The 60,948-nt window shown below is 45.9% G+C and overlaps 5 protein-coding genes across 15 annotated transcripts; 2 read left to right on the top strand and 3 right to left on the bottom strand.

Annotated features, from left to right (window-relative positions):
* Positions 1 to 402: 402 nt before the first annotated feature.
* Positions 403 to 1,626, bottom strand: LOC149768692 (uncharacterized). The gene has a single exon (XM_089925228.1). It carries the CDS (start codon positions 1,624 to 1,626, stop codon positions 403 to 405), a length of 1,224 nt encoding a protein of 407 aa, XP_089781354.1.
* Positions 1,627 to 9,321: 7,695 nt separating this feature from the next.
* On the top strand, positions 9,322 to 23,381 carry LOC103708154 (farnesyl pyrophosphate synthase-like). Of its 7 annotated transcripts, XR_016395948.1 has the most exons (15): positions 9,359 to 9,635; positions 10,558 to 10,587; positions 10,750 to 10,774; positions 10,859 to 10,971; positions 11,101 to 11,187; positions 11,902 to 12,018; positions 12,106 to 12,194; positions 12,428 to 12,479; positions 14,787 to 14,882; positions 14,979 to 15,023; positions 15,213 to 15,302; positions 15,386 to 15,457; positions 15,604 to 15,671; positions 21,375 to 21,542; positions 22,321 to 22,458. XR_016395948.1 is itself a non-coding variant. In XM_089924319.1 (14 exons), exons 1-14 carry the CDS (start codon positions 9,498 to 9,500, stop codon positions 22,346 to 22,348), a joined length of 1,050 nt encoding a protein of 349 aa, XP_089780445.1. In that variant the 5' UTR covers positions 9,359 to 9,497; the 3' UTR covers positions 22,349 to 22,601. The 7 variants fall into 7 exon arrangements, 4 of the variants coding, with proteins under 4 accessions (XP_017698565.4, XP_089780445.1, XP_089780450.1 ...); XM_089924319.1 differs by lacking the exon at positions 21,375 to 21,542 and having other exon boundaries at positions 22,321 to 22,601; XR_016395949.1 differs by lacking the exon at positions 15,604 to 15,671 and having other exon boundaries at positions 9,360 to 9,635.
* Positions 23,382 to 25,688: 2,307 nt separating this feature from the next.
* LOC103708153 (histone deacetylase 6) lies at positions 25,689 to 33,594 on the top strand. Of its 4 annotated transcripts, none has more exons than XM_008792941.6 (6): positions 25,689 to 26,454; positions 28,471 to 28,911; positions 28,991 to 29,133; positions 29,744 to 29,834; positions 29,930 to 30,070; positions 33,219 to 33,594. In XM_008792941.6, exons 1-6 carry the CDS (start codon positions 25,864 to 25,866, stop codon positions 33,228 to 33,230), a joined length of 1,419 nt encoding a protein of 472 aa, XP_008791163.3. In that variant the 5' UTR covers positions 25,689 to 25,863; the 3' UTR covers positions 33,231 to 33,594. The 4 variants fall into 4 exon arrangements, with proteins under 4 accessions (XP_008791163.3, XP_008791162.3, XP_008791160.3 ...); XM_008792940.6 differs by having other exon boundaries at positions 33,194 to 33,594; XM_008792938.6 differs by having other exon boundaries at positions 25,693 to 26,454; positions 33,188 to 33,594.
* A 551-nt stretch (positions 33,595 to 34,145) lies between these two features.
* On the bottom strand, positions 34,146 to 39,081 carry LOC103708152 (E3 ubiquitin-protein ligase At1g63170-like). Its single transcript, XM_008792937.6, has 3 exons — positions 35,025 to 39,081; positions 34,582 to 34,933; positions 34,146 to 34,468 (listed from the first exon to the last, which is right to left on the bottom strand). Exons 1-3 carry the CDS (start codon positions 35,483 to 35,485, stop codon positions 34,319 to 34,321), a joined length of 963 nt encoding a protein of 320 aa, XP_008791159.3. The 5' UTR covers positions 35,486 to 39,081; the 3' UTR covers positions 34,146 to 34,318.
* Positions 39,082 to 43,606: 4,525 nt separating this feature from the next.
* LOC103708151 (signal peptidase complex subunit 1-like) lies at positions 43,607 to 44,655 on the bottom strand. 2 transcript variants are annotated; one of them, XM_008792936.6, is made up of 2 exons: positions 44,516 to 44,655; positions 43,607 to 44,137 (listed from the first exon to the last, which is right to left on the bottom strand). In XM_008792936.6, exon 2 carries the CDS (start codon positions 44,108 to 44,110, stop codon positions 43,829 to 43,831), a length of 282 nt encoding a protein of 93 aa, XP_008791158.4. In that variant the 5' UTR covers positions 44,111 to 44,137; positions 44,516 to 44,655; the 3' UTR covers positions 43,607 to 43,828. The 2 variants fall into 2 exon arrangements, with proteins under 2 accessions (XP_008791158.4, XP_089780465.1); XM_089924339.1 differs by having other exon boundaries at positions 43,607 to 44,110.
* Between the last annotated feature and the right edge of the window lie 16,293 nt (positions 44,656 to 60,948).

Below are 60,948 nucleotides of genomic sequence, written 5' to 3'. Positions count from 1 at the left end.
ACCAGAGAGGAGGGGCTTCATACGATCCATCAGTATTCTTGCCACAACTGTGTATAAAGTAGTGCACAAACTGATCGGCCTAAAGTGGCTCGGCTCAGCCGCATCCTGACGCTTTGGTATAAGCGTGACAAATGTGGCCTTCCAGTCGTCAGGCATCCCTGACCGACTGAAAAAACACAAGACCGCTTCCACCACTGTAGTCCGGATAATACCCCAGTATCTCCGGAAGAAGAACGGTGGGAAGCCATCTGGACCAGGGGCCCTATCCTCCCCCAGTGCCCAGATAGCCTCACGCACCTCCCCCTCCATCACTGGTCGAACCAACATAGCATTCTCAGTCATATCGATTTGGGAATCAGCCCTCGGGAGCTGGCCAGTAGCATCAGACCCACTCTCCTCCGTCTAACGAGAGCGAAAGAAATCAAGCAGGATATGGCTGATGGCCGAATCACCCTCCACCCGGTGGCCCTGCTCATCCCGCAAGGATCGGATCATATTCCTCTGCCTTCTGATAACCGTAGAGAGGTGAAAGAAACTAGTGTTCCGATCACCCTCTCTAACCCACTGAATTCTGGATTGTTGTCTCCAGAAGATCTCATGTTGACGCAGGATCGAGTGGTGTGTGGCGAGGAGTCCCCGGAGGCTCACCATATCGGCCTCGGGGAGCACGCCCACCTGATCTTCTCTTCTTTGATAGTCGGCAATCGCGGCCTCCACATCCTCCAACTTCCTAAAGATATCGCCCACTACCTCACGGTTCCAACGCCGAAGCCGTCGCTTACTCAGTTCCAATTTACGTGAAACCCTCTGCATGGCATCACCGCGAACTGGCAGACTCCAAGCTCCTCGGACAATGTCCCAGGATTGAGGGAGAGACAGCCAAACCTTCTCAAAGCGGAAGGGGCTTTGGTGACTAGAACCTGATACCGTCGAAATCAACAAAGGACAGTGGTCCGAAGCGATCCGGGGTAGGTGACTAATCCTGTAGGAAGGAAATCTGGTGAGCCAGTCAGTGGAAGCAATAGCCCTATCAAGTCGCTCCCACACCCTGGCTCGACCAGCCTGGTTATTACACCAAGTGAATTGTGGGCCAGAGAAACCTAGATTTACTAGGCCGTTACGCGAGAGGAAATCCCGGAACTCTCTCCTATCCATACTGTTGGTGAAAGCCCTACCTCCGCGTTTCTCACTCCCCTCCAAAATGCAATTAAAATCACCCACTATCGCTGTCGGAAAACCCTGAGCGATTAAGTGGGTGAGCTCATCCCACAAAATCCTCCTGGTCCAATAGGCAGTGCTAGCATACACACCGCACAAGACCCATGGTGCAACATTAGGTTCCGAGATAATCATCAGGACCTGTTGGGAGCAGTTATGGAATACATCAACTGTAGCCACACCCCGCTTCCACAGAGCCACAATACCTCCAGACAACCCCTGGGATTCAACTACATATGTCTCCCAGTCAACCTCAAACCGCCGTAATACACGACCTAGCCCTCTACCGGATAGTCGTGTTTCATAGAGAAAGCAAATCTCTGGACTATGGATCTGAACCAACCTCCTAAAGGATGACATGAAGGCCGGCTTAGCCGCCCCTCTGCAATTCCACGCGAGAATCCTCATGGGAAAAAATTCGAGAGGTCGGCCACAGGTGCATCCACCCTCTGGGCCGCAGGGTCCATCACCTCCTCGTGATAAGGATCGTCTCGCTGACCCTCATCCATACTAGCTCCGGACACGACTCGCAACACTGCCGCCTTCACCCGTTGAACGACCGTTGAGTGATCAGCGGATCTGCTCACTGCCCCCTCAACACCACTCGGGTCATCTACCCCAGGCTCCATGAGTGCAGGCGCATCCCGCCCCACCAGAGGATCACCCATAGGGCAGTCTACACAGGCAGGGAGTCCACTAGCCATAGTCGCGTCGCCCAAATCGGGCCTGCTCACGGCACCCTCCCCCTGTCCCACATCCACCTCTAGAGGGCCTAGAGTAGTAGGGATCTCAGATGGCGAAACCACCCCCAGGGCCTGGGCCCTAAACTGGAAACCAGACCCACTGGGCCCCACCTGCTCGGCCAGCAGCTCAGGCCCACTAGCAGACCCAATGGCAGGCCCCGTAGAGCCCAAGTGGGCCGTGAACAGCGGAAGGCCCCCGCCCACTGTGGCCTTCTCAGAGGCCTCCGCGCGTGGCCCAGCCAAATTGGGCCACGCGCTGACCACCGCGCGACTGGCCTGGGAACCAGTCGCGCGGTTCACCGTAAGCTTCACGCGCGCCCCGCGATCGCCCTTGGGGCCCGCCCGTCTCCGGCCAGAGAGGCGGTCCACATCCAGTAGCGGCCCAGCATTTCTGGGCCGCTTCTTGGACCGGTTCTTGTGCTGACCCGCCAAACCGGTGCCCGGCCCGGCCCGATCCTCCGATACCGAGTCAACTCGCCGCGCGGTCGTGTTGCCGAACGAGGCAACACGAGAGCCCCCTTCCTGCCCACCAGAAACCAGGGCCCCTACCACCACCGGCGGGGAGTGGCGGCGGGCCACTTTGGTTGGTTTCTGCCAACCCTCTAGGTCCAGCGGGGACACCAGAGGCCTGGGCGAAGCAACCGGCGAGGACGGCCGAGAAGGGGTAACCCCCGGAGGCCTGGGCGAAGCGACCGGCGAGGACGGCCGAGAAGGGGGCACCCCACTGGAAGCCCCCGTCGCCTGCCCCGATTGCGGCGGCGCTTTCTCCTGCGGCGGAGCTTTCTCCCGCGGCGGCCTGGCACGAGATGTCACCAACCACGGGCCGTAGATCGGCCCGGGAACCACCTCCTCCGATTGGCTCCCTCCCGGCGGCGCCGGAACCCCAAACCGGCACCCAAGCTCGAGGTGACCGATTCTCCCGCACCGCACGCAGAGATCCGAGATGCCCTCGAAGACGAACGGCTGCCAGAGGGCCTTCGTCCTCCCGAGTATCCGGATTCCGGGGAGGAGGGGATCAGAGGCATCAATCGCCACCTTGACGCGCGCAAAACCCATGGCTCGGCGCCCCTCTGTGACCCCGTCCACTGCCAACGGCCGCCCGGCCTTTGCAGCGATGTCCAGAATGGTCGAGGTCGACCAATACTCTGAAGGGAGCCCGGGAAGCCGGAGCCAGACCACCACCGTGTTTACCGAATTTTCCCTAGGTAGAAAATCCGGCGTCCACGGCTCCATAGCTAAGAGTTGCCCCGCCACCACCCAGGGCCCCTCCGACAGGGCGCGGTCCCGAACCTCCGGCGATCGGAACCGCAGCGCAAAGTGGTCTTCGGCTAGGGAAACCGCCACCACCTCTCCTGTTTTTTCAGTCGGGCGGCCACATCCTTGGCCACCCACTCGACCGGCACCCGCCGGCCGAGGCTCCGGCCAACCAACGCAAGTCCTTCCCACTCCCGGCGAGCCGCCTCGATGGGCTCCTCCGGGAGCTCGAAGACCGAGGAGAAGTGGTTCTTCGAGGAGAAGTGGTGGCTCAGACGAGCCACCTCCGTCTCCGTCAGCCGGTGAGACACCCACGGTCCAGGCCGCACCCGACCAACGGGTCGCGCCCCTTTCCACCCCGAATCCGTACCTTTTTCTTGAGCTGCAACCTCCGCCCACGTCCTCGGCGCCGCGGGCAACTCCGTCGGAACCTTGCCTTCCATCGTCGCCGACCCCGACGCTTGCTCCCCTACCGTGCCAGTCGACGCAACCATCGGCTGCTTCCCCTTCTTCCCGGCCATAAGAGTACCTGAAACAACCACAGCAAACAAGGGCAAACAAAACACCAAGCACACCTCAATCTCCGCCGAACAGCAGGCCGCAACGGAGCTCGCCGGCCGCCGGCGAAAAGAGCCATTAGATTGGTAGGCCTTTCTCTCTCCTCAGAGCTTCTCACTCTAAAGAGCTGTTGCCTTTTATCACATGCCATGTTTACGTGATGTATTTACGTGATGTATTTTGTGAAACACCGTCGGCTTAGCGTAGAACTCCTTGGACTTGCTCGACTTCATTTTTTTTTATCGCAACTTTCTGTTTCAGTTGAGGGTAATCATGTACCATGGGAACTATAATTTGCTAAAACTTTTTGTTTTTTAAAGGGACTAATTTGTGAAACTTGATCCAAGATGGAATTGGACTTCAATTAGCTATTTTCCTGTCATTCCAAAGTAAACACTCCCATATTTCCTCTCTCTCCAATTGTTTCTAGTTTTATGGAAGCAAGCGTGGGCTCCCTCGACCTCTCCCAAGCCAAAGATTACGGGCCTTTCAAATTCAAATAGCTGAACATCGGTCTATAATGCTGTCGTTCCTCCGACCCGAGATCGTGAGCTAGGAGTCGCGGCAACTGCTGTATAGGAATCCTCCCCACAAACATATGAGGTATCTTAACATGATATCAAAAGCAAACAGCAAAATAAATTTAAATAATCATTGCTCAAATTTTAATTTAAGTAATTAGAATCATATTTTAATGTCTCACAGAACCAACATTATTCAAAAGATTTTATATAAAACTCTTGTCAAATTTTGATCTAAATTAAAGATTTGGCCTCTAGTCACTCTCTTGATCATAATTTCGTGCTATCTTAGTTCTCAAAATTTGAAAAAAAAAAAGATAATGAGCTCGACAAATCAATAAGTAATGAATATTCTAATTAGATAATTCATGTAATAATATAAGATACGGTAGTAAAATCAAGGTTGAAGGAATCGGTACTGGGCGTCGTACCAGTTCTCTAGCGGGATGACTCGGTACGGGTCGTGCTGGGCCTGTATCGAGAGAGGGTACATAGTTGAAACCGGAAAAGGAGAAGAGAAAGAGAGAGCGAGCGGGGGAGGAAGAGAGAAGGAGAGGCGGCGAACGCCGGTGGACTACTGACTTCACTTAAAAATTTTAAAATTTTTTAGCTGCGGTCGGACTGCTTTTTTTGTTCGAAATAGGAGAACCGGCCGCGGCCTCGGCTGCTGCGGCCTCCGCTGGCCCTCCGCCGACATTCGCCGTCTCTCCTTCTCCCTCTCTCATCGCTCGCTCTCGATCTCACTTTCTCTTCTCCTTCTCCGGTTCCGACAGTGTGCCATTTTTGCAATCCAAACCATACGGTGAGCCACCGATATGGTTCGAAACGGATGGAACCGGGTGGTTCCGCCAACCATGAGTAAAATAGTGTAAAGATATAATTATATAACCAATTCTGTTTCAATTCTATTTCAAAATACAATTTCATTAAAATCCATATCTTTCAAATATTCATATATGTAATCATAAATCCGATTCAAAATAAATTGCATTCAACTCAACAACCTTTAAGCGTCGACATACTCAAAATAAATTGTATTCAACTCAACAACCTTTAAGCGTCGGCACACTTATATCCAGTGGCTAAGCTGAAAATATGATCAACTTATACCCTACAGAGTGGATCAGAATATCACACTTATACCTTGCAAAGTGGGTTAGAATACTACATTTATATCTTATGGCGAGGCCATAAGTAGAATTAATGAGCTTAATAAAATTTAGAATGCCAATACATATCTCCAATTGGCAGGTCCAATATATAATCAGGCTGAGAGTTCAAATTTGATATATGTTAAAATTCTTTTTACAAAATCATATATATCGTAATCCAATCAAAATATGTATATACAATATAAGATCAGTTAATAATATAATAATTATCCAAAAAATATAACTCTAAATTATATATCTATTTTTTATTCAAAATACGATCTCATAAAATTCATAATCACAAATAAATCAACTAACAATTTATTTGATGTAAAAATAAAATTATATGAATAAAAAATCTAGAAAAGACCAATCATTACTTATAACTATAGGTTCAAATAATTTCGATAATATTTCTTAAAACCTAAGACTTGAGCGAGCACTCAACTAAAATCTAAGTCTAGAGAAGAAGGGGAAGGAACAAGTAGTGGTTTAGTTATAGTGATCGGCAAAATCTCAGTGGTGAGACGAAAGAAGTGTGGGGTCTTTAAATAGCCCATAAAGGCTAGGTTTTCTAGTTTCCATAGGAAATTGAGATAGAGAAGGAATCCGTCTCCAACTCAAAGTCAAAGAAGGCTTTATCTTTTTTTTTTAATTTTCTATTTTAAGTCGAACAAGGTTCTATCTTTTTTTTTCATGTCTTACTCTAACTCTTATATCTACGCCGATCATGTGGACTAGATCCAATTTTTTATTAGTTAAGTTGGATATCACAAATACTCTTTCGTATCTTATTAGAATTCAGAAAAAGCAAATTTTTCTTAACGTGTTGAGATATTGTTCTCGATCGCAAGTTACTAGTGATAAAGCGCTGGAATCATCCTAATTCTCTTGATGCTTGCAAATTTCTTTTGGAAATTTATTTTTCCCACTGATATCACTAGGTATACATTGTAAGTACATAGATAAGTATGCTTTATTTAGTCCACTTTCATTCATGTGTTGTTTTCACTTTATAGTTAAGTAGATGCTCCCTTTGCTGCCTTACTCTCTACTCATCTAGTTTGCAATCAAAAGATAGAATTTTACTATTTGAGGAGGTCGCTATCCATGTAATTCCTCAAAAATTTCATGCATACAGCCTGCTCAATGTTCATTCTTTTAATTTTTTTTATGTCTCATCTGATGATTTTTCTTTCTTCCTTTCCTTCTTTCTATTTTCAGCCTTTTATTATTAATGGACTCTGTAGGTTATCAATGATTTGTGGACAGAACAGGATTGTAGATTTTTATGAATTTCTATATTATAATACTGGCTGAATGCACTAATCTTAGCCTGATAGATCCCTGATGATGAGATTGCTAGTTGGTGAACAATTATGTTTCTTTCTATGTTCATTATTTATCTAAAGATGCTTTACTATTTAACTTAATTTGCTTCCAACTACTCCATGCTTATTAGGTTAGCTTGTTCCTCCAAAGCTTGATGAATATTTTCTATGATATTCATTTGTTCAGAAATGGAATGAACTCTGATAATCTTGTTTACTCGACCAGGCCTCTCATTGATGGCTGACCAATTAATATTGCATTGATTGTCGCGGATAAATAAATAGTTATTTTAAATACCAATTTAGATCTATCTGTCCGTCTGACGGCAATTAATGTTAATCCGTCCATATAATGGCAAAACTAACTCACACATTAATTAGTCCCCTTTTTTTTTGGTGAACATTAATTAGTACCTATCATTTTCGCACGCAAAATACCACTCATACACTCAACCCATTCCTGGCTCTGAAAATTTCAGATAGGTCATGTTAGGAAAAAAAACTAAGTAATCTCAGGACAACTTACAGACGTCCGACCAGAAGACGCCCGATCAGAAGGCATCCGACCAGAAGGTGCCCGGACCGAAGGTGCCCAACTTGAAGGCAACTAGCTCAGCTCGGCGCCTGACCAGATGCCGGACTCCGGGATGCCCCGTCATAGCACTTGACCTCAGAAACCTAACCTCACTATTCACCCCTCCGTAGTTCAGCCAGAGACCATACCCTGCTTCGCCGTCAGCAATTAATGCGCATGGCCTGTTCTGATCTCCAGCTCACTCAACCATTAAAGCATATGATCTCTGTTGATCTCCGGCTCACTCAACCATTAAAGCATATGATCTCTGTTGATCTCCGGCTCACTCAACCATTAAAGTGTATGGCCCCTGCTGATCTTCAGTTCGCTCAGCCATCAATGCGCTTGTTATCTACGGATCTCAAGCCCTCCAAGGCAGACAGTTGAACCACTCCACCACGTCTGATCAGCCACGATGGCTTACTGACTCTGGTCTGATCTCCCACGATACTATTAATGCACATGATTGTGTTCAATTATGACAAAAGGGACAATCTGCCCTGTCACTTCACAGGTAATACAATACCTCTCTATAAAAGGGGAATCCCTCCACCTTGGAGGGGGGTTGGACTCTGAAACCCAGAAAAACATCTCCCATCTTCTCTCACATATTAGCCCCCTCTGACTTAAGCATCGGAGGGCCGGCACCGGAAACTCCGGCCATCGGCTTCTTGCAGGACTCCTGGAGGACGCCGCCCGCCACCCCCCATTCGAGCACCGGAGCTCCTCCTCCTCAGCCGACAGCCGCCCCCCGGGTCCAATTTCCAGCAACGTCCCAATTTAGGTACCAAGCCATTTATACTTCGGGGGGTACATTTGTTTTATAGTTGAAATCAAAATTAGAATGTATTGGATCAAAAATCAGAATAGATATATTTAATTTTTGATGCTTCTAATTTATGATTAATATTTGAATAGTATGAAACACAGAGATAAAATTTTAAAAAATTATGATATATTTTTTTAAAAAAATAGAATAAGAATATTTTTTTTTTTTGAACTAATGAGACTCCATCCCTATTCTAAAATTCAATTTTTCTGGACCAAACAAGCTCCTATTAATTGAGCCTAGCTTAATTAGCATCAATTCAAGCTTCAGATCGGGCCCAAGTTTAGGCTGGATTTTGTTTCCTGCCTCAAAAATATCTTATTCCAGACACCGAAAAAAAAAGGAGTGGTCGCCGCTCCGACGGCCTTCCGTAAATTGCTCTGATTTCCACCTACCTACCCTCCGGCCACCGGTGGGCCCCGCCATTTTGGCACGTGGTGCGATTCGCTGCATCTGCTCGGTGCCCAGCTTCCTTCAGACCGTGCCATCGCCCATCACATCTCACATGGTGGCACGTGCCAGCACATGGTTTCACGTGCTTCCTGGCACGTGCCACCGTTAACTCCACATGAGGTCGGTCTCCGATGGCCATCTACGGTCACAAGTGCATCCCTACGGTACCTTTCCATCCGCATCAAAACACGGAACAGGAAACCCTCAATGGTCCATCCGGTGGGGCCCGCTGGAATCCACCACCTGTCATTGCTGCAGCGAACAAGCAAGACTCAGTTCGTCTTCGCCTCAGCACAGCGAATCCGGCCATCATGTGCCCCTTGCAGGTCGATTAAATAACGGCAAAGCGGAAACGACAAAAGAGGGCGTCAATAATTAACAGGAAAAAAATTCCGGACCGCGATCCTTTCACGTGTCGAGTTCACGTGCTACGTGTCCTTCCCAAAATAATGGCGTCTCCGATACTCGTGCAGCCTTATACGTAACCAATCACCCTCCGAGCCTTCCCTATTCACAGTTTTGCCACCACTTGCACCCACCAAACAGCCATATCCGGTTGTCGTGTCTGTCTTCTATTGGCCAGCAGGATACCCCTTTTGCTGTCTTAAGCTGTACAGCTGATCTCAGCCCCATAGAGTAGGCGAGGGCAGTTTTGATCTCTCTCTCTCCATTTTTGAACCCTCTGTATCCCTCACCTGACAGTATATATATACATACATCGCCGCTCCATCGCTCCGTTCTCCGTTCCCTTCGCCTCTTGGAGAGATTCCAAACTCCCCTCCTCCTCCTCCTCCTCCTCCTCCTCCGCCTTCTTCGTTGCTTTTGTTTCTCCTATTTTTTCTTCATTTCTTGGGCTGCTGCTCTCATGGCGGACGGTGCGAACGGGAGGGCCGGAGGTGATGTGAAGGCGATCTTCCGGCAGATCTACCTTACCCTCAAAGCGGAGCTGCTCGAGGATCCCGCCTTCGATTTCACCGACGACGCCCGGCAATGGATCGATAAGGTACGAGGGTGTAACCGTCTTCGTTATCTCCGCCCCGCATTCTCTTATCTCCGTGCTATCGAGCGCTTTCTGGGAGATCTTTCGAGTGGAATCGACGGAACGGTTGCTGGGATTTGAAATCACGCTCGCCCGGGTTGATTGGTTCTATGGAATTTAACTTCGCGCTGTCCTTCTTTTGATAAAATTGAAGTGTTCTAAGTCATTAGGTTTCTTCTATCGTTGATGATTCTCCCCTGCTATATCAGTGTTATAGATCTAATGCGCATATATGCACCAAAGATTTCTGATTCCTGATCTGGTAGTTTTAGTATTTTTTTTTTTTTGGCTCATTAGTGTTTCGGAATTCTATTCATGCTTATATTTTATGCGATTTTAAGTTTTATTGAAAGATGAGGTTTCGATAAATCTTTGATGATTGTTGTTGGAATTGGCAGCACATATATTTTTGCTAATTCCTTGCGAATGAAATGCAAAATCACAAGTCATCTTTTTTTTTTCTTTCTCCCTCCATCCTGTGAAATCATTTGTTGATGCTGGGCTGGAAGCTGATCAGGATAAAAAGTAGATGTTTGATACCTAGTTGCGTGTGATCAGAACAAGTAAAAGCTGGGTTTGGAAAATAATATCTTACAACAGGCCCTTCTTTTGACTTGTGCATATAGTGAAATAAGGTCACAACGGAAGAAAATCAATAACTTTTTCAATATTTTTACTCGTGGTTGTTTTTTGGTCCCTAAGATATTTTCCAACATATACGGGGACATGATAACTTCATTAATTCAGAGCTTGTGTTGTTGCCAATGTTTTCCTTGTTCCGTTTTCACTTCACATCATTAGTCAGGTTTCAAAAGGTTTTGCGATTCTGGAAGCTAATGTTTACATTTCCTATGTTACATGTCATATGTATACCGCACGACAAAAGAAAAAAAGGGAAATACTCCACATGTTACAGGTTTCGCAATTACCAACCAATCTTTTCTTTTACAACATCATAGTGATTTGGCTATTTATAGCCGGAATATATTTTTTTCTGCCTGGACATGTCAGAAATACAATACCTCCTGTTTAATATCTGTCAATGACCTTTTTTTTTGTCATGTGCATGCTGTAACAGATGCTGGACTACAATGTACCTGGAGGTGAGAGAGTACGCTGCCTATGAGGAGATGATGTTAAAACATATTTTAAACAGTTCTTGGCTTAATTGATGTCATTGCTGCTAGGTAAGCTGAATCGCGGGATCTCTGTGATTGATAGCTATAAGCTGCTAAAAGGAACTGAACTGAGTGACAATGAAGTGTTCCTAGCATGTGTCCTTGGTTGGTGCATTGAATGGGTAAGCAGTTTAGTTTTGTTTTCCATTGTAGCCTTGCCACTTTGTTTATTTGACCATTCATGTTAAAAATTGATTTAATGTTTTCTTATGGATGGGAGGCTGAGCCCTTTACCATTAAAATGTCTGCAGCTTCAGGCATACTTTCTAGTCCTTGATGATATTATGGACAACTCCCACACAAGGCGAGGTCAGCTCTGTTGGTTCAGAGTGGAGAAGGTTTGTTATTTAGTTTTCCTTTTAGATTTCATTTATTCGTTGCTTTCAAGACTTTCATATTCCATATACATCCTTAATTTTAGATAAATTACGTTTTGGCTGTCAGTTTATCATCAACTCAGATTAAAAATGTGTCAGATATGCCAACTTTTAATATGGTTGTCTACTCATGATGCTACTTTTATTAAATTATTGGCTCTTCAGCCTTCTGTTGTAAAATCGGTTAAAAGTTTATTAAAATTTTGTGGAGATACGAGATTTTGCTGAGAAACTTGGGGTGACTTGTGGACTAAATTTTTGAGATGTGATTTTTTTTTTTAAATCAGGGCCAATTTACTAGTTTATAAAGGTGAGCTACTTTTGCGGCCTATCTGAATTTTGCTTGTATTTGACTCCTGTTGTCACAAAAATCCTGATCTTTGATTTACCCTCATCTTTTTTTTCTTCCCTTATTCTTTTATAGAAGGCATGAGGTTATTGGCAGTCATTGTGACTTATTTGTAATTAGTTATGATCATGGCCCTCTTTGCTAAATGTATACCTGGATTATACCATGTTGGTTATAACTTTTCAATTGCTAAGGGCATATCCACTTGCCAATAACATGCTTGATTTCTAAGAACATGGACAGGCTTTTTTCAGCTATACTCTTTTGTTTTACTCTGCACATAGCTCTAAATCTAGCTATTAATTCATCTTAATTTCTTATAATAGGTGGGTCTTATTGCTGCAAATGATGGGATTATACTTCGCAATCACATTTCTCGGATTCTTAAAAGGCATTTCAGGGAAAAGCCTTACTATGTTGATCTCCTTGATTTGTTTAATGAGGTAACCATCTATACATTGGTTCTTAGGATTTGCATCAGTTTGCAAATTGTGGATTTTCTGTCTAATTCTTGTAATGTATCCTTGTAGGTTGAATTTCAGACAGCTTCAGGACAGATGCTGGATCTGATTACTACTCATGAAGGAGAACAGGATCTGTCAAAATACACAATGCCAGTGTATGTGAGGGATTTACTAATTGTTTTGTAGGACATACCATCATGTGCTGTCATGCTTATATATGATCTAGTGTATCCATAGAATTCTCATGGAAGTGATATTTATCGTCAAGTTGTTTCCTGTACTACTGGGTGATTTTAATGTTCCTAAATTAGATAAACATTTTATCGTTCTGCTCTAAGTTCTCTTTCTCTTATGTTGCTAATATATAAATAATTGAACTGGGATGCAGTTATCGCCGCATTGTTCAGTACAAAACTGCCTACTATTCATTCTACCTTCCGGTAAGTTCAGATGAACAATCACATGATATGATGCGTCTGCTTGCACATTTTTCTTTGATACCTCATAAACATCTTGAGGATAAATTGTTCTCGCCATGACATTTTTGGATTTTTCTTTTTTGTCGAACTTCTTGGTCGTTCATAGTTATTAATGCATGTGCAGTACGGTTTTGAAGTCAGTTGGATCATAAGATGCCTATGTTAATGAACTCTTCAGATATTTTAACTTTGCATGAGTGTTGAAAGTAAATTGATTCATGGTATATGCATACTACGTAATCTACATGCTTGAGATTGAAGTCAAATCCACCACATGAAATTTTTGCATTTGTTTTTATAATGTAAATTTATTGCCATGTCTGTATATTCTTTTTATCATGTGTCGAAGGAATTGTACCTAATAGTGAAATTTCATTGCTTCATTTTTTTTTCTGGCTGTGATGGGGAGGGAGGGAGGGCGGAAGGGAGGGAGAGAGGGAGATTGTAACCAATAGATCTTTCATCCAAACCAGGGCGTAAATTGAATTCCAATTGTTGCTGGTTGATAAAGTCCGATTATTTAATTGATAGTCATAATTCATAACAGTTCTTGCAATTATTTGTTGCTATCTGGTCTAAAGTTCCAGCCAGTTTGAGCTTTCCATTCAGGGATGCATGGATTGGGCCTGCTCAAAAAAATATTTTGAGTTGTATCATGCTTTTAGGCCCATCGGATTAGGCCATGTTAGGAATATAGACCTAAAATCGCTATTCGGTAGGGTTTGAGTCAACCTTAACTTGACACAGCCATGGCCTCGTCTGTATATGTGTAGTATGTTATTAATAAAGTTCGTTGTACCGTACCGAACTGGATTGTATGGGATGTACCGTTCTATATCGGTTTGGTATTGAGTACACTATATGAGGGGCATATCGACACTTGGTATGCCGAGCCGGCCCCGTACTGTACTATACCAACACAATGATAGTATGGCACCAGTATGGGTATGGTATTGAGACGGCGTACTTTGGTTATTAATATATAGTGGTATATTGTAATATATTTCAACAACCGACATATGCGGTACTATCAAAATTTTAGTTAATAGGATTTTATATATGCTTATTATAAGGATGTGTCCCAATTTGCATCATGTTTTAGTGTTGATGTTGCAAAGTTAGTATGTACCATTGATTTCTTATTTGATATTTTATATTTCTTCTGTTGGATTGTAACTAGTTTTTATTATTCTAGGTTTATTATTCTAGGTGCTTGCCTAGTGCCTAGGCATTAGGTGGCCCTCGGATGGCCATCTGCCACTTGCCATCTATAAAGTGATGCATATTAAAATTCAAAATACTGGTGAGATTGCATTCTCCTGTTTTTTTTTTTGGATCCATGACTAGGCTGCCTTTTGAGCCCATCCTTTTTGTTGGTATTGACTCCGACTACTGCCAGTGCAACTTGGGCCTGGGTAACCCACAACCCATAATTTAGGTAGTGTTTGGCCAATATATAAACCTAATTGGGCTTAGGTTGGGAAATGTCAATCAACTTCAAATTTGATCCAGTTTAAGTTGAGAACTTGGGTGACCTAACCAACCCCAAATTTCTATCGTTGAGCATCTAGCCCAATGCAACCTAAGCCTAATTCCTATTCTCTGTAGGGCTTCCAACTTGAGCAAAACCAAACCTAAGTCATATTTCTATAGTTACGCTCCAACTAAAGATGGATTAAACCTTGCTTCAAACAACCCAACCCAGTCCCACTTTATCCAACCCCACTCAAATTGTATTTGCCTATTTGGGTTGAAACTTTTGGAGTGGGCTGGTTTGCGGTTTAGGTTTGCATGTCTTTGGGTTAGATCAGTTATTTTCTCAACTTTCTCTTGCTTGCTCTCGTTTCCATATCTGTTGTTCACTGGCAATGCAACTATAGAGGCAAATTTTGGCAATAATTTGATCTTGATCAACATGATGGGAGATGATTATTATTCATATGCCAATCTTGTTTTGCATACATTAGCTATATAGGCACTTTCAACCACATAGGCCTGCATAGAAAATTAGTAGCAAATACATCTACATGCATTACTTTTATAGCTATGCAATGATCATATTTAAGAGCCCACTTTATGGATTTCGGTTAAAAAAAAAACTTTTGCAAAAACTCTGTACATGCTGCTTGTTTTTGTATATGATTTCTCTGACATGAATTCTTATTGTGGCTTTATTATTGCTATTAAAATCATATTGTAATATTTTTTATTTATATGCTTTCCTTTTTATTGAAGAGTTTAAACATTTATTGACTATGTGATGTTCAGGTGGCATGTGCATTGCTGATGTCTGGAGAAAATTTGGATAATTTTGTTGATGTAAAAAACATTCTAGTTGCAATGGGAACATACTTCCAAGTACAGGTGATTCTCACTCTGATAACTAGTATGTGTGCACCATTTTTCTTTTGCTTGCAGTGCTTTCTTTCTATGTAATCAATGACAGGCTTTTTCTTTCAGGATGATTACCTTGATTGCTTTGGTGATCCTGAAGTAATTGGTAAGGTAGGTGCATCCCCCTCGCCCACCCCCCCACCCCCCCCTCTCCCTCCTCCTCCTCCTCCTCCTCCTCTTCTTCTCTCTCACAAACACAGAGACTCATGCTTCTTGGATCGTGAAAGCTAAATTTATCATTCCTCTTAAAGGTGTACTGGAAGTTCTTACTTCTTATCAATTAAGATGTATTTGTGACAGATTGGTACTGATATTGAAGATTTTAAGTGCTCCTGGCTCGTTGTGCAAGCCCTGGAACTTGGTAATGAGAGTCAAAAGAAAATATTAACTGTAAGGCCAAAATATTTTCCTCCCATTTTTCTCTGTTTAGTATAAAAGGAACACATAATTTAATTTATGATATCTTATCTTAGGAGAATTATGGAAAGTCAGATCCAGCTTGTGTCGCAAAAGTTAAATCCATTTATAAAGATCTTGATCTCCAGGTTTGGCAAGAATACTCTTATATTTTTAGATAATTAGATACTATTTAAGACCCTTGACAATTATCATTTTGTCCTTCCTTTGGCAGCATTTTTTGTGGTAGAGCTTAATTGGTTCCTGATGTTGTTTATGTATGTACTTGTTACAGTGCAATATACATGTTTCTGTGCTTTGCCCATTTATCATGGTTGTATGTGATATTTTGCCACATTTCTTGTAAGTTATCCTAGCTTGCTATTTTAACTGTGATACGTTTTGACCATAAGATAAAGCATTGATCAACATTGTTGTATGATGCTGGTACATTACCAATTTTGGCTTTACTAGGATAACATTTTTTCTTTTTCTTGGTAGTAAATTTGTCGAGTTGTACTGAATTTTATAAGCCAGTTGCGTGAGCTATAACACATAGGATACTTCAGCATCTGCAAAATCAAACAGAGGACGATTTTTGTTGGGAACATATCTGCCTCAATCCACTATGTGATTCTACGTAATTGAAGTACGCTCATTTTAAGGTAAATGAATGTTTTGGAAGTAGGCCACGCCAGCCTTATAGGTGCCCTTAGTTTTGCATCATATTTGAGTCTTGAATCTTGATAGATGAGAATGATTGGTCAATTGTTATCAGATGTTGCCAAGCTGGTAGTTCTCATTGACATACTGCATCTTAGCTGATATGTCATCTTTAGTTGATGTTGCCAAGCAAAACGTGGCCTCCCTTTTTGAAGGCATATACAAAGTTCAAGCAGTGTGGGTAATCTATCGTATTGCATAAATTTTCAACAAGGGGAATCTACATAGTTTGGGACTTTATATTAGTTTTCATTCTGGAATATGGACACGTAGGCATCTAAGCTAAATCATATCTTCCACAAATTAAAATTTGTAAGTGGTACTTGCCACCCCAAATGAACTAACGCAACACTAAAGGTCATTGATCAAAAGGAAAAGAATATAACGGTCTATGCCCAAGGAATAAAAAGAAAATATTTTAAGGCCAATCAGTTGTCCCTAAGCTCCATTTCAATCCATCTTGACAAGGAAAGAAGATAGAGAATATAGTTTGTTAGTCAGAGTAGAAAGGAGAAACAGATGGACAGGCAGTTGTACATGAACAAAATAATCTGAAAATGTTGAAATTAGGTAGTTCTTTATAAAGATTCATATTCAGTGTGCAGATCAAAATGATAGTTTTTATGATTAGTTAAGATAGTGTTCATCATTACAAATATAGAGTTGCTTGTCTTCTTGAACCTTTGTTTTTAGTATAATTATTTGTAAGTTGAATATGGAATGTTCTTTTCTTTAGAATTATTTTTTCAACTAATTATAAGTTTTTTTAATATGTACATATATGAACCTGATGTTGTAGTTGACTTTTGATTATGAATGAAATATGAAACTGTTTTAGCCTCTGTTTGTGCACGTGTGCATCTTTCCCTCATCTCCTACAAAAATAAATGATGACCCATTTTTTCCCTCTTTCAAAATCAACATTACCATCCATACTCCTCTAAACTCTTTCATATGCATAGAAGATGTGTATAACTACCAAAGTAAGATAGTTATCTACTTTTAGGTATGGAAGCTTTTAAGCACTTCAGAACAAGTTCTTTTTAGGGCTGAAAATGGATCGGATACGGATCGAATATTGATATATCCATATCTGTATCCATATTTTTCAACGAATATGGATATGGAGATATTAAACGGATATCAAAATTAATATCTATATTTGTTTTAGACGAATATAGATATGATTCGGATATTAAGCATATCCATATTTGTTATAAATGAATACAGATGCTAATCGGATATTAAACATATCTATATTTTCCTATCTAAATACAGATATAAATCGGATACTTTTTTTAGATATTAATCAAATTTAACCAAAATTCAATGATAAAAACTATCAATAAAGACATGATCATATAAAAAGGATTCAATTAAAAAAAATATAATTTACAAGCATTTATCAATAATAAAATTCAACAATTTCATAAAAGACATATCGTTCAAGGTTGCTGGTCACCGAAGTAGACGAGATCTATGGTGCCTCCATGGCATCTCATGGCTATAGCCGGTTGCAATTGCAGGGTGGAAACTAGAAAAAAGATGGGACCTTCGAAACCCTAGTTGCTTGAATTCGACGAAGAGGAAAGAGGGACGAAATAGATGAACGAGAGGTTTGAGCCTTTCAAGTGTGCGGGGTGATTCCAAATTTTTTTTTCTAATGGAGTATCCGTATTTGGGTTACTATCTTAAGTGACGGTCATCCGATGTTTGGATTTTTTTTAATTCAGATTTGGTTAATCACTTAATTGGTTTCTTGGTTTAACATAACTTAAACTTTTTCTTTTCACTTACTCTTGTTATACGGATATTCGGATCCGAATCCGAAAAAATCATGTGTATCCATATCCATATCCGGAAGATTTTTGAACTGACTATCCGAATCCATATCCGTATCAGATCGGACCAAAAAAATAGTATCCGAATCCGATCCGATCGGATACGAAAACGGATACGGTCAGATATAATCCGACCCGCTTTCAGCCCTAGTTCTTTTATTCCAAACTACATGACAAGCTCTGTATTACCCATGTCTAACAGATTCCTTTTGTCAGCCTGTAGTTCAATAATTGATTTCTTTAATTACTCCTTATATCTGGTGTGATGACGAACCAGGAGTTGGAACGGCTGTAGTGCTGATAAGTTGATTTCTGAAATAGTGAACAGAGAATAGGGAGGAAGAACAAGAGGAGAGGAAGGGAGGGAAACGGCAGCGAAAAGGAAGAGAAGAGGAGAGGAAGAACGAGAAGGGGAAAGAAAGAAGTGGAAAACGTGGAAAAGAAAATGCTTAATTCTTCATCAACCCTAATCAACATAAAAGTCCCCTATAAATAGGGCCCAAATAAGACAATTAAAATAAAACCCCCTTACACAAAATAATTTCCAATAAACCCAAAATACACAAATGAACCCTAAAATGCAAATAAATTCAGAAGTAAAATAATAAAATAAACATGCAAATAAAATGGTGGCCTAGCTGATGTCCCCATCAACTCCTCCCGGATGGGAAAAACTCGACCCCGTCGAGTACAGATCTGGTCGGCTATCGTACTGCTCCAGAAAATTAGGGTCAAGGCGCTGCAACTCGGCTCGTGAAATCCACGTCACATCTGATTCGGGTCGACCTTTCCACCGAACAAGATAACGTTGGTAGCTTCCTCTTCTGGTAGAAATAACCTGCTCATCTAATATATGTTCTATGTGTTCTCTACGTGCATGAAACTTTGAAGGTGGAGGCTTAATAGCAGGTGCTGTAGCGGATGCAGTCAATCAGAATCGTGTACTCGTGGACCGGGGCGATGATCGGTGCCGGTTGCAGCTGATGGACCCTTTCAATTGGTTTTTAATTGGATCTTTTCACAGTGCTTTTGCGAGTCTGCTGGGCTTGAAAAATGGAGGAGAGAAGTGAACCTGCTGCGTTTGTGAGGTGGGAGCAGGCCTCTGTAGTGAGGGACTGCTGGTTTGGGCCTGTGAGGTAAATAATTGCAGGTGGCTGTGCAGAAGGTGGCGCGGCCTAATGGGCCTGATGGGCCCGTGGATGAAATGGTGGGGCGGGTGGGCCGTGTGTTTGCTAGGCCCGAAAGGAAAGAAGGGCGGGTTGGGGTCTGGTGTTTGGTTGGAAGAGAAACGAGGGGGGGTTGACGGTTGAGACCGATGGGAGGGGGAAAGAGGGGCTCGGGAGGCGTGGTGTTTGAGGGGTGGAGGCGTGGTGTTTGAAGGGTGGAGGCGTGGTGGTGTGGCTCGGCGGAAAGAGGACCGGCGGCCGGCGCTGAAGAAGACGAGGCAGAGTGCAGCAGGCGGCGGCGTCGACTGAGACGTCCATGAAGGCGGTCGCGGAGGCGCAGACGGTGCGGCTCGGCGGGGAGCTCAGGGCGGGGCGGCACCGGCGGATGCGGCGGAGGTCTCGGCGGCGACGGGAGGCGGCTCGAGCTCGGAACCTCCGGCGGATGCGGCGGGCGGACTCGGGCGGCGCGGAGGGATGGTGTGCTCGGAGAAGGTGGAACGGTGACAGTGGCGCGGCGGAGCTGTGGACGAAGGTGGAGGCGGTGATGGCGCTGCGGATGCGGCGGCGGGGGCAACAGCGGCGAGCGGAGCTCGGTGGATGCTCGGCGGCATGGCGGAGGCGGCGGCGGCAGCGGCGGAGGCGAAACCCTAGAGGTAAGCAGTTTTTTTTCAGGGACACGTGCAGGTCACGTGATCCGACGGTTTTTGTTTTTTTGAACCTCAACGGGTTCGGATTATCGGGTTCAGGTTTCGGATGAAACCCGCTCCGATAACTGTGAAGCCCAGCACGTGCAGATCACGTGCAAACAAATTTTTTTTTTTTTTTGTATACTTGTTGGACCCGGGTTACCGGGTTGTGGGTAACGGGTTTAGGACTTGCCCGTTACCTGATTTCTTCTTCAACCTCTCGAGCGATTCGGGAGGATGATCCGGGCGCTTCGGCGGTAGTGGCGGAACGGCCGAACGGAGCGGCGACGGAGTCCGCTGCCGCAGCTCCGTAGTCGGCGGTGACAGGCGGCTTCCGAGTGTGGTGGCTACCGGAATTCCCCTGTGTGCAGCGGTCGGTGGGTGTGTCGACAGTGCCGAGGGATAGGGTTGAAAATAGAGCGGCGACGCTCTTCTTCTTTCCGGCAGCGGGAGTCACTCGTGGCCCGTCGACACGCTCCGGTGTCCGTGGTCGAGGTACCGCGTAAAGTTCGTGCGCCAACTGGAATCCGGGGATCCGGCGATGCTCGGCCATACACCGGTGGCGGTGGCCGCAGGTGGTGGTGGCGTCGAGTGCCGGCTCGGACGGTGTAAAACGGAAGAGCCGCGACGACGGCAGCAACGGCGGACGGGCGAGGAAGACGAACAGTACCCTGTCGTTCTGTTTTTTTTTTTAATAAAGAACGGAGCTATCTGTTGGAGAGGGTGGTGCCTGCTCCGATTGTTGGTGGAGGGGAGTCGACGTAGGCCCTGTTTTGCCTTGTTTCCGACTGCTGGAACCAGAGATTCACGCTTTGGCAGAGCAAGGCGTACGGCTCTGATACCAAGTTGATGACGAACCAGGAGGTGGAACGGTTGCAGTGCTGATAAGTTGATTTCTGAAATAGTGAACAGAGAATAGGGAGGAAGAACAAGAGGAGAGGAAGGGAGGGAAACGGCAGCGAAAAGGAAGAGAAGAGGAGAGGAAGAACGAGAAGGGGAAAGAAAGAAGTGGAAAACGTGGGAAAGAAAATGCTTAATTCTTCATCAACCCTAATCAACATAAAAGTCCCCTATAAAAAGGGCCCAAATAAGAACAATTAAAATAAAACCCCCTTACACAAAATAATTCCCAATAAACCCAAAATACACAAATGAACCCTAAAATGCAAATAAACCCAGAAATAAAATAATAAAATAAACATGCAAATAAAATGGTGGCCTAGCTGATGTCCCCATCATGGTGCCTTACCCTTTCGAAATGTATCTAACTCAGCTCTGCCTCAAGATAAAATGCCCCTGATTGTTTGCATTCCACTACCCGCACGTCATTAGCTAGTTATTTATTTCTGTACCATTAATATTAGATTCATAATCGATGAAACCCCTTCTTTATTTTGCTTACCAATTGCTTTCAAGACGTCAAGTGGAGGTTCTTTCTAGTTCTGGTCTTACTCCATAGTGAGATTGCTGATAACTGTCAGTTATCTTAGTTATGGAATAATGTGATAAAAGTCTTATGTGGATAAATTCTAAGTGCCTATATGCAAGCTAGCAGTAGCACTTCATTATCTTTTTTTTGTCGAAATTGTCCAATAAACTCCTATTTATTGGTACGGGTAACTGATTTTCTGACTTCACATTTCGCTCCAGTGTCGGCTTACTGGAAATTATAAAACCTACCACCAAATGCTTTAAAAAAATGGTGGCATAATGCACGAGGCTTCTGCCATAGTGGGGTCTGAGGAGGGGTCGGATGTGCGCAGCCCTATCCCTGCATGTGAAGAGGCTATTTCCATGTTTTGAACTCATGACACTCAGGTCATAGTGGAGCAACCAATTGAGTGCTTTTAAAGTTTTGATTATATAGATATTCTTTATAGCTATGCATGAATGTGTATATAATGAAATATTTATTTTTCTAGTCGTCATAGTAGCATAAATCATCGGTGACATTTCTTTTCTCTAGGATGGGTGGATGCAAAATTCTGAAGATCGATGAATTGTTATTAAGCTCAAATCTACCTTTTGTTTTGGGTAAATGTTAATAGAACCTGTTTGAGGTTCAGAGAAGAAATTTAAAGTGTCTCCAACTGAAGAAACATGGTTGGTAGACATTTGTGTTGTATCGATTGTTAACAATCATATCTTATGCAAATATGCATTGAAGGTTCTGCAGATTCTGGATAAGCTGGTTTCATTAACTGTCAAACACATCAGAGTGTGATGCATGGATCGTACTCGAGTATGATATCATAACTGGGCAGAGTGGGTAGGCTGCCAATGCAGAATGAATACTAAGATCTTGAATACAAATTTCTGTTTATGTGCCAGATGATAGCTCTGTCTGCATGGTAACCTCCTGAGATATAAGAATTTGTTCAGATCTCTCCTCTCTCTCTCTTACACACACACACACACATGCATATGTGCGTTATTATATATGTATACGTAGGATTTGTTTCCATTTGCGTGCTGTCCTTTTCTCCAGTAAGTTTCAGTCTGTTCATTTAATGACCAATTAATTTGCACAAAACCTTCTTTTCACATTTTGCTTCAAGTATCAGATGACCTTTTCCTGTTTGCACCTCTTTCCCAGAATGTATTTTTTGAGTACGAGCGACTGAGTTACGAACAGCTGATCTCGTCAATTGAAGCCCAACCAAGCAAACCACTCCAGGATGTGTTGAAGTCATTCTTGCACAAGATCTACAAGAGGCAGAAGTAGCTCTCTGAATATGAGAGTTACCAACCATGTGATAGTAACATGGCATTCTTCCTTGTGATGTCTTTTACTTATTTTTGTAGCATCGATGACTGAACAGCTTTGTTGTATTATTCTATGAAAGAGCCAGACGTTTGTCTCCCTCTTCTCTTCCAGTCTCCATGTCCACTGATTCATTGGTCTTGTAAAATGTGGTCTTGTCCTTTACTTTTCATTTACTGGATAGAGCTCGCTTAGTATAATGGGTCATGGCCAGGTGTTAGGGTTCTCATTTTCTGTGTGGCAGGTGAAGGTGGTTCTGACATTGCAACTAAATCCTACCCAACTCTGAGCATAGAGCATGGCCAAATTTCTTCATTGTATTGCCCTTGCAAGAGTTGGACCGAACAAGCAACCAGTTATGAAGAACAAGCTATATTATAAAGGCTCAGTTCTGAGAACCAGCCACTCCCGGCCTACATGTTTTCTTTTAAGCAAAATACCCTATCTGCATGTTAGGTGATCTTATCAGTTATTTACCGTGGGATAAACCTCGCGGTAAGTGCACTTGTTAAGTATTAGGCTTCTATTGTTCTGTGTTTTATCTTTAACCATCTGGCCAGCTGATCAATCTGTTGCTGTTTACAGAAGCATAAGAGATTTGAAGTCCCCCATTTCCTCGGTGAAATTATGAATGCTCGGAAGGATCGAGATATAAGGAGCATTTCAAACATAAATCTATCTACGCAGTAGCTGATACTTCCTCCCGTCAGACTCCAGCAGTGTCTTGCGTTGGAGCCACAATCTTCATCACCTCCCAATTTCATTGGGTTTGTCTAAGGTAACTGATACCAGTGTAACTGATACAGAACTAGTGTAACGAAGCCTGCCATGAGTGTGGCTTTCAAAGTGCATTGTAGAATGAAACCAGTTCCGGGGTGATGAGTCCTTCTAGATGTCTGGGCACCCTAAATATTTGATAGACCATATCTAATAGATATGGTATCTGATGTATAACTAGTCAGCACGGTCGACACTTCGCGGTTGGAGCTGGTTTGAACCTGAGACTTCTTACTTAGAGGGGAATCTTGTTTAGATTAGAGGGAAGAGATGAAGTAGGGGGTATCGGTTATGAGTGGGTGGCAATTGGCCAACCATGAGGTGGGCAATGTTCGTATATTCTTGGATTCTGTGGATCTAGGGTCTCTTGGCAGTAGTTTTCTTTTCTTTCTTTCTTTTTTACTTTTTTCCCCTTTTTTTGCGGAAAAAAAAGAGGGTTAGAGTCTTCCGCGATTTCATTAAGCAGATGGCACCATTATAAAGAAGGGAATATAGAGTAAATACATAAAGAAGGGAACAAAGGAGCACTGGTAAAAGGTGAAAGAGAAAATAATAGAAGAAAAGAGATCCAAGAAAGATAAAGAAAATCAAAAAAAAAGAGGAGGAGGATGCTATTGCTGCTTTTTTTCCCTCTTGATCTGAGCCTTTGATGCAGGGGAGAAATGGTTTGATCTATGTCATGGTGCGTTCGTAGAAGATGCGGCTGTTTCTTTCTTTGCAAATTGAACAGAGAATGATGATCGTAAACATTAACCATCGAAGAAGTTTCGAGTGAGGAAAGAAGAAGGTAGAGTCGAAGTCTTTCGGTATTTGATGATCCCTCGGTATCTTATGAAGGCAGCCTAAGCTTGCACAGTAATGGCAGCTGCATAGATGAGAATGTATCTCTTGTTGAAGGTTGCAGAGGATGCATGATGAAGGCCCTGGCCATCCTTGCTTGCTAGGTCATCAGCAGTAAGCAGCTTGGAAAGGATTGCAAGCCATGCAAAGACAATTAGCTTGGTTGGAAATGGTGGTTGCCAAATAAACTTGGCCCAGCTTAAACTCCTTCCCATAGAGTTTAGTGGTAATAGGATTTGACAGAGAAGGTCCCTTTATTAGTCCATTTCCAAGAGTAAGATTTGATAGGCCGTTTGAATTGGCTTGACGTATTAATTGCTCAAACTCTAGTAGAGCAAATACGGAGTCACGGTAAGGGGTCGAGGGAATACAATTCACTGGGACAATAAAGACCCCAAGAGACAGCAATACGTGCAGGGAGTGTGGTCTAACCGAGGGATCAAAGTAGAATCCGAGTTCTGTACCATTTGCAGAGGAGATTTTAATGCTGCAAAAGAAACAGCCGGTGCAGTGGAAAAGTTCACTGGATGGTGGACCTACAATGAGTCCTTGCATCAGCATTAGAAACTTCTATTAAATTTTCTTAAACCACTTCAAAAAATTAAAAAACATTATAAAAAGTTAATTAGTTTATTTGGAACCTAGATTTTGGATTATTTTGGAGCCAGGTTTTGTAATACTCGGCGTCTGGATCTGGATAAGTTGTGATATGGAAGCAGTCTAACCTGTAGACTCTCTTTCCCATAATTTATTAAATTTTCTTCGCAATTTAATTACAACTTCACATCTTAATTAATTCAGTAACCTGAAATATCAACCAAATAAGGGATATTTTTCTGATTAGTGAGGGGTTCTAACCCCATCCCTGCCCTAGACACACCCTTTTACTTGGGCTGAAGTCTCGATCTTCGGGTGGTTTCAGTTTGGTGCTTACAATACCAATTTGCACAAAAGGACCAGAGTTATATCTTACATTAAAATTTTTTTGCACGAATCTACTATTGGATCACCCGATGCATAGATCTCTAAGCAATCAGTGAAATACCTGCAATACCAATTTGCGCAAAGAGATCGAGGCTTTATCTCTCATGCAAAAAAGAAGGATCCACTTTTGTTCGCATGAATCCATCATCCGGTCATGTCCGCATGGATCCCCATATGACATGGTCCAAAGGCAAATCCTTCTTTTGCACAAAAACTACATCTCCAATCCATTGCATGAAGTTACCGAACTCTTGCCTTACCTAAAATGGCAAGGGATTGTGTCATCCCAGCAAAATAAGGGATGTTATTAATTCAAGAATAAATGATGAAAAGGTGGCTACTTGGAGTTACAAATATCTATTTTCTCGTTAATTAATTATCCTGTTACAATGTACAATTACAACTCAAACACCAACCTAGCTTAACTCATGTCTGGTTCGGTCGGTCAGTGAGGAGGGCCTGGGGCTGGATCTTGTTTGCTCGCGTTTACACGTGTCTAGAATCACTCTGTGAGCCCCACGTGCCATGAGATACGGCATCCTACGCGTGACTCTTACAATTGGGACGGTAAAATAAACCCCAAGAGCACTCCCTAAATCAGGTGCTTAAATACCCAAACATGAAGCCGAAAACCCAGTCGCCCGCTCTCCTCTCTATCCCTCTCTCTCTCTCTCAGGTGCGTCTGAGCGAGCCAGCAACCCTGCGGAGGTCTTCTTTCTTTCCGGTTTCCACTGAGAGAGAAAGATAGAAGGAGCTGGTGAGAGAGGTCCATCCATGCCCATGCCGACGGCCATGTCCATGTCCGGATCCCGAGGGCCGTTTGGGGAGGGGGAGGGGGCGTCGCTGCCGGCGTCGTCGGGAGCGGACGCGAAGAAGCGGCGGGTGACCTACTTCTACGAGCCGACCATCGGGGACTACTACTACGGACAGGGGCACCCGATGAAGCCCCACCGCATCCGGATGGCCCACAATCTGGTCGTGCACTACTCCCTCCACCACCTCATGGAGGTCTGCCGCCCCTTCCCCGCCTCCGCCGACGACATCCGCCGCTTCCACTCCGATGACTATGTCGACTTCCTCTCCGCCCTCGTCTCCCCCGCCCCCGCCCCCGCCCCCGCCGACCCCCGCCTCCTGAAGCGCTTCAACGTCGGCGAGGACTGCCCCGTCTTCGACGGCCTCTTCGAGTTCTGCCAGGCCTCCGCTGGCGGTTCCATCGGCGCCGCCGTCAAGATCAACCGCGGCGACGCCGACATCGCCATCAACTGGGCTGGCGGTCTTCATCACGCCAAGAAGTGCGAGGCCTCCGGCTTCTGCTACGTCAACGACATCGTCCTCGGCATCCTCGAGCTCCTCAAGTTCCACAGGGTGAGCTGCTCTGACTCTTCCGCTGCTGACTTCTTGGTTTTTCTCCTTCTTTTTAACTATAAGTCTTTTCGTTATTTTTGAACCCTACTCCCCTCCCCCGCTCTCAATATATTCTTATTCTTCGTCTTCTTTTTCTTTCCAATCTATATTGCCAGTTCTTCTTGCCATGGACGATTTGTATCTGTTTTTATTCTTCTAGGGTTTATGAAATAATTGCAGCGAGCTGATCTAAGTTAAAGACGATATGGCACTAGGATCTTCTTCTAGGGTTTATCCAATCCCTTCCATCGTCGTTTAACTAGGGTGTTTTCTAAATATGGCATTACGGTTTTTTCTAGGGTTTGTCTAATCACTTCGATTATCGTTTAAGTATATATAGATCGATGGACTCATTCAAAGAATCCGCGGATCTACTATAGGTCATCATACTTTCTTGGCGGCATGGGAGAAAAGCCCAATATTTGCTTGTTAGAATTAACGGAAAAAAGATTCTAAATTTTGTGCTTGCCTCTTCATGTTTGACTAAGCCTTGATTCTTTTCTGCATCTGATTCTAGTAAGTCTGATCCCGTTCTGGCTTTTGCAAATTGACCCTAGAAGAGTTTTGGTAGTGAAATCAGGAAATGGAATGCATTTAAAGCGGTTTGGCTGATTATAGATTGGTGTTGCACTGATCAGTCTTTCAGTGAATGGTCCGAAAATGCTACATTACACATCTTTGACAAGTTGCAATATGCCATTGTATGTACCATGTGGATTTGATGTGGATAGCTAGTTAAATCTCATATCCTACTTAACATGTGTTTCTCAGATCTATAATAGGTCTAGTTACCAGATCGTTTAGTAATTCCTATTCAGAATTGTTGTATCCTTATGTCTCCACATAACATGACATCCGTGTTTTTCTTTTCCTTGGTCCTTTTGAACCCCAACGGAGGTTTAAAAATTTGGTTTCAGTTTCAGCTAGGCCTTTGAAGGTCTGATTTTGGCAGCTTTGCTATAAAATTTAAGTTTTGGACAAGAAAATAAGCTATAAATAATTATAAGAAAATAGGAAAAAAAAAGAGAAGCCAAGAAAAAGTTGTTACACACCATTTAGGATATTTTCTGTCGTATCAGATCTTTATTTGTACAATATTCATATGTAGTAAAATTCATAAATACATGGCTAAAGAGCACCAGTGCTAATCACCTGTCAGATTATTGCTCAGTTCACTGAGCTGATGTGGCAGTCGGGGATTAGTGCAGTGCACAAGCGGTTCCGCGGTATTAGTTGAGCTTTGGCTATCGCTCAGCTGATCAACGACTTCCATACCATACCGTTGAACTAAAGTAGTGATTTGGCGGGCAATCTGCCCTTTCCATTTCTAAATTGTATAGTTAATTCATTTCTCCATTTGTTTAAAAATATATTGTATATTAGCAACTATGAATCTTTCGCTTCTTTCTATATCAGAGTCTATTCTCCATCATTTTTTAGCATAGTTTGCAAATGTATTGAACTTGGGTATTTCCTTCTCATATTTGTTGAGATTATGTGGCAATTTCACTTTAAATTCATGTACTTATAGAATATATATATTTTATCTAAAAAAACAAACATGTAAATCACCAAAAAAAAAAAAACAAGCATGTTATCATTGTGATGATTTCTTTAATTCTTGGCATTAGTCTCTTTAAACTATTGATATAATTTCAATGCATCCTTTTTGTATATTTTGCTTTCTTAATGCATCATAAATCACCTCTTGTGGTACATCATATGCATTTTCCAAAATTTTATCTGTTTTATCTAAATCTTTCCATAGTCTAGTTATCATTTTGTGACCAGATAAGTACAAATGGCATAACATTTTAAGGAGTTAAATGAATTTGTGTGGGAGTTGCGGTTTTACTTTATAACAGAGTTCATTAGTGCTTGCTCATATTTGTCCATATAAACTGCATCAATTTATTATGACATTTTATTTTTTGTAGCCTTGCTTCTTGCTTTTTAGCTGATTCAAATGTTGGGCAGCGTGTACTCTATGTAGACATTGATGTCCATCATGGAGATGGTGTTGAAGAGGCTTTTTTCACAACTGATAGAGTCATGACTGTCTCATTCCACAAATATGGGGACTTCTTTCCTGGGACAGGGCATATCAAGGACAATGGTTTTGGGAAAGGAAAGTACTATGCTTTGAATGTTCCTTTGAATGATGGCACAGATGATGATAGCTTCCGTGGACTATTTAGGCCAATCATTCAAAAAGTAATGGAGGTTTATCAGCCTGATGCAGTGGTTCTCCAGTGTGGTGCAGATTCCTTGGCTGGAGATAGGCTAGGTTGCTTCAACTTGTCAGTGAAGGGGCATGCAGATTGTCTACGATATCTCAGATCTTTTAATGTACCTCTGATGGTATTGGGTGGTGGAGGTTATACTATTAGGAATGTTGCTCGCTGCTGGTGCTATGAGGTCTGTTACATATTTGTAATTTTTAAGCATCACTGTAATTTGAGATGGTTATAAAATGTTATATGGTACCATGGTGCAGACAGCTGTTGCAGTTGGAGTGGAACCTGATAATAAGTTGCCGTACAATGAATATTATGAGTACTTTGGTCCTGACTATAATCTTCATATTGAACCAAAAAACATAGAGAATCAGAACTCTCCACAAGATCTCGAGACAATGAGGTAATTGTTAACCATACGTTCATCTGATTATTTCATTTATATTTCTTGATGTTGTTATGAAAAATGTATATTATGATTTTTAATAACTGAATTCTTTTCTTGACTAGTTTTGATATGTATATGGTTTCTGAGAGGATATAATCTTTCTTGAATGTTGTTGACAGTATGTCAAATAATATGCAGTGTAACATTTCAATAGGTTATCAAATTGGTTCATGTGATGCTATGGTGTACTACATTTTTGTTGCAAAAAAGTTGGCAATAAATACTATACTGATCCAAAAGTTATAACCGCATGAGAAGTTTGCTAATGGAAAGATGTTGTTCAAAAACAACATGTTGAACTTCCGTTCCCACTTTGTATTATGGAAAACAGCATTTAGTTACTTAAGCATCAGTGAGATTTCTTGTTTATATCTGAATGACTTGTTTACTTTTCACCATGAGTTAACTTACTGAAATTCAGTTACTCGGAGTAGCCATGCATACTGGCCATTCCATGACTGTTTTTTTTCTCCATTCTTTTTTTCTTGCATTTACTTTGTAGGAAACAAATATATGTAATTTGATATCTTGCCTTTTCTGCATTGATTGGTTTATGACATTCCAGGAATGTTTTGTTGGAGCACCTTTCGAAGATACAGCATGTTCCAAGTGTACAGTTTCAGGCCAGACCTCCAGATGCAGAAACTCCTGAGGAGGTAGTCCCCCCTGCTGCAACCAAATTTACGTGCATCCTTTTACCTTTACATTTTTAAATGATTCTACATGACTCGAAGAACTTGCTTTAATGTAGGAAGATGAGGATATGGATCGCAGGCCGCAACGTCAACTATGGAGTGGTGAATGTTATGATTCTGAACCAGAAGAGGGCAAAAGGCCTCAACATGGACATTCTAGCTTAAGCGATATATCTGCAACGCACTCTGATAATATGGTAACTGCAACTACTTATTAAACTTTAATTTGAACAAATCTGATATGATGTTTTTTGTGTTTTCTTCACTAAGCAAATTCATCAATGGAACTTTTAGCATGTGTTCTTTTTCATCTTTTTGTTAACATTGGTGTTCTATGTCAAGAAGCCAACATGAAATTATATCCACGATAGTGACAAACAACCTGGGATTTTAAGCTACACCTTGTCAATAAGGTATTGCTCTATCATATGCAACGTGAGAACGGTAAAACACAAGTGATATGCATACGTGCATTATGCACCAATATGCGTTAGCATCTTCAACATCTTTTAATATGAATTGTTGTCATCTTTGCTATAGCAGCAAAGATATCATCGAGGTAATGGTTTGCAATAACTTGATAAGCTTTACAGTGATTTATCGAACCATTGAAGCATCCATAAATTTCTTGATCCACTTTCCAAATCATGGGAACCTTATAAGCAACTACGATGAATTCTGTAGTGCTGTGTTGAACTGTCAAGGTGGCTTTAACCATCTTGAGTTTCTTCCCTGCTGATAGGGATCTTGTGGGAAGAGAATATCTCATCTGCATGTATTATGAATGCCTCAGTATCAGTAACTTGCCTTTAGTAATTAGAATCTTTTACCAGTGGCACCATGTCCCTTTTTCATGTCTTGCTTCTGCTCTTGCACCTGCTTCCTCATTTTTTTACCTTATTTAAAATGAGCAGTAGGAACATTAACCAGTCCAATAAGAATTGTGCTATCATTATATTATTATTTCTCTTCAGGTTTCTTTTGCATTTGCTGATACCATCTCAATTGCTTCCTCAATTAATTCAACTTCAATGTCTCTCCCTTCTATATTTTTGGCATATCTACTTGTACATGATCATTTTTACCACATATCTAGTGTGTTTGGACCCTCTTTATTATCCAGCAGAAAGTTACACAACATTCTGTGCCTTATTTGCATCGGTCTCTTAACTCCTTAAAAGTTGCTTGGTATTAAATCTACCAATTCTAATTCTATTAGAGATGCTAACATCTATCTCTCCATTCTTTTGGTATGATATTTTGAGATACTGAAACTGTTTTCACCTCATGCCTATGGCCTTTGATCACCTCATCTGTTCTTTCCCAATAACTGTATATTTTCTATTAGTACTAGGCCCCTATCCCAAATTTATTCCTCCATAGTTTCATTTTTGCATTCAACATGATCCTTATCTCATCATTTGATACTTCATTATCTGCAAATTGTATACACTATGCTGTCAACTTCCAAATAAGACTAGTAGGTCTAGGACATTGTGCTTAATTCTTACTCTTGGTTTAGGCCTAGATGATTATGAATATGATAATGGTTTGGGCCAACCATCACCATGATCGGAGTTTCTTGACATGTGATGGTTACATCACACACCACCATACATGTGCTTGAAATTTCAATGAAACAGCTGCCTGCATGCTTCTTCTTGAATGCCCGCCAAATTACCTCATGGTTTATTCTGTTATTTACTTTCTCCAAATTGGTGATTGAAGGATGGGCATGAAAATATTTCGAACTAGAAGCAGGACTTTAGTGGCCTGTATTTTATCCAAGGTAGAAATGGGACATGATGTTCTAGAACATGTAAAAATCATGAGGGGAGTTTCAAATTGCCATTGATGATTATTAAGTTGTAGAATACCACCTTTGTTATTTCATTGATATTTTACCATGTCTGTCTACCTTTAGCTTTCTGGGAAATTATGTTATGTTTCCTATGTGTTTTGCCATATTAGAATGCTTACTGGATCACCGAGCACTGGGATTTTCAATCGATGCATTTTCATCAACTGCAGAGTCAAGGCGGGAAAGAACTAAATCCAGAATTGTAGAATATAGTGCTGCAGTTAATTGATAATGATTAATAACCTGGAAAAATTCTATTTATTACTTCAGATATCAATGCCTTTTGCTAGCCAATTGTAGAAATCTCATAATGACTCATCCAACTCAGGTTTTTATTATCCTGGTACCTCCAATGAGTCCAATTATCTGCTAGCTAGACATTCTGCCAATTCATGATTTAACTTGGTCTTCTTCCTCTCCACCTTTCTTCTTGTCCATTATTGAGATGAAGGAGAGACAATCAAGATGTAGAAGAAACAAACTGATTGTACATAGGAGATTTAGTCGAACAAAACTATTTTTGGGTTTTCTACCCCAAGAAAAAATAGGAACACAGTTTAAGACAACTTTTTTCAATGTTGTTTAGCAGTCAGAGAATATCTAGTTCATCTTCTGGTTTGTTTTAAGCCAAGGTTTTAAATATCGGTGCCGAACCCATGCTGTTTTTTCATTGGATGGTACGGTGTCAGGACGGCACCAGTTTCAATGGTACATACTGAAACTGAAGACATTAAAAAGAATAAAAAAAACCATATCAGTATGGTCGATACAATATCACTGGTGTGCACTGGTGCAGACAGGAACAGCCAGTACATATGGTACAGACTGTTTCAGTGCCCCAGCATCCGTACTGATGCTGGACTCGCATTGAAACGGTGCAGTGGTACCATCCCATTTAGGCAGTTCTAGATCATCCATGTTTCAATAAGTTATTGGGGTTAGAGTGGCTTTAAACTCATGACCTCAAGCTTCCTATGAAAGTTCTTTTGGTTATACAAGCTCCTGAAATATCTTTTTCTCCCGGAGGCAACTAGGTCAGTGGGTTGGGTCTGATACTGAGACCACGGCCTCAAGCATCTGAACTATCTGATGTTCATAGATTAGCATGGTCCTCAAGAGATGGCCTATGTAGAAGGCCTCTTTTCGTTCCCCCAAAAGGCAATGTTGTCTCAACAATGTCTGTGGTGGACTTTCTGAGGAAATGTGAAAGAGCTCGATGGTGATGTTTATGACTTGGTGAAGTCATCTGACTGCTTTGCTGCTCTATTGATGCATTTGATTTCATGATAAAGTGGTTGTAATCTACCAAAATTTACAAATTAACCTTACTATCCTAGAAAGAAATGGCCCTTGCAGAAATTTCTTGTTCAGCTCATAAGGAACTCTGTTATGTTGTGTTTGTGACCACTTGGTACCCTTGCATGTCTATTTGAAACTTAAACTTCAGCTTTAGTTTCAGGGGCAAAAACTTGTTCATGATGCAGGACCGGCTATAAAAATTTGAAGCAGCTGAGCAAGCCAATTACCGTCTGTCAAGGATCTACAGCAAAAAAGAATATGGACAAAGTTATTCTTGCCTTAGTGGGCCTTCATCTATGAGATCATCATTACAATTGTGTGCTTATCTGCTTTGTTGTATCCGGAAAGACTGAAATACACTGATGTTCAGCGGTAGGAGGCTGTCAATTCTTTCTGCAGTTGAGGTATGTGTCTGGTCTGGAGAAATTGTTGTGCTATTGCATCTTGCACCCACCCCCCACCCCCCACCCCCTTCTTAAAAAAGAGAGAGAAGAGAACAGTAAATGGAAAATAAACTCGTGCATGTAATGTAGAAGTTGAAATGCATAGATTCTCTCGTCATTGCTCCTTTTCTGTGATGTTAAACTACGGGTGCTGTAGTGGCAACTTGGATTGATCCTTTATCCCTTTATTCTCTTGCAAAGGGAGCACTATTCCAAGTTTGCAGGTAGGAGGATGTAGAAACAGTTGGTAGTCTCTTCTGTGCTTAGGTCTAAAGCACAGCCCATTTGATCATTTTAGTCCTGCTTTTTGAAGCCTAATTGAATTCTAAGCATCCCATCCCTCCTATCTTAGGAGTAGGCTAGTCATGTAGGGCTGGAGGAGCGAGCGATCCCGACATATTAAAGAGTCGAGTATTATTTATATATGAGGAAATGACCCTTGGTCTGGGGTCCCTTTGGACCTGTCAGGTTTTTTCGCTCCTTGCTCCAGGGCTGTATGTATTGTCACCAGACTTGAGCCATTTAATTCCTCCTCCCTTTCTTTTCTTTTCTTCATTATTTTTTCCATTTCCCCGTACAAGGTACGATGGATAGTTATTCCATGGTTTACTCGTGAGATTCATGATTTTTTTATAAATTGTTCGTGATCTGTCTGCAAACTAGCAAATAATTCAAGAATAATTCCAATAACTCTTTTTGCGGACCGACTATCTCAATTTGATTAACAAACAGAAAAAGAAAAAAAAAACTTTTATTTACAAAACAAACAAATAAAAAAAAAAAACTATACGAACATATATATCTCGACAAACAAAAAAGGTCGAATGGGGCTCTGTTCTGCATCATTTCTCTAGCTCTTGCTTGCACAGAGGACAAGAAGATATGATTCTCAGCCATTGATCGACACACCTCAGATGGAAAAGATGCGAGCACGGCAGCTGCCTCACCTCCTCTGTGTCTCCGTACTTGGCCAGGCATATGCAGCAGCACTCCTGCCCACACAAGAAAATCGAAGAACATCATCAAACGGTGGTAATACAGACAGACCTGCGGATAAGGTTCCAATTTGATGCTCCAAACAGTGTGTGGCAGTCATCTGACTTACTGGGTTCTCGCTTGCAGTCCCAGTCATAGGCTCTACTTTCTTGAACTGCCAATGAGGCAGCCTCGATATCTGATCATCTGAGGCTCCTCGGTCGGCAGAGGCCAAGTTCATGTTGTATCCCAAGGTGCTGCTTATGAACGGGACGCAGCAGCAGAGCAGCACAAACAGCAGGAAGGGGAAGGAGTAGACGATGGCATTCCAAGCAAGCAGCGTCAGGCAAAGGACATGCAGCTTCGGTGCTCTGTCGAAGGACCCATGCCGGGAGTCGAAGATCCATACGTTGCCCATCACGAACCATATCGCAAAAAATAGCTCGAGGAGCGTCCTGGACTTGTTCATCAGATGAGAACTTCTGGTACACATACATGATGGCAGATTTGTTGGCATAAAGTTGGGCCGAATCAAATAACAAGTTTTCCTTCATTGGTGGATGGAGAGATTACCTCGATTCCTCGGCGCTCATCTGCTGTTCTAAATCAGTGACGACGTTGCTGATGTTGGAGTGGCGGTAGCGCCAATATAGAAGGGGAAGGCTGAGGAGATTCCCAAGGTTGTACCCGGCCAGCCAGCTTCTGAGGGGCCAAACTGGGTTCTCCTTGTGAGATACGGCCATTGTAACCGTGATGACAACCATCTGGAATACCAGAACTATGGACTCGAGGGCCAACCATGGCTTGGAATTGAATGGGTTCGAGACTAAATCGGACCTCGACCCGTTCTGATACTGAAAGACTCTTCTCAGGAAGCTGAACCATCTGGCTCTGGATATCCTCATAACCATCCTCATTAGGAATGCGAGAGGCAGAGCTCGGGGTGCATTCTGGTGACCCTCGACGATCGGCATATGGCCTTCTCTGGCGAGAGATGGCGTATATGTGGGTGGGAAATAGTAACGGGTGTTCATCCAGATAACCCAAGGACCACCACCAATAAATTCTAAGTTTTCCACAGAAGGTTGGCTAGGAATCACTCAAAATTTCCATCTCTCCTGAGAACTGCATTGGCGAAAACTACTGATAAGATCAGCCCATAATAATCGCAGACGTGGAATTACCGGCAGACAGAGATTTTGATGCATTATGGTTCGCTGGTTTGGTTGGACAGCTTGACATTTTTGAACTTGAGACAACCGAGGAATTGGGACGGCTAGAATAATCCTTCCTAGGGGTAAGAGGTGAAGAGGAATGGAACTGACGAATGCTTCTACGGCGAGATGAAATATAATATACAGATGGGAGTCCCTTTTAGTTGAAAACTAGTAAAGGTGGGATTGAAGCGAAAGGAAGGTAGGGAGTTGGGCTGAGATGGTGACCAAAAATCTAACAATTTGCTTCGGTTCCAAGCGTATCAGGGAACTAACCGTTGGCCTAACCATGTCCCTCCACTTCTCTATTTTGTTTATTTGAAAAGCAAACCTTATTTAATTGGTAGCAAACACCAGCTCTTAGCTTCCTGCATTTGTGGAATCATGGAGGACGTGTGTGGAATCATGGAGGACACAGGGCTGACGAGGATTTTCTTTCGTATTAAAACAGATGATTCATGCAGTTTCAGTACGGAATAGGCCTAATAAATCCATTGAACTCATGAGACAGCCCTTTTTGCTTTCATGTTGGTAATTTTGGCAGTTTTCATGAATGGAGATGTTTGAGTTAGGTCCAGACTTTGGCAGGTATAGGACAATGAGATCCTATCGCATAATGACAAACGTTTTTACGAAATGGTTTGCCACAAAATCTTTCAGAAGGAAAAATACAAACTGCTAGAAATCTAATAGGGATTAGTGAGGCATTTGGTTCTATAGGAATGCGGGTAAACAGGGAACTTTGGTATTCTATTTGATAAGCTCATCGCAATCGAAGGTCATCAACTCAACTTGTAATCAGAAGTAAATTTTTCAAGTCCCACCATTTGATTTGTTCTTGGTCCACCACGTTTAAACATATAAATTTTGTAGCCGATGAGCCTGAGTTTTGAGTGCATAAGCTCGTAGTCCATGGTTCCACAAGCAGGTTTCATAACGTGAAACTTTATTTTCCTAACTCAAAAGAAAAAAAAATGAAAAACTTTTGCTTTTCTGAGGAAAAATATCTAGATCCGTCAGTTAAACTGTTCGATAACAGTGTAAAGATACAACATTCAATCCACAGGCAAAAACTTGTACAAGCAAAAAATGCAGCCCAGAAGAAATTCCAAACCAAAAGGAACAAAATAACACATTTTCCTTGTTCGCAGATAGGCATGGCTACAGCGTCTGCATTGTTACTGCCGAGTTCGCCCTTCAATAAAATGGACATGATAGATATTTTCCTACATCAAGACTCAAGAGGACCCTAGTTCATACATATAGGACCTTTCTCATTCCCTCGTTCTTTTAACGTGCACTTCAGCATCAGCACGAGTCCATATATTGTCCGTGCGAAGACAGTTCTCGAAGGAGTTTACAAAGGTATAGCATGCTGAACTTGGCTTACACATCTGCCCGGTGACACAACATAAATCTATACTTTAAAAATGATAAAATCTAATCAAACAGACAATTTTTCCATTGAAAACAAGGATTGAACTGGGCGTTTCCTGCTATAAATCCCAAAGTACGAACGGCCAACTGGAGAATCAGGGCCGCTGAGATTAATTTTCACAGTTTCCTATTAAAAAAGAGAAGTTTCGTAACAAGGGAACCGTAAGCCAGAATGCTTTCAATGAATTATTATAGATGGCAAACCCATATTTCCTATTAAAAAAGAGTGTGAGCATGCGTGGTTGTGTACGAGTGCGAGCATGCATGTGTGCATGTGCACGTGTGTAGGCAAGTGCACAAGTGCACGCATGCCTGCATGCTATAGGATGACTTTCACATGCTAAAACTGCAGAGACGAAAATCAAGAGTAAGAGCTTAGAGGAAGCAATACTGAGCACGAAGTGCAAGGAGATACTAAAGATACAAGACATTTGCTGTAGTTTACACCAGAAGCAGCATCAGTGATATTTGATTGAAATCTAATGGGAACAAAAGTGGGAGCAGAGACATATAAAAAAAATATATATTTTTTCAAAAAGACTTGGATCAAGATCATTTAAACAAACTTCCCAGTACAGCAGAATTTGCCTTCTGTAGGAACCACTGTCAAGAAAGCATCGAATAGGCAAAATCAAAGCAGATGGTGATTGAATCTATTTGCGAATATAATTATGCCCAAATAGGTTTAGAATTGCTATATATAATTCTATTGAATCCAGAAAAAGGTACCAAAGAACTCCATGCACAAAAGCAATTACAACTAACAAGCAAAATAACATGAACCTCATGATATTTATCAGACCATGATATCGGATGCAATTACTTTGGGATCTTCAAGAAAAGCATGAGTCTGATAAGAGTAGCATCTTTCATAAACATCAACCGACCTTTCCTTGCAAGCATCCCAAACAATTTTAGGGGCCTTCAGTCAGTGGGGTGCACAGAGCTTTGCAACATATTTATGGTATTGGAAGACATAATTATACTAGATTAATATTTTGACAGATTTTTAATGATTTGAACCATGATCATTAAAAGACACTTGGATGAATGGATGCCCATGTCTTTGGACCAAATTCACAGTTCTCCATGATTAGTCAAACTAGATGAACATTTTTAACTTATTGACATATTTTTTTGTGCACATTCGCTACTTGTAGCATGACTAATATATTGCATTCACAATTTCCTGAACAAAACGTATTTGCCTTTGTCATATTGATTCTACTAAATTTCTCTATTTACATGGTCAACTCCCATTGCAATGCATACATTTCTTAAAGAAAAAAAAATATCCTGATGTAATTTCTGCTCCCATCACTTCACAACAAGCAATACCACTTGTGATCTCTGCCAGAACAAATAGGATAGACATTAAATGGAGATTTTTGTCATCAAGCCAAACCATGCCCCATCCTCTTATATCACCATTTGATCTCAACTTTTCTCTTATAAGAAATAATCTGCCACCTGGGCCGCCCTAGAGAGAACACTGGTTCAAAAACTTCTACGGAAAATGGAAAGTTAGGATCTAGAAAGGTAGCAACAGATGGATAGATTGGAAAGTTGAAATTCCAGGATGATAACAACAGAAGCACAGAGCTCAACTTGTAAAAGATGAGGAGTTCAAAAAGGACCCATAAGGTCATGCAAATTATACAACAGTCAAGGCATAAACATAGACAGCCAAGTTAGGTGCCAAGAAACTCAATTAACATATCTTCATTCTGAGTGAAAATTAATGCACCTTAATTAGCTACAAGAAGACTCATAACTATGATCTAATCTACAAATTCCTCCAAAATATGTATGTATTATATATGTACATACAAACCAACCTACATACATACATACATAAATTTCGTGTTTCCAATGGTTCGATTCAGGATAGCATGAAAAAGTGAAGACAGAGAGAACATGTAGGGCAAAAATGAAGGAAAAAATGGAGAGTGAAAAGAGGAAATGAAACAAAAGGAAGGACGAAAATAGAATAAACATAAAAAACTACAAGTTAAATTATCAATAACTTAAACAAGATACTTTTCACAACAAGGAAAAGATTAATAGAAGAAAGCTCATAAAACCGAGTCCATTATTTAGGTAAGGGAGCAACTGTAGATGTTATCTTCTAATATCTTAAGCCTGGCGAGTTGACAAAATACAAGTGATGCTGATATTTGAATTAAGAAAACCAAAGGATATCTCTATGCAGACAAAAATTGGAAGATCTTAAAATAGGAACAGTCCGCTGCTGAATAAACATAAGAAAATGTACAAGTTAAATTATCAATAACTTAAAGGAGATACTTCTCAAAACAAGGAAAAGATTGACAGAAGAAAGCTCATACAAAGAGTAAATCATTTAGGTAAGGAAAGTAGATGTTATCTTCTGATATCTTAAGCCTGGTGAGTAGAAAAAAATACAAGTGATGCTGATATCTGAATTAAGAAAACCAAAGGATATCTCTATGCAGACAAAAATTAGAACATATTAATGTAGGTATAGCGAGCTGCTGAACTAAAACTATGAATGCTGCTTAAAGCAATCATGGAGTCTCCTTTAATAACCATAACCACAGCCAACAAGTATTGTTCTATCTAATTGGCACAGCTATATATTCTATAAAGCAATCTTCATAAATTGTTCCAATAAAGTGCAAAATCCTAGTTTTAAGTAGATCAGCCCCAATAAATAAGAAGATAAGTGAAACTAATAGAACTTTAAAAAGAATGATTGGTATCCTTGTTAAAGGGGCAGAATACAAGATGTAGAAGGTCAAAAATTGAGACTGGGAAATAATCTGAACAAATTAGGAGAGATAAATTGAAGGGCTGTAAATGTAACCCTGAGAGTCATGCAGGGAAGTTCAATAGCTTTCTGGCCATCCAGAGTTCAAAAAGTCACATCAAGGAATTCATTATGTAAATGCAGGATAAAAGAGGTATTCAGACTCATACAAGCACAAAAAATACAAAAGTCATTTTTTGGTTTTAGCTTCCCCCCAACAACAGTTTGCTTCTACAGTTTTAAATGGCTAATATTCACAAGAAGGAATGCTCTTACCATGTCACATAGCAAGATATGAAGCATCAGTACTTCAGTAAAGAAGCTTCAATTGTTTTTCTTTTTCTGATAAACTGGAAGGTCAATGACCCAAAGAATATTTACAAGGAATGTAAATAGCTCCTGCCTATGGTATCATATAATAACAAATGAGAGAAATCAGGGTGGAAAGAACAGTTGCTGATAAATTCATATTTGAATATCTACCAGAGAGCCAATCTGCAAGATAGTTTGCCTCCCTAAATACTTTTTGGTTAATATGTACTAGATGCTGATACACCTCCAAAACAGCAGGACATGTCTGATACTTCCTGTAGTTATCCATCTTTATTTATTTTTTTAAAATCTTGTTCAACATAGAAAGGATACATTTGCAATAACCCTAAATACTTTTAGATATTGTTAAGTTATGGGTCAAGCTGGCTTAGGAAGTAACATCCAAATCTGCAGTTATTTAGGAGGTAAAACCCCCTCTTGACTTCATCATCATTCATGCCCAAGCTGAGATAATGCACCTTTAAAGAGTGCGGAGACCTAAAAAACCCAAATAATCTTTAATAGACTAAAGAATTAGTATTTATCATATATATTAACAACCTCAAAATTATGGGATATAGTCTCCTCATGGTATAGATCTATCTTGGTACAATAACCACTAACGGATATATCTTCAAAATATTGTTCCAAGGGAAAAAGGATGGGGAAGTGATTATTAAAAAGCTTAGCGTTTCCTTTACGAGAAGGGAAACAACAGAGTTGTACCTGAATGAGAAAGTGAAAGAGTTGGCTCAAAAGTAAATATCCAGTCATTGAAGCATAAAGACAATCTATGCACATAATGGCAATCAACTTTTTGATCCATTTCAATACACGGTCCCCTTGAAGTTTTTTCTATAGCACATGGTCCTGTTGAAGTTTTCTCTATAACAATCACTCAAATTAAAGTATTTTTTTTTTTTTGCTAGGACAGGTGGATCATACTTGACGAGTATGGATACACCCAATAAAGTCAAAAAATAGGATACCTCGGAGTGCCAAGAGCAACTCCTCATCTCCAGCCCACAGGGTACCGCCAGAGTGACAGGGTACATAAGCAGCTACCCAATCCGCGGCCTCATTGGCTTCGCGGTATACATGCTTGGCCTGAAAGGCCCCTCCATCCTTCACCATAGCCCAAATGTCCCAGAGCAATGGGTGGTCACAAACGTTACCCCTTGGACCCTCCCGAATTCAACTGATAACGGTGGCTGAGTCACCCTCTAGAATGATGGACCTGGCCTGTACACGCACCGGGCATGGCGAAAGCCCACCCAAGCAGCTCGCAGCTTCACACTCGGAACCGAAGTGTCAAATAACTGACTGCCCCCAACAGCCACAACCCTAGCAGACAAGTCCCGAATAACAAAACCCGCACTTCTCCTCGTGCCACTGTCCAGGACTGACCCATTAAAGTATTTTCGCCAGAAGATGTTGTTGCTCCAGCAGAGATTGTTCATTTGGGCAGATTCTTGCTACATTACTAAATTTATGCCACCGATAATAGAATAGCTAATGGTATCATAAAAGGGCTCATGAGGTCAAGCTGATAGAAACATGAATCTACTTGGAAAAGAAAAATGGAGAGAGAACAAGAAAAACAGGGGATATATCAAGAGAAGAGAGAGAGAGAGAGAGATAGAGAGAGAAAGTCAAAGCATGATAATTGATTTGATTAAACATCCTCTAGTCTCTAAATCAGGTTGGTAGCAATATATAGGGGAAGGTACACAGACCAGAAGTAAATCAATCTCAAACCGCAGATTATTCATTACCATCCCAAACTATACAAAGGCAACCTGAAGTTGTCCTTATACAGACCAAGTTCCTTGTTTAACCTTACTTCAAACTTCAAGCAAATTGTCAATACCCATAACCACTTACAAAGAAAAAATTTATAACTGAAAAGTAATGGGACTGGAATTTAGCTTCCAATATTTATTCATATCTTTATGACCTAGAAAAAAAATTAAGTTTCAAGATTGCACTGTGCCAATACTCTTGGAATCTCAAACATGACACAAGAGCACTTGGAATTTTCAAAAGGTAAATGTCTTGCTTACTTTACGCTGCCATGTTGATAAATAAAATATGTAGCATCTTTTCTAGAGAGCAATTAGTGCAAATGCTGACCCTACAATATTCTAGTTAAAAATACAAGCATGGAACAGACAGGGTACTTATTGACTTCTGCCTCCACAAAGAAATGAAATACCCTAAATACCATATTGATACATGAGCATAACTTCCATACATTAAATACCGTATTGATAAATCTCAAGTTCCTCATGTCAATCTCAAGTTCCTCATGTCAATCTCAAGTTCCTCATGTCAATCTCAAGTTCCTATACATAAGCATATAACTTCTATATCCATTCACATTTTATGCCATGTATTTTGTTGGAAAGAGTACAAATTTAGAGAAAAAAAGAACAAAATAACAAATAATATCTTCTATTAAGGTATCAATATTTTATTGTGAAGAATATCAATATCTCAAACATGCATGCTCACATAGAATTCTGTTTAATCTTTTTTGTCAGTTGATAATCAATTTGAATAATATAAAACACAGGTTGTTGGTTAAAATAATGGTATTGCAAATGAACAATCAGAAAAAAATAATATTAACACAAGAGCTACAGGATGTAACAAGATGGTACCTGAGTTGACTAGAAATGGACAACAAGTGATCCATAGCAGATGCAATGGCACGTTCATTGATCATGTGAAGGCTCAAACAAATAAGAACCTCTAGGCCCTATCTGCTTCAACTTCTTTGATCACAGAGATTAAAAAGACATTATCTTGCTCAAATTGTTCTTTCTTCTTAGACCACAAAAAGGTAATAAAATCTCCTATCCCCATTAATGATCAGATGAAGGACAATGTGTTTCTTGCAAAATCTCTACTTCAGCTTCATCATCGGGATTGGATATGAAACTCATCAGCTTTCATCCCCATGCCTTTTTTATCTTACTTGTCCTTGTTATATATGCAATAACCCTACAAAGGTTAATGTATATAATAATTCCAACTCTTTCCTCAACTTCCAAAAGAAATTCAACATCCAATAACAATGCAGAACACAGAGTACCATGATAATGCACTGATACATTACACATAGACTTAAAAATATAAATTTAATCATTTCATAAACCATGCAAGAGGAATACTTACTATGTTTCTAAGTTATATAAAAAGGTCAATTTTCAGAATAAAGAAATCCTTGCTACAAAACGAGCAAACCCTTTTCAGTCGATTAGAGAAATAGCGAGTTTTGGGGGGGTTTTTTCCCAAACAGCACAGCTATCCGTGTAACTAGATGCAATAAATAGATCGTGGTCAATAATTTTTCTCACACTCCAAACTGTTCAAAAACAGTAATATGAGAACGCAGAAAAGATAAGAAAGGATTAGGACGAGCTGTTCGCTTTTTCATAAAGTTTAACTTTCACTTAACCATTATGGAAGTAATATAAGCAGTATTAAACTACTTTAAAGACAAGAATGAATCAAGCATCCACTACCGTAACGCCCAGCACGACTTAAGTTTGCCCCATCGACAGGACAGCAACGATGAAAAAGGCCTAGCAAAACTCTGGAAGCTGTAACAAGACCTACTTTTACTTCTGCTTGGATGCCTTCTTCTTTGAAGCCGCAGGGGTCGCCTGTGGCTTCGGGTGTCGATCAGCCTCGCTCGGGTCCAACCATTTCAGCGGGTGGCGATTAAAAAAGGGCCAATTGGGCACCGTAATCAATGCAGTCAGCAAAACTCCAGAGGCGTAGATAAGTATCATCATCTGGAAGGATTCGATAGCATATCCGACCGCGAAAGCAACAACCGCGAACACTACGAGCAAAATCTGCATCAAAAACTCCGAGTGCTTCTGTCCTTGCCAATCCATCTAACAAAAAGGAAGGGAAGAAAATATCTAAATTGAAAAGAAAAAAAATCAGAGCTTCGCATAAAAACCCTAAAAAAATCAGAATATAACTAAAACAACCAAATTGTAGCAGGATTAGCGATCCATCAACTGAAAATCAAGGGATCAAACGCCCTAAGATCACAAAGATCAAGAACTCGAGATTTGAAATCGTGAATTGAACGCTTGTTCGCCATTCGAACTGACGTTTGAGAGTACATCAAGGGGAAGAATAAAGCCCGGTTGGTTTGGATCGGATCGAAGAATGAGAAGAAGAGGGCAACGGCGGCCTGAAGAACTTGGATAACTGGATCAGAGAAAACCCTAAACCTAATCGCCAGATGGCCATAGAAGAGGAGGGAGGAGGGGGGGGGTTTAGGTTCTTACCGCGGGAGTCTGAGCGGGCTGCGGGTTCGGAACGAGGGGATGCGAAGGGCGTCGGGACGACCGGCTTTGCAAGCAGGCGGATGGTGGTGATTTCTCCCCGATGAAGGTTTACAGGGGCGGTAATGCGCCAGGCTGGGGTCAGGTTCGGGTACGATCAAGAATATATTATACTTATCAAGCCTCGACGACTCTGACCCAAACACGACCCAATCTGGCAGAACGTCAATAATACCTAATCCCAGACCTAGACATGATCGACCTGGCATATTTGGGCTAACTTTCCCCACCCCAAATATATCCAAAAATTAAAAAAAAAATAAAAAATAAAAAACAAAATATAGGACACGTCTCAAAACAGACTATCTAATTTGCAACTTCATCTTCTGATAAACATAATATTTTGGATTAGGAGATGCGACCCCGTCTCCCTAGCTAATTTTTCAAGAGATTCAACTTGCCGCCCCGAAAGAGCTAACTTTTCAATTTATTTTTTTTTATGAAATAATTTTGCAATCTGTTTAACATCCATAATCATTGAATAAATAAGCAATATAAAAAAAGAGAAATTGAAGGGGGAAAAAAAAGAAAAGCAAAGAAAAGGTTACCAAACCTATGTGTGTTCTATACAATGTTCTACATTAAAATATTCTAAAATCCTAATTCTATTCTTTTAATTTATCTATTTTTTAATATTCTTTCTATCCCTTCCTGTACTAGGGATACACAAGCAGGGTAAGTAGTCCATGACAGTGCATTTGGCGAGAAAAGTAAGAAGAAAGAGGAAGGCAGAATTGAGAGAAAAAAGAGGAAGGCAGAATTGAGAGAAAAAAGAGGAGAATGATAGAGAGAATGGCTAGTGGAATGAAAGGATATTAAGGAGATTGGCATAGAAGATGATGGCATAAGGACTAAGGAGGCCAGCAAAAGTGGAGGTACGACCGTACGAGGAGGAGCCAAGCGGCTCATGAGAGCAAAATTAGGAGAGAGGAGCAGAAGAGGGCCAAGCGCTGGTTGGTGATTTTATTTCTTTTCAAGGGTACTACTATACTTATCCAAGACTCTCTCTGTAATGGGTCCAAACTAGAGCTTTTAATCCAATAAAGAGTATTGTTAGTCCAGGGCCAATAAATTTGGCTATTTGTGATTTGCACACATATAAGTGCTGAGTTTAGTTGTTGAACGTGAAAACATGCTGAACTTTTTCCTTGGATATACGCATATCTTGAAAATTGGCTATAGATATTTTTCTTTATGCTTGAATTTTGCCCACATTTTATTTTTAAATCTAATTATGCCCACATGTGTTTCATAAGAATTTTTGCTAAATATCAATTTGGATTTAAATCCGCATCCAAACCGTGCCGGATTTGGATAGAGAGAATTGTCGTACTGCATTATGCTACTATTATGATGAAGAAATTCAAATTTATGTGAATATCTTCTTAAAATTTATATTTATTTTTGTACCTTCATAAAATATTGTTTTTGCACAAATGCCTCAAATATAACAGTTCTTCTATTTTGTTAATAAAAACTATATTTATTTTTGTTATGGGGGAATTGAGCCGCCATGCCCCACGTGATCGGCACGCGTATCCAGGAAAGCTACAGCTGCCCTATGATCCAGCACTCCGACCCCGAGTCGGACCTCCTCGGCTCCGCAGCCCGACCCCGGGTCGGCTGCCCTATGATCCAGCACTCCGACCCCGAGTCGGACCTCCTCGGCTCCGCAGCCCGACCCCGGGTCGGCCGCCCTATGATCCAGCACTCCGACCCCGAGTCGGACCTCCTCGGCTTCGCAGCCCGACCCCGGGTCGGCTGCCCTATGATCCAGCATTCCGACCCCGAGTCGGAGATCTTTTGATAACGACAGGCTATTCTCCAGAGGCACGCCGCGGCCTCCTGCTCCACTACTCCCTGCAACGGCTGTACCCGATGCTGCCCACGATCTCCTGTATCAACCGTACAAAGCGGAGCTCCACTACGCCCTGCCATGACCGTACCCAGCGCTGCTCCACGACGCCCCGTAACGGCCATGTCAGTGGCCATTCTATCGTGCCCCACGACGACAAACCCCCCTGAGAGACCTCCCAGCCAGGTATATATGCGGCTGGGGGGAGAAGGGGGGGTAAGCAATACCTCCCAGAGCACTCTCTCCCACTTGTGATTATCATCTCTCCTCCTCCAATCTCCTCTGACTTGACCGTCGGAGGGCCATCACCACCCTGGTGGTGGTGCAAGGCTTGTTTGCAGGTTCCTTGGCGGAAGGTGGAGCGCAACCAGCACCAACCAAGACAACTCAGGCGGAACCCCGTTCACACCGTCGTGTCAATCGTTCTCGGTTTGGACCACCAGCAACAGTTGGCGCTAGACGGAGGGCACGAATCTCAGAACGATCGTAATGGCACGGCGAGGTGGTCGCGGAGCTTCCAATGCTTCCGGTCGCGGAGCCTCTCGCGCCTCTGGCCGGGAGGCTGCTGCGTCCCCAACACACTCTCAGCAGCATTCCACCGCTTCTCCTCCCATTCAGACGGTCGAACCTGCTCAGTTCGACCAGCTAGCCCAGCAGGTTCGCACCCTCGCGGAGGCAGTGCAGAATCTGCAGGGTGTGATCTCTCGGGTGCCGCAGCGGGCTCAGGAGCCGCTGCTCCCCGAGCACTCGCCTCTTCCTCACAACCCGCGCTCCTTCCTCTCCCATGGAGAGGAGCGCCGGCGCGGGGAGGATTCTCGAGTACGGTCCATTCTGCCAGGACCTTCTCATCGGAGCTGCGCGGGGTACGAGAGGCGGACCCGGGCGCGTTCTCAGACACCCCAGTCCTCGAGGGGCCCGCACTCCAGTCGGTCCCCCTCGCGCCGCTCCTTGTCTCCCACCCACCGGTCGCGCTCCCTGGACCGGCGGGTGGACGATCTCCACAGACAGCTCCAGGTCCTGAAGGGCCACTCTAAAGATCCCTTCGCCGACTTGGAAATCTCCTCCCAGCCGGCGCTTGCCTCAAGGATCCTGCGAACCCTAAACCCGCCGGGGTTCAAAATGCCGGCGATCGAACCCTACGACGGGGCGGCGGACCCACGGGACCACGTGGAGAGTTTCAGAACTCTTATGCTCCTCCATGGAGCATCGGATCCTCTCCTCTGCAAGGCCTTCCCGGCGACCCTCCGCGGCCCGGCAAGGGCGTGGTTCGCCGGCCTGGAGGCTAATTCCATCCAGTCCTTCCACCAGTTCACCCGTCTCTTCATCAGCCATTTCGCCGTCAGTAGCCGGCGAAGACTGGTCTCCGACTCCCTCTTCGATGTCCGGCAGAACGAGGGAGAGAGCCTGCGGGATTATCTCACCCGCTTCAACAAGGCAACACTGGAGGTCCGGAATTTGAGCCAGGAGGTGGCTCTCTCAGCCCTGAAGCGAGGCTTCCGGAAGGGCAGACTCACCTTCTCCCTGGACAAACGCCTGCCGCGGAGCTTCCCGGAGCTGTTGTCTCGGGCAAACCAGTATGCAGACGCCGAGGAGGCAGCCTCCCACCGGAACAAGGAGGCCGCCGAGGCCCCTCTAAAGCCCGGGAAGAAAAGGCGAAAAGAGGCACCCCAGAGGAGGAGCCCGACGCCTCAACGCCGGCGCAGAAGCCCGTCACCAGCAAGGAACCACGGCGCCACACGCCCTCGTTCTCCGCACCGACGCTTCAACCGGTACACCCCACTCCTGGCCCCCCGGGCCCAGATCCTCATGGAGGTCAAGGGGCGGGAGGACCTCCCGGTCCCGAGGCAGATGAAGAAGATCCCTGGGAGGAAGCCTTCTCGGGCGTACTGTGAGTACCACCGAGACCACGGCCACGATACCGAAGACTGCTTCCAGCTTCGGGACGAGATCGAGGCTCTCATTCGCCGAGGGCGTCTCGGTCGATATGTAAACGACCGACGTCCCCCCGCAGACCTGCGTCCAGCCGACCCGGCCCCTCAGGAGCCTCGGGAGCAGAATCGACCCGTTGCGGGAGTGATCCACACCATCACTGGGGGCTGCTCTCGGCCCGTGAGGAACGCAGGGGGCTCGGCGGAAGTATCAGGAGTGGCCGTCGCGAAGAGGCAGCGGGTCGGAAATGTAATCACTTTTTGTGATGAAGATGTAAAGGGGGTTCAGACTCCCCACGATGACGCCATGGTGATCTCTCTCACTATGGCGGACTATGATGTAAGGCGTGTTCTTGTGGATAGTGGAAGCTCAGCTGATATTTTGTATTACGAGGCCTTCCAAAAGATGGGCTTTTCCCGACAATTGTTGCACAAAACATCCACCCCCCTCATAGGATTCACTGGAGACGCTATCTCGGCCGAAGGTGTCATCGAGCTGCCTGTGACTGCGGGCATTGCACCCGCAGAAGCCACGGTGCGGCTCGGGTTCTTGGTCGTCCGTGTCCCCTCGGCCTACAACGCTATCCTCGGACGACCCGGACTGAACGCCCTTCGCGCGGTGGTTTCTACCTACCATTTGCTCATGCGGTTCCCCACAGCGGCCGGGATTGGAGAGGTCCGAGGTGACCAGCCGACCGCACGGCAGTGTTTCCTAGCAACTCTCAAAGGGAAGAAGCCCATGGAGGCCCTAAGCGTCGAGTCACTTGACGCCAGAGACGAAGTGGCCTTGCGGCACGGGGAGCCGGCCGAGGGCGTAATCGAAGTTCCCCTCGAAGAAGGCCGCCCGGACCGCACGGTCCGGGTCGGTGCCAACCTCGACTTGGAAGCTCGGCTCCGGTTAGTGGAATTCCTCCGAGCCAATGCAGATGTGTTTGCCTGGTCGGCGGCCGATGTACCTGGGATCGACCCGGAGGTCGTTTCTCACGCCCTCAACGTCGACCCGACCCACCGACCAGTAAAGCAAAAGAAGAGACACTGTGCCCCGGATCGGATCCGGGTGGTCGACCAGGAGGTAGACAAACTCTTGGAGGCAGGTTTCATAAGAGAGGTGAGCTACCCCGAGTGGCTGGCAAACGTCGTACTTGTCCGGAAGGCGAGCGGGAAGTGGAGGATGTGCGTCGACTACACCGACCTGAACAAGGCGTGCCCCAAGGATAGCTTTCCGCTTCCACGGATAGACCAACTGGTCGACGCGACTTCCGGATATCAGCTACTGTCTTTTATGGACGCCTTCTCCGGCTACAACCAAATAATGATGGCTCCACAGGACGAGGAGAAAACTGCCTTCATAACAGACCGGGGGCTGTACTGTTACAAGGTAATGCCCTTCGGTCTGAAGAACGCTGGCGCCACTTACCAGCGCCTCGTCAATAAAATCTTCAAGGAGCAGATCGGCCGGAATATGGAGGTGTACGTGGACGATATGCTGGTAAAAAGCCGCCATGCAGACCAGCACATTGCAGAACTGGAGGAGACTTTCACCACCTTACGAAAGTTTCGCATGAAGCTAAACCCAGCGAAGTGCGCTTTTGGTGCTTCGGCCGGGAGGTTCCTCGGTTTCATTGTCAACCAGCGCGGGATCGAGGCCAACCCGGACAAGATCAAAGCCATCCAAGATATGTCCCCTCCGACCAAAGTGAAGGAGGTTCAGGAGCTCGCTGGAAGGGTCGCCGCGCTCGGACGATTTGTGGCAAAGTCGGCCGAACGCTGCCAACCATTCTTCAAGGTGTTGAAGCACCCAAAAGACTTCCTCTGGACGGCCGAATGTCATGCGGCGTTCGACCAGCTCAAGGAGTACATGGCGTCTCCTCCCCTGCTGTCCAAGCCGCAAGAGGGGGAGATGCTCTACCTTTACCTGGCGGTCTCCCCAACCGCAGTCAGCGCAGTACTGGTTCGGGAAGAGGCAAGACTTCAGAAGCCTGTATACTACATCAGCCGAGTCCTCCGGGATGCCGAGACGCGGTACACGAAGGCTGAGAAGATCGCCTTCGCGCTGCTGACTGCGACCAGGAGGCTTCGCCCCTATTTCCAGGCTCATTCTGTCACCCTTTTGACCGATCAACCACTGCGGCAGATTCTCAGCAATCCAGAGAATGCGGGACGGCTGGTGAAGTGGGCAGTAGAACTTGGTGAGTTCGACATCCGCTACCAGCCCCGACCAGCCATCAAGGCCCAGGTGCTCGCGGACTTTCTCGCTGAGTGCACTGTGCAGGAGGCGGAACCTAAGCCGCCGGAGACACCCAGCCTCGATCTCCCGATCTGGACGCTCCACATTGACGGGTCGTCGAACCCTGAAGGTGGAGGGGCTGGGCTGGTCCTCACCAATCCCGATGGAGTGATAGCCGAGTATGCCTTGAGGTTCGGATTTCCAGTGACCAACAATGAGGCGGAGTACGAGGCCCTAGTCGCGGGACTCAAACTCGCCAAGGAGCTCGGCATCCGGCGTCTGAAAGTCTTCACCGACTCCCAGCTGGTGGTCGGGCAGGTTCGAGGGGAGTTCGAGGCGCGGAGCCCGACCATGCAGAGCTACGTCCGGAAGGTGCAAACACTCATTCCCGACCTCGGCAGTGTTGATATTCAGCAGGTCCCGAGGAGCGAAAATGCCAGGGCCGACAGGTTGTCCCGCCTAGTGGACGCAGACGCGCACAACTTGTCGAGGGCAATCTACCTGGAGACCCTGGATGCCCCGAGCATTGACGGGGCTGGAGCGGTGATGGCAATTGATCCGGAGCCGTCTTGGATGGACCCGCTCGTCGCCTACCTCGCCGAAGGAATCCTCCCTGAAGACGAAGATCAGGCCCGGCGGCTTGTAAAGAAGTCCGCCCACTACGTACTTTATGAAGGGAGGCTGTATCGGACCTCGTTTACCGCCCCCCTCTTAAGGTGCCTCCGCCCCGCGGAAGCGGCCTACGCCCTCGGCGAAGTCCACGAAGGCATCTGCGGATCGCACTTGGGGGCTAGGTCCTTGGCGCATAAGATCATGAGGCAAGGCTACTATTGGCCGACCTTGTTGGAGGACTCGAAGGACCACGTGCGGAAATGCGACGCCTGCCAGCGCCACGCCAACGTCCAGAGAGTCCCCTCTGTCCCCTTGGCGCCAATCACCGCGCCCTGGCCCTTCGCACAGTGGGGAATGGATATCCTCGGACCATTCCCCGTCGCTTCGGCCCAGCGGAAATTTTTGATTGTCGCCATCGACTACTTCACCAAGTGGGTGGAGGCAGAGCCATTGGCCACCATCACGGAGGCACAAGTCCGGAAGTTCGTGAAGAAGAACATCATTGTCCGATTTGGAGTACCTCGGGTCCTCATCTCGGATAACGGTCGACAGTTTGATAACAAGCACTTCCGGGACTTCTGCGAGGAATTCGGGATCGAGCATCGGTTCACATCCGTGTCGCATCCCCAAACCAACGGCGAGGCCGAGGTCACAAATCGGACAATCCTCCAAGGTATCAAAGCGCGGATCGGCCGGACGGGGCAAGCTTGGGTCGAGGAACTCGAGAATGTCCTTTGGGCGTATCGGACCACACAACGGACTCCTACTGGAGAGACGCCTTTCAGCCTAACCTATGGCACGTAAGCCGTTGCCCCCGTGGAGCTCGGACTCCCCTCGCCTCGGGTGGCCGCGCACCGACCCGAGGCCAATTCAGAGCAACTCCGAGGGAACTTGGATCTCTTGGAAGAGGCAAGGGAAATGGCTCAGGTACGGATGGCAATGTATCAGCAGAGGGTGGCCCGATATTACAACTCCAAAGTCCGACCGAAGCTTTTCAGAATTGGAGATCTGGTGCTGAGGCGAGCTAAGGCATCTCAACCTACGGAAGGTGGGAAGCTAGCGCCAAATTGGGAAGGCCCGTATAAAGTTCGTGGGGTAAACCGACCTGGCTCCTACCAGTTGGAAGCCCTAGATGGCCGAGAAATTCCAAGGGGCTGGAATTCCGCTAACCTGCGGATGTATTACCAGTAGAACAACAAGGCCAGAAAGACAATTTAAAAAGGTGCAATACTTTTCATTTCAATAATTTCTGGTTACAGTGGCGTGCTCGTGTGATTACAAGGAATTCCCAGAGGGGAATTAGGGAGTAAAGAAAGTAAAGAAGAGGTGGGGACCCAAACCCTCAACCCAGGGCGGCTGCAGTCCCACCAGAAGTGGGTGCTTCTAACCGGAGGCGCCATCCAGCACCTCACCAAAAAGAGGAGGAGCCGCCGCAGAAGAAGCTCCCGCTGCCCCCAGGGGAACGCCGCCTCCAAAGGATATTCCCATCTTCCCCAGTGGTAGGGAAGAGAAGGGATTCAAGGGGGAAGAGTATATGGAGGCGCGGTCCCGAATTGAGCGTCCGGCGCAGAGCTCAACCGGGAGGCTGAACTTCAAGGAGGGGAGATGTGATCCCGGATGAAACGCCTAGAGCGGAGTTCCGCCGGGGAGACCCTCCTTGTTGATCCCAGATGAAACGGCTAGTTGGCTGAAGTTGTAAGGGGAGCGCCTCCCCTTTCCTTCGACAGGAGTCTCTCAGTCATATGCCAGGGAGGAGGTCCGCGATCCATGGCAACCTGCAGCTCCGGCTTGGCAAATTCCATCGTACCTGCACCTGTATTTATAGCCAAGCTGCGGCCCCCTGGTAGTTCCGATACGGGTGGCTCCAATAAATGCAGGCGCACTGAATCCGGAGCCGTTCCGGCTCCCGAGGCGTATCTCCCCGCGATTTCCTAAGCGTCATTCTCCTTAAATCGCATTCTTTGTGCAGGACGATCCGGGTGACGTATACCCCTAGGTCCGCGTGTCTCCGCTCGCGCCCAGGCCGCATCCTCCTCGAAGAACCCGCGTATCGCGGCCGCTCAACTAACACTCCTCACCAGCAGCAACTGGCGATCCGATTTCCCAGGTAACGCATTAATTAGCGTTTAATACCCTTCTCGTGTTCCCCCCAGGCAACGCTTGGAGGAGAGGAGAAACACGGTCGCGGCTGGGCACAGAGAAACCCCGATGGGCGGCGAGCGACAAGTGGCCGACCAACGAGTGGAATGTCCCGAGGCTCGGCCCTCGGATGCCTGGCTAACCCGATGATCATCCCGGGAGCAGACTAGCCGGAAGCCCCGACCGGTCGCCTCGGCTTGCGCCAGCCTAGGCCGACCAACGAGCGGAATTTCCCTGAGGCTCGGCCCTCGGATGCCTGGCTAACCCGATGATCATCCCGGGAGCAGACTAGCCGGAAGCCCCGACCGGTCGCCTCGGCTTGCGCCAGCCTTGGCCGACCAACGAGCGGAATTTCCCTGAGGCTTGACAACCCTCAGATGCCTGGCTAACCCGATGATCATCCCGGGAGCAGACTAGCCGGAAGCCCCGACCGGTCGCCTCGGCTTGCGCCAGCCTAGGCCGACCAACGAGTGGAATCTCCCGAGGCTCGGCCCTCGGATGCCTGGCTAACCCGATGATCATCCCGGGAGCAGACTAGCCGGAAGCCCCGACCGGTCGCCTCGGCTTGCGCTAGCCTAGGCCGACCAACGAGTGGAATTTCCCTGAGGCTTGACAACCCTCAGATGCCTGGCTAACCCGATGATCATCCCGGGAGCAGACTAGCCGGAAGCCCCGACCGGTCGCCTCGGCTTGCGCCAGCCTAGGCCGACCAACGAGTGGAATCTCCCGAGGCTCGGCCCTCGGATGCCTGGCTAACCCGATGATCATCCCGGGAGCAGACTAGCCGGAAGCCCCGACCGGTCGCCTCGGCTTGCGCCAGCCTAGGCCGACCAACGAGTGGAATCTCCCGAGGCTCAACCCTCGGATGCCTGGCCTAGCGCCGGAAGAATTTCCTGAGGCCTAACCCTCGGATGCCTGGCTTAGCGCCGGAAGAATTTCCTGAGGACTAACCCTCGGATGCCTGGCCTAGCGCCGGAAGAATTTCCTGAGGCCTAACCCTCGGATGCCTGGCTTAGCGCCGGAAGAATTTCCTGAGGACTAACCCTCGGATGCCTGGCCTAGCGCCGGAAGAATTTCCTGAGGCCTAACCCTCGGATGCCTGGCTTAGCGCCGGAAGAATTTCCTGAGGCCTAACCCTCGGATGCCTGGCTTAGCGCCGGAAGAATTTCCTGAGGACTAACCCTCGGATGCCTGGCCTAGCGCCGGAAGAGTTTCCTGAGGCCTAACCCTCGGATGCCTGGCTCAGCGCCGGAAGAGTTTCCTGAGGCCTAACCCTCGGATGCCTGGCTTAGCGCCGGAAGAATTTCCTGAGGCCTAACCCTCGGATGCCTGGCTTAGCGCCGGAAGAGTTTCCTGAGGCCTAACCCTCGGATGCCTGGCCTAGCGCCGGAAGAGTTTCCTGAGGCCTAACCCTCGGATGCCTGGCCTAGCGCCGGAAGAGTTTCCTGAGGCCTAACCCTCGGATGCCTGGCTCAGCGCCGGAAGAGTTTCCTGAGGCCTAATCCTCGGATGCCTGGCTTAGCGCCGGAAGAATTTCCTGAGGCCTAACCCTCGGATGCCTGGCTTAGCGCCGGAAGAGTTTCCTGAGGCCTAACCCTCGGATGCCTGGCCTAGCGCCGGAAGAGTTTCCTGAGGCCTAACCCTCGGATGCCTGGCCTAGCGCCGGAAGAGTTTCCTGAGGCCTAACCCTCGGATGCCTGGCTCAGCGCCGGAAGAGTTTCCTGAGGCCTAACCCTCGGATGCCTGGCTCAGCGCCGGAAGAGTTTCCTGAGGCCTAACCCTCGGATGCCTGGCTTAGCGCCGGAAGAATTTCCTGAGGCCTAACCCTCGGATGCCTGGCTTAGCGCCGGAAGAATTTCCTGAGGCCTAACCCTCGGATGCCTGGCTTAGCGCCGGAAGAGTTTCCTGAGGTTTAACCCTCGGATGCCTGGCCTAGCGCCGGAAGAACTTCGGGAATCAAAAGTCAGCAAGAAGCAACCAAGAGCTAAAAAAAAAAAAAAAAAGAGGACGAGGGCGAGATGAAGAAATATTCAACGTGCATTAATTTTCAGGGCCGAGGCCCATACAATTGGGCAAAACGCCGACATACAAAAATAAAAAAGACAATGAAAGGTACAAGAGGTCAGCTTGGAGGAACTCCCGGGTCGGGAACGCCGGGCTCGTCCGCGGGAGGTAGGGAAGCAGCAGGAGAACCAGCAGGCGATGGCGCCGGAGAGGAGTCCAGGAGGGAGATCTCGCTCAGGTCAACTTCGGGATACTTAGCCGACACCCTTGCCAGGCCCTCCTCGAAGCCCAAGGTGAAGGCTTCGGCCCCCGCGTCCGACGCGTCATGGACAAACTCGTCAGACTGGCGATAGGTCCGCACTGCCTCCGACATATCATGGGCGAACTCGGCGGACTGGCGATAAGCCTCTACCGCCTGACGCCCGATTTCCGCCCTCTTCTCGGCCAGCTCCGCCTCAGCTCGCTCCATAATCTGAGCCTTGGCCTCCAAGACCTTCGCCACAATCCGGCCTTCGGCCTCAGAGGAGACCCTCAGCAGATCAGCCTGAGCCTCTTTATGCTTCGCCTCGGTAGCAACCCGAGCGGCCTCGGCTTCCTTCAGGCGCGAACGGAGCTCTTGGACGTCCGTGCATGACTTCTCCAGGGCCGACTCCAGTTCGCCTAGTTTGGCTTCAAAAGAGCGGATTCGGTCGCAGGCGTTGTCGGCAGACCGCTGGGCCTTCTCCCACCGCTCTCGATAGTCCGCGATCTTCCGGGACTGCTTTTCAGCCCGTTCCTCCGCCTTCTTGACCCTGCTTTCGAGGCCCGAGGCGGCTTTGAGTTGCTCCCGAGCCTCTGACAGTTGCTCCTCCAGGGCGGCGAAGCCGAGTGCCCGCTCTTCGGCCTCCCGGAGCCTCGCCTCGAGGTCCCCGGTCGTCCTGCCTGCCGCAGCCCGGCCTCCCTCTTCCATTGCTTTCAGCCGGTCCTCGGCCTTCGCCAAAAGCCCCGCCTGTTCCTTGTAGCACTCCTCCAGACGGATCATGTACTGGGCGAGCTAAGAAATAGGAAAAATAAGGGAGTCAGGCGGAGAACAACAGAGCCAATAAATGGTGAAAGACGGCCAGAAGAACACTCACCGACATGAGACAGACGCAGCTGGCGGCCCCAACGTCAGAGACATCCAACTCCCGGACCCGCCGACGGTCCTTCTCCAGCAACACTGTTTCGATGAGATTTCGGGCGCCATCGGTAGTGAAGGCAGACCCCGATTTCTCCCCGGAGCCGGATGGTGGTTCTGCAGCCTTACCCTTATCCATCGCCTGGGGAAGAGTCCGGCTGATCGCGCTCGGGGCGGGGGTCGCCCCAGGAATTGATAGGGTCCCGCTCGGCCGGGGCCTCGGCGCGTCCCTCCTCGAGTCATCAGGAGCCGACCGAGTCGAAGGCCGGGTCGGGGACCGATCACGTCCGACCCGTCCGTCTTGAGCAGGCTCAGGTGGCATCTCCGGAGTAGCGGCAACCTTACCACCGGAGGGCTGATACAGCGTCAGCTGCCGGTCGGTGCCCACGACATCTCCCTGACCGGTGGGCCCGGACTCGTCGGTCGGCATCGGAGGTATCTCCTTACAGGACTTCTTCGCCGGTGGGGCCCCGCTCGGAAGAGCTCGTTTCCTCCTCCGGACTGCTTCCAGCAGGGACGCCCTACCAACAGCCTTCGACTTCACCGACCGCATGACGTCGTCGACCTCTGCAAGAAGGACGGGATGGTCAGGGACTGAGAAACCGAAAGGAAGAAGGAACGAAAGAGAAGAAAAGAGCTAAAGAAACGATGGCGGACTCACGGTCGGTGGGGACCGAGCTCAAACCGACGTTCACCAAGGTATCCTCAGAAATAAGGCGGCCCACCGGGGGAAGCTGGCCCTCGGCGACCAACCCCTTCAAGGCGGCGACGCCCTCGGATTCCTCCCTCGACAACTTCGACAGGCCAATTGGGGACTTCACCGGCGTCCCCCAGATTGCCCTGATTTCCCAGGAGGGGTCTGCATCAACGAAAAAGAAGCGCTCCTTCCAGTGGTGAATGGAGGTAGGACCCTCCTTGACAAGGCCGCACCCTCGCCGCGCTGCGAAGCACCACCACCCTTTGTCCTGGGGGTGGCCGCTCAGGCCGTAGAGCTCCCAGAAAACGTTCAAGGTGGCGGGAATCGCATGCAAGCGACAGAGAACCTGGAAGACCGTCAGAGCACGCCACGAGTTCGGCACCAGTTGCGTCGGTGCCATTCCTAAACCCCGGAGCACCTGTAAGACTAGGTCTGAAGGGGGAAAGCGGAACCCGGCCTGGAGGATGCCCTCATTGATGGCGATCTTCCCTCGAGGAGGATGAGACATCCTCTCCTCAGGCCCTGGGAGCGTGACATTGCAGGCCTCGGGAAGGTGGTACCGAGCCACAAATCCGTCTAAGTCCTCGGCGACCAGTTTTGACTTGATGCTATCTGCTCCCACTTCGCCCATCCCTAATGGCCAATCTACGGTCAGGACGGGGTCAAGAAGGAGGGAAAGGCCGGAACGACTGGGGTGCACTAATACAAAAAGAAAAAGTATGAAGAGCTCAAAGTAGAAGAGTGGGAAACTCACTTGAAGAAGAGGAAGAACGGCTCCGAGAGCGTCAAAGGAAAAGCAAGCGAACGTTTCGGCGGCAACAATGGTAGCGCAAAGGAGAAACTCGAAAATGTCCGTAAAGAAGAAGACGGACGGGGGAGGGCCCCCGATTAAATAGGCGAAAGGGCAAGTGACACCTCGATGACGCCAGAAGACGCCTGGCCGCCGAAGGGTCGCTCGCACCCCAAAGGCGAATCGACACCATTAAGGAAGGATGTCCGCCGAAATCCTCAGGTTGCCAGGTCAGCAGCAACCGCCATACGCCATAAAGAAGGCGGGAAGCTTGAAGCGCGCGCGCCTCTCCGAAGGATGGCGGCAATCTCGAAACATCACTCCCTTCACCTGTTCCCCTTCTGGTTCCAGGCTCGGAAGTGGGGGGCTACTGTTATGGGGGAATTGAGCCGCCATGCCCCACGTGATCGGCACGCGTATCCAGGAAAGCTACAGCTGCCCTATGATCCAGCACTCCGACCCCGAGTCGGACCTCCTCGGCTCCGCAGCCCGACCCCGGGTCGGCTGCCCTATGATCCAGCACTCCGACCCCGAGTCGGACCTCCTCGGCTCCGCAGCCCGACCCCGGGTCGGCTGCCCTATGATCCAACACTCCGACCCCGAGTCGGACCTCCTCGGCTCCGCAGCCCGACCCCGGGTCGGCCGCCCTATGATCCAGCACTCCGACCCCGAGTCGGACCTCCTCGGCTTCGCAGCCCGACCCCGGGTCGGCTGCCCTATGATCCAGCATTCCGACCCCGAGTCGGAGATCTTTTGATAACGACAGGCTATTCTCCAGAGGCACGCCGCGGCCTCCTGCTCCACTACTCCCTGCAACGGCTGTACCCGATGCTGCCCACGATCTCCTGTATCAACCGTACAAAGCGGAGCTCCACTACGCCCTGCCATGACCGTACCCAGCGCTGCTCCACGACGCCCCGTAACGGCCATGTCAGTGGCCATTCTATCGTGCCCCACGACGACAAACCCCCCTGAGAGACCTCCCAGCCAGGTATATATGCGGCTGGGGGGAGAAGGGGGGGGGTAAGCAATACCTCCCAGAGCACTCTCTCCCACTTGTGATTATCATCTCTCCTCCTCCAATCTCCTCTGACTTGACCGTCGGAGGGCCATCACCACCCTGGTGGTGGTGCAAGGCTTGTTTGCAGGTTCCTTGGCGGAAGGTGGAGCGCAACCAGCACCAACCAAGACAACTCAGGCGGAACCCCGTTCACACCGTCGTGTCAATCGTTCTCGGTTTGGACCACCAGCAACAATTTTAATTAAAAATTAAAATAAATTTTGAAATTATTTTTTTGTTCTCCATCGTGATTATCTTATAAATATATTTTTTTTACATATCTACCCATTAAACATATTTTAGTCATTTTAATTTGAAACCATTAATTTTTAAAGATGTTGATGACGTGGATATATATATATATTGTTATGGGGGAATTGAGCCGCCATGCCCCACGTGATCGGCACGCGTATCCAGGAAAGCTACAGCTGCCCTATGATCCAGCACTCCGACCCCGAGTCGGACCTCCTCGGCTCCGCAGCCCGACCCCGGGTCGGCTGCCCTATGATCCAGCACTCCGACCCCGAGTCGGACCTCCTCGGCTCCGCAGCCCGACCCCGGGTCGGCCGCCCTATGATCCAGCACTCCGACCCCGAGTCGGACCTCCTCGGCTTCGCAGCCCGACCCCGGGTCGGCTGCCCTATGATCCAGCATTCCGACCCCGAGTCGGAGATCTTTTGATAACGACAGGCTATTCTCCAGAGGCACGCCGCGGCCTCCTGCTCCACTACTCCCTGCAACGGCTGTACCCGATGCTGCCCACGATCTCCTGTATCAACCGTACAAAGCGGAGCTCCACTACGCCCTGCCATGACCGTACCCAGCGCTGCTCCACGACGCCCCGTAACGGCCATGTCAGTGGCCATTCTATCGTGCCCCACGACGACAAACCCCCCTGAGAGACCTCCCAGCCAGGTATATATGCGGCTGGGGGGAGAAGGGGGGGGGTAAGCAATACCTCCCAGAGCACTCTCTCCCACTTGTGATTATCATCTCTCCTCCTCCAATCTCCTCTGACTTGACCGTCGGAGGGCCATCACCACCCTGGTGGTGGTGCAAGGCTTGTTTGCAGGTTCCTTGGCGGAAGGTGGAGCGCAACCAGCACCAACCAAGACAACTCAGGCGGAACTCCGTTCACACCGTCGTGTCAATCGTTCTCGGTTTGGACCACCAGCAACAGTTGGCGCTAGAGGAAGGGCCGAATCTCAGAACGATCGTAATGGCACGGCGAGGTGGTCGCGGAGCTTCCAATGCTTCCGGTCGCGGAGCCTCTCGCGCCTCTGGCCGGGAGGCTGCTGCGTCCCCAACACACTCTCAGCAGCATTCCACCGCTTCTCCTCCCATTCAGACGGTCGAACCTGCTCAGTTCGACCAGCTAGCCCAGCAGGTTCGCACCCTCGCGGAGGCAGTGCAGAATCTGCAGGGTGTGATCTCTCGGGTGCCGCAGCGGGCTCAGGAGCCGCTGCTCCCCGAGCACTCGCCTCTTCCTCACAACCCGCGCTCCTTCCTCTCCCATGGAGAGGAGCGCCGGCGCGGGGAGGATTCTCGAGTGCGGTCCATTCTGCCAGGACCTTCTCATCGGAGCTGCGCGGGGTACGAGAGGCGGACCCGGGCGCGTTCTCAGACACCCCAGTCCTCGAGGGGCCCGCACTCCAGTCGGTCCCCCTCGCGCCGCTCCTTGTCTCCCACCCACCGGTCGCGCTCCCTGGACCGGCGGGTGGACGATCTCCACAGACAGCTCCAGGTCCTGAAGGGCCACTCCAAAGATCCCTTCGCCGACTTGGAAATCTCCTCCCAGCCGGCGCTTGCCTCAAGGATCCTGCGAACCCTAAACCCGCCGGGGTTCAAAATGCCGGCGATCGAACCCTACGACGGGGCAGCGGACCCACGGGACCACGTGGAGAGTTT

The sequence above is a fragment of the Phoenix dactylifera genome, chromosome 1 (genome assembly GCF_051530095.1).
Source record: "Phoenix dactylifera cultivar Ajwa chromosome 1, Ajwa_hap1_PhDact_Kaust_v1.1, whole genome shotgun sequence".
Classification (NCBI taxonomy): domain Eukaryota; kingdom Viridiplantae; phylum Streptophyta; class Magnoliopsida; order Arecales; family Arecaceae; genus Phoenix; species Phoenix dactylifera.
This window is presented reverse-complemented; position numbering and strand designations above follow the sequence as displayed.

What these genes read in the sequence shown, in the direction of transcription:
- LOC149768692 (XM_089925228.1), bottom strand. Translation starts at nt 1,626, where the DNA reads ATGAGGATTCTCGCGTGGAATTGCAGAGGGGCGGCTAAGCCGGCCTTC.
- LOC103708154 (XM_089924318.1), top strand. Translation starts at nt 9,498, where the DNA reads ATGGCGGACGGTGCGAACGGGAGGGCCGGAGGTGATGTGAAGGCGATC. An exon ending in AAATACTCCACATGTTACAG is followed by an intron (nt 10,588 to 10,749) that starts GTTTCGCAATTA and finishes ATGCTGTAACAG; the next exon opens with ATGCTGGACTACAATGTACC. An exon ending in TCCTTGATTTGTTTAATGAG is followed by an intron (nt 12,019 to 12,105) that starts GTAACCATCTAT and finishes GTATCCTTGTAG; the next exon opens with GTTGAATTTCAGACAGCTTC.
- LOC103708153 (XM_008792938.6), top strand. Translation starts at nt 25,864, where the DNA reads ATGCCCATGCCGACGGCCATGTCCATGTCCGGATCCCGAGGGCCGTTT. An exon ending in CAAGATCTCGAGACAATGAG is followed by an intron (nt 29,134 to 29,743) that starts GTAATTGTTAAC and finishes ATGACATTCCAG; the next exon opens with GAATGTTTTGTTGGAGCACC. An exon ending in ATGCAGAAACTCCTGAGGAG is followed by an intron (nt 29,835 to 29,929) that starts GTAGTCCCCCCT and finishes GCTTTAATGTAG; the next exon opens with GAAGATGAGGATATGGATCG.
- LOC103708152 (XM_008792937.6), bottom strand. Translation starts at nt 35,485, where the DNA reads ATGAACACCCGTTACTATTTCCCACCCACATATACGCCATCTCTCGCC. An exon ending in ATGAGCGCCGAGGAATCGAG is followed by an intron (nt 34,934 to 35,024) that starts GTAATCTCTCCA and finishes TATGTGTACCAG; the next exon opens with AAGTTCTCATCTGATGAACA. An exon ending in GGACTGCAAGCGAGAACCCA is followed by an intron (nt 34,469 to 34,581) that starts GTAAGTCAGATG and finishes TTGTGTGGGCAG; the next exon opens with GAGTGCTGCTGCATATGCCT.
- LOC103708151 (XM_008792936.6), bottom strand. Translation starts at nt 44,110, where the DNA reads ATGGATTGGCAAGGACAGAAGCACTCGGAGTTTTTGATGCAGATTTTG.